This window comes from Arvicola amphibius, chromosome 12 (genome assembly GCF_903992535.2).
Source record: "Arvicola amphibius chromosome 12, mArvAmp1.2, whole genome shotgun sequence".
Taxonomy (NCBI): Eukaryota; Metazoa; Chordata; class Mammalia; order Rodentia; family Cricetidae; genus Arvicola; species Arvicola amphibius.
Window position 1 is genome coordinate 142,029,750 of NC_052058.2, and position 72,089 is coordinate 142,101,838.

Below are 72,089 nucleotides of genomic sequence, written 5' to 3' on the forward strand. Positions count from 1 at the left end.
GGTGACAATAATTAGTGTTTTTATGAGATTCCTGAGTGAGCAAATAAATGGATCTCTTGATTCTGTGCCCTTCTTTGGATACTTCCTTCTGTTGATTTGTCCTGTCCAATGCTGAAGAGACAGTTTGTTTTATCTTATATTTTGTTATATTTTTGTTTTTTAAATAACTTGTTCTTTTCTAAAAATGAATGGATAAATGCATGAATGAACGAATGCCTGGCCACTCAGGTAAAGGTTAACAACTGAACTATCACTTATGCCTGCTGGGAGAAGGAAATCAGCTTTCTCCAATAGAGTGACACTGGCTATCTCAACCATGCTAGGACAGGGCTCAGGCTCAGTAATTACCAACATATAATGAACTCCACAATTTTTTTCTGTGCTTTTATTTGGTTAAAGTTTGGCAAGCTTTGGTTTTGAGTGCAGTTTTATTTTGTATTTTTGGTTTTGGCAGATTTTGTCTTTATATTGGGTATTTATTGTTTTTTTGAGAAATAGTTTAAAGGTGAGTGAATAGGGAAGGAGAGAGGATCTGGAAGGACTGTGGAGAAAGAAAGAATATGATCAAAATGCATCTAAATCTAAAGATTGCTTTAAATAATAAAAAAATATAAAATATAAAAGAGAAAAAGAAATTCCTGGGTGAGGCTGTTTAGCCTCAAGAGTGAGTAACACATTCAATGAAAGAACTTGCCTAAAAAATGAGATTGAAGAGTAATTGAGAAAGTGCCTAAGAAATAAATAAATAAGGTTGAGGAGTGATTGAGAAAAGACACTTGACATAGACCTCTGGCCTCCACATGCACACACACACACACACACATACACATGCATATACACGTGTACACACAAAGATAACTTTAGGCTTCATGGTGTCCACTGAAATTACTCAGCCCTACGGTTGCAGTACAAAAACAACTAAGACAGAATATAAGTGAAGACAGCTATTATTCAGTAAAACTTCAGAAACTAAAAAAAAAAAAAAATTACCAATAATGCTCCATGAATTGTTTCTCTCAGTTAGAATGAAACTGGGCTGCAAAGTCATTATGATATGTCACCAAGTCATCTTGGTAATACTTGGTAATCTTTGCCAGAGGGGCTTTCAAATCTTAGTTTTCTAAAACAGAAAACAAACAAAAAAGAATTCTAGAGAAGCATAAACCTCAATTTGGTTATTGAAAAGTTTAACATGACAATGGCAATCATAGCATAAACCTTGCCTTTTCTACACTGTTCTGCTGCACTGGATGTTCTTATCAGGCAACAAATTGCCCTGGTGGGGAGTACAGGTGGGGATAGGGACTAACTACCCACCACACTCTTGGTTCTGCTGCAGACGTATGTTTGAGTGCCTCAGAAGAGATGTGCATGGGAACCTACATTGCTTATTTTTTTAAACCTCTGGGACAGAACCACAGAAAGCCTGGGATAATTTTTCAATTGTATTGACAGCCACAGATGCCCAAGTCTTTGCCTGAGCAAGACAACATAATCTGAAATTATATTTTAATAAACAGGAAATAATCCAATGACACTTTGGCAGGTACATGTCAAAATGCCCAAGTTTCCCAGACAGGTTCATTGACAAACCTGTTATCTCCAGGAGGGATACCCTTTAGCAGGGAGTGTCATCCACAATGGCAGAGGTTGTGAGCACTTCCCATGAAGCCCTTGCTGGACCTCCCTAAAGGGTCTAATCCATTCGCTGATTATGTCTTCCTACACAGTAGGATGCAGGGCCGGCCACAAGTGGCCGAGTTTGAATTTGTGTGCATTTAATTTTCTATAGTCAACTGTACATTCAGATAGGGCTGTTGATAAGAAAAATAGCAAGGAGGTGACTGGGGGGCTCAGGTGGAAACAGACTTCAGTTCTGATTGCTTGGAAAGTTTTATAAACAATGGGAAGAGACTATGTGAGGCCCAGATAGTAGTATGCTTGTCGCGTGTGAGGCCGACCAGGACAGCTAGGAATGATCAGGTGAAAGCTACAGGTAAACCCGTGTGCACTGGGAGGTTGAAGTGCCCCTGTCTAAGCAGCAATTTACCTCTCCAGCTGCAAGTTACAAGGCAAGAGTCTCTCTCCATCTTGTACCATTTGTTGGTGGCTCATTGGTCACCACAGTGGTTCACCCAGAAGAAAAGACAATATGGTTTTTCAACACCTTTTCCCCTTGCCAACAGTACTTCCTTTGCCTATGGCTATTTTCTCAAAGAAAACCAAACGCCTGTGCAGAGAAAGGCCACAGTAATGTTCTAGAGCTTCCTAAACAAAATACCATAGACTCGATACACAGAACAAAAGGAATTTGTTGGCTTGAGAACTGGAGACCAGAAGTCCAAGATCAAGGTGCCAGGAGCCTGAGTTTCTTCCAAGGCTTGGAGCCTTGACTGGGAGAGATCTGCATTCTTTGCTGTGTCCTTGTGGTTTTCTCCATACACACTGACAAACACACACACCCTTGCTGTCTCTAAATGTCCAGTTTAAAGGATGTCAGGCTCTGGGTTTGAAGCCAAGCAGCTTAGCTTAATTTTAAACAATCCCAAGAAAAGCTTTCAAGTCAAGTTGTACTCTCAGGTACTTGATTAGGATTTCAACTCAGGGAAATGACGGCCATAACAGAACCTTGCTGCTTCATTATTCAAGCTTTCTAGAGTTGGGCTTGAGTATTGTTTTTTTTTTGTTTTTCTGACAGTATTGTTATCACAGAGGCTGACCACAGCCTCAGACCCCAAACCAGGAAACGAAAATTGATCAGCCTAGCTTTTCTCAAAAGGACCAGACCTGGAAACTGTGGTAATTCCTGGCCTCAGTTCTCCAGGAAGGGCTCATGTTGTTCTGGGTCTGTTCCCTGTACCTGACATAGGACATAGCTTCTAACAAGTTCCCAAAGCACCTACATCTCATGTGTGAAAGTTACCAGCTCCTTCACCTAAAGTTCTGTTTCAACCAACTGGAACCACACTTTAAATATTCCCACTCTGAACACTTAAACATAATCAGAAAAACTTTACGAAGTTCCATTTTGACAAAGAAAGTTGACTCTCGTCTTAGACGTTCCAAGTAGATGGAGCTGTGGTAGAGAGCCGCTGAAATCATTGTTGTCTTCAATGCCCCCAAGGCCCTTTGTTGTGACTTTCGATTAAACTCCCTGATCCATGTAAATAAATTTGAAGGCAAATGGTTAAGTTTGAATCGATCCATGAACTCTGACCTCCCCGGGTCCTAGACAAACCATTTACATTCTGAGACTGACTTTCTTCCGTCCCAAAGTCACAATTTTCAGTGCTCAGGAATATGATGGAGGAGACTTTGTCCCTCAGGATAGTCTCGGTGAGTGTCTATTCTGATGTCTATGGATTGGATACAAAGTGTGATGTGTGTGTGTGTGTGTGTGTGTGTGTGTGTTTTCAAGGTAAACAAAGAACAGTCGTATGTAAGTTGACACTGTGAGTATATTCCCCTTTTTCATGACTCTTCTAGAAGAAACTAAATTAACAGAAAGCCCTCAAAATAGAGTAAAATATTTAATGCAAGTGTGGCTTCCGTTTTACACACCCGAACTCAAACAGCAGGCAGTATGTCCCTGATTGGTACATTAGCTCTGTGTCCCAGCTGCCTTGTCATTGTGTCTCCAGTGTGCATTATCCTAAAGATGCTCCCACCACATCAGAAAGAATTCACCCCACGCCAGGTTTTACATCAAGGGTATCCATCAGCGTGCACCACTCTGAGGTGCCAACGCCATCTGAAGTACTAGGAATTGAAGCAAACAAATGGGTTGAAATGTTAAATGTGGTTCAAGCTCTTGCCACTCCACAAGGAAAACATACTGCAAACTAAATTAATTTGGGAAGTCAGACATTCGTAAACATCCTCCCATCAGCCATAGTTTGGCGTATTCTGATTCCCTCCATAAATAATGCCATAAGACATGACATTCCCCTGTATAGTCACCAGTGACTCTGAGAAGGGGAAGATAATATCCCCAGAACACAGCTCCTCAAACTTTTCCCAAAGGAACAGTGTTTGCAATCAGGTTTCCAGGGAACAACTCTCTTGAGCTTGGGCGAGACTGACTGGCTGCTGTGTGGATGGATGGACCATGTTGGGTGGATGCCTCCTGTCCCCTGGCTGGAATCCTGAACTTCGGTTTTCCTTTTGTTTGGATGGCACGTCTCCCAACAGTGGGTGACTATGAGTGGTACTCAGAAACCCTGCTCTTTCACACCCGGCGGGTGACCTGTAACTTTTCATGGGTAACCTTTGACCTAGGAACTGACAGTTTGATTTATTGTCCGGTGTTATGATTTATGAGTATCTTCTCAGAATAATTAACAGACAACAGGTGGCGGCATAATAATTTTGATTACCCAGCGGTTCTTGAAAACCACGACAAAGGTGACTTCATTCTCTGAATACAAGAAGGACAACAATTAGAAATTAAACAAAGAAATGCTTTTATGCCGTAGCTTTCCATCTTTTGTCAGTCACACAGAGGACTTATTTAGGGGGCCCAAGTCCCCCTTGGTCATCAGGAAAAAAATAAGGAACTTCTACTCTGTGAACATAAGAAGTCCCTGTCCCTCGCCGTATTGGCAGAGGACGCCCCTTTCTCTCCTGAGGTCTTGATTAATTGAGTCATGTCAAACCTGTCAAGCAGATCATCTCTTTACATCCCGATTTTGACAATGGCCATTGCCCGGGGAAGAATTGACGGGCAGACAAAGTTTGAAAAAGCATTCAAGCTTTTGTAAAGCATCCCAACATTTAGTCTACCAGCTACCTTTCCAAGTATTTCTTCCTAAGTATACAGGCAGTAAAGAGAAATTTCTCCCTGACACCATAGGTGTCTTCGCTTTAAAGGCTACGAGGAGGAAGCCTTATCATTGTAAAGCTCTACATTATAGCTCACAACAGTTTTAATTTCCTCTTCTGCCTTCCCTCATTTCAATGTCATGGGACCGTTTTTTCCAATGGACAATACTTTTATGCAAGACAAAGCCTTACTACACATTTTATTATACACACCTTTCCTTAAGAATTGACATCTTTGAGGAGGAATCCATGGTGCATTTAGGTAAGCACCCACCTTTGTGAATGCCTGATGCTGTTTCTGTAGAACTAAATAAAAAATCAAGTTGGAGGCTTTATCCCTGTATAGCTCTCCATTTAATCTCTGCTGAAAACGGCCCTAAGTGTTACTAATGAAATTGAAGTACACAGGCCTCTGAATATGTAACAGTCCTGCCTCATGCCCAAATGCTGGGTGGTGGGGGGGGGGGACCTCCCCTGCATATGAAATGAATTTCTGCACAGCACCACAATAGTGATATTACAGGCTTATCATTTTAATTGACTTTTTGACATATAAAAATATTCCTACAATCCTGCTTTACATTATAGTTTAATAACAGCTTAACACACATCTATGAAATATTCATTCCCGTTACATTCAAATTTTAAAATATCTGATGGAGACTCTGGTTAATAGATAAAGAAGAATCCCTGGAATATTAAAGACACGGAGGTGTAGGTAGGACCCAGAACCTTCACTGGAAGTACAGCACAATTACCACGAGGACGGCCTGTTCCGCTTTTCATTCGTAATTATTCCCTTGAACTAAAACATGGTGACTATAAGATATTGGGCAGTGGGTAATCATCATTCCCCTACACAGCTGCAGGCAGAGAGGGCATTTCCCCACGAGCCTCCCTCTGCGGATGGCCAAGGAAAGTGACAGGAACCAGGATCATATTTAGACGCTGAGAACACTGAGGGGTAACACGGACTCGCTCAGTGTTGAGTATTTCCGCAAACTGCAAGCTAAGTCCTTGTCCATTTCACATCTGCTTAGCCTAACTCTCGACCCCAACTCGCCCCCCGCGCTCCCCCCTCAAATATGGGGCAAATCTGATAGGTTTATCTCGAAAACATGATATGTGTTCAAATCATGAGGTAATGTTGGTACTTTGTTCCCCATCAATTTTTTAAATTAATTATCTGGAAGCAAACAGCGGTTAATTTTGGCCATAGGCTTTTTGATTAGGAGCTTTGACCCCCCCCCCCCTCTTTGCCTTTTGGCATCTCCTATACAATCCTCATGACATGCAGGGTAACCCTTGACACCTGATTCAACACAAAGTCACAGCCCAGCCAATCTTCCACATTCAGCAATCCTATTGTTGTAATGGGACACTGGCTCACAACTTCCATACAACCATAAGGAGAGCTACCATTCCACAAGTCATCCCCTGGCTGCATACAATTTCTTTCCTAGGGATGAGGAGAAAGAAAACCCAGAAAGGAAGAGGAGAAAAGCTGCTCTCCCCCTCACAACCCCCTCAACACTTTGTGCTATTACTTCTGTTTTACAAACTTTACACTACAGCGCCGTCCCATATGTTTGTACAGCGCACAAGGAGGTTTCTTTAGAAAACGCTGATGCTAATTATAAATTTAATTTGCATTTTAATTAGAATGGTAGCAAATTAAAAGCGTGGCAGCTGGAGAATTTTGAACGCTTTGCCGAGATTTGGTGTCAGTATCTCCCTGCTTCTGACTTTGCAGCCTTTTCATTTGCCTCTTTCCCTATCTTCCATTCGCACAGACACATTGCAGATTTCTCTCCACTAGCTCCTCAGTCTCTTTCCTCTCCCTCCCCCTCTCTCTATCCCCCTGTCCCCTCTCTCTTCTCTCCCCATACTTCCATTTGTATATAGAGGCTATCCCTCCATCCATCCATCCCCACCAAGTTATGATCCCTTTCTGCACTGATAAACGGTCTGGGCTTGTCTGCAGCCAGCACCCGGTGGGCAGCTGTGATAGACTGGATGTTTTGGACAGCATGGCTGAGCCTCTGCAAGCAACACTTTTCCTGGCTCGCCTTGTCTGCCACACTATTACAGTTAGGAACCTAACATTTTCTCTCCCTGAGTAAAGGGGCTGCGCGTGCTCATTTGGCCTCCATTAACCACGGATTTCAGTCTGGATAATAGCGCTTTAAGTACTAGCGCCTTGGCCACAGGTGTTGGGCACATTAATCAGACATTCATCAGGCACCCCGCCTCTGTCCTCCACAACCAAGCAAAGGCATTGTTCAGGGTACACCTCTGGGCAAAAGCCCTGTGCTGTCAGCCTGTGCGCCTCTGGAGTCAGAGGCTCCAGTCAGCTTCCCAGCGCTGTCTCTCACTTGGGATGTGAGCATGCCTGCTTTTAGCACTCACGTGAGCACATTCAGTCAGCTCTGTCATTTTCCCTATGTTGTGTCTCCATGGTCATTTTCCTCCCTTCTGTTCACTTCCCCCACAGTGTCCTTGCTCAATAATTTTCATTAATTGATTGACAGCTCTGATAGACCCAACTAACCTCTATCCCACTCTCATGTCTGTTTTTAAATAAGTACTTGTACGTCCAATGACCTTGTCGCCTCATCAGCTATCAGAAAATGAGCATGCAGATATGGAAGGAGCTGATTAGCAAAATAAGCAATAGATCTCGTTCCTGGCTGAAGTCCACAGGAAGCCGTGACAACCAAACTTTGCCATTTTACATCGCAACCAGCATCTAAAAATAAAGGCTAAGCAATAAGCAGGGGGTGCCGAATCTCACTGGCATCCTTTCAGATGTGCAGGAAGCAAGCAAGCCCTCTGCATCAGTTAGCCACCTTGAAGAGAGAAGACCAGGAAAGGGGAGGGCTCCTTCCTCCGTGACTTGGCACCATCTCATCCCCTTCAGCGCTGGCCTCATTAAACCTGAAAAGAAACCTGTGCTAAGTTTGGAAGCTTTTTTCATCTTCCTAGAAAGAGACCGGTGTCCTGTTTATATTTAATTGTGTGCTCTTTTACCTTTTCCCCCTGGTAGCCCTGATTGTGATGCATGTTAGATACATGCCCCGTTTGAAGATACACTGTTAATATGTAACTAGTCAACCTTCACCCACGAATGAAAAGGCAGGATGCATTTCAACCTCTTCAAAGCCCTAAAGATTTATTCCCCTGTTTAGGGAAATAAAGGAAGGAATGAGAGCAAGTCGTGAGTGTAAAACACTCATTTTGGCTTCTTTTAAATGTACTGATTTGATTTTCGACCTAATCATCACATTTTATCTGTGAGACTCAGATAGGAACTGATAATAAATCATTGACTCATTTATTTGAACACATTTATATAAAAACTGTGTGTTCAAATGAAGACTTTGCACTTTAACTCCATACAAATTTTAGTTGACACTGTGACTCATTTGAAGCCTCATATTTATTTTACATCTTCCTTTTCTGGGTTTTTTCATCAATATTTAAGATAGTAAAATATTTGAGCAGGGTTAAAATGGTTGATACCAAGGTTACTGAGAAGTGTTGGCATTTCTCAAGGAAAACATTGCAACTATACAAATACTAGCTACTTTGAACCAAGTTGTAGAAAGTGAAGGGATGTGAACAGCATAGTAACTATTGTCTTTGTGTAACATCATTTCAGAGATTACCGGAAGCGTTCCCCCAGATCTAACTTCTGTAAGATTTGAGTCCCAAGAGAAAGATGGGAAAGAAAATTATGCCAACACTTTACTAAGGAAGAAGAGTTGACAAGGTAGGAGCAGGGTAGCATTTGTTCCAAGGATCAAAGTCTTGTCTTGAATTTCCACTGTGTTTCTGATTACTCATACCCTGTTTTAAGTATGACCCTGTAGAGGGAAGAGCTTTGTTTTTCCTTCCTCTGAGAAGCGTGAAACTCCAAAATGGGGGAAATGTGTGTGATAGAGTTGTTTCACAACCTGAATAAGTAATTGTTTAACATTGTGGATAATGATATGCAAAACGTTGGCCCCGCCTTACCCTAATTAACATGATTGCAAGACAAAATAGTGAAAATAATCAAAGTTCCAACTTCCCTGACACCACAAATCCTTTATCTGCCTTCTTCCAAGCCAAAACAAAGACATTGTGCCTAAAACTGTACAAGACAATCCCGCTGCTTGCAAAGGAAACCCCCATTTTTGGTAGTATTCTGAAATGGTTGACAGAGACTTCTGAGATAAATCTCTCTCCTGGCTTCCTTGGAACGTTTTAGTTTTTTCTTCCTGTAATTTTTTTTTCTGCAGCTGTACAAAAACACTTTCATTAACCCAAGAATGGATTATTTGGAGTGCTAATTAATTGATTCTTCAAAAATGCCAATTGACACACTCCCAGGGAAAACCTGATCTAAGCAACTATGTTAATCAAGCCATTGTACTTATGGGTCTTCCTGAATATCAGACCATCTGAAATGAGGAGAACTTTGCTTCTGCTCGTCTGGCCCTCTCGTGGGCAGCTAATTAATATGAGCCGAATATGACACTTGCACTTGTACATTCACCATACTGCCTGACAATAACTCTGCAAAATTACATTTCAGCTAAAGAATGGAAACAGTGTTAAATACCATTATTTGCCTGCTTCTGATGTCTGAGAGTCATTATGAAAGCAATTACAGCGGTTTCTCTGTCTGTGTGTCTATGGGGTATTTATTATCTGGATATGTCTGAATCCTTTGCCAGGTGGAGAATATATATGGCATATTAAAGACAGGGGAATTCGGTCACAATTACCAGGGAGGGAGCTGAAGCAGAAACAGAATCCGAGTTTCACAGGTGAGCCTTCCATAAACAGTAATTTAATAGTCAACGCCAGAGATCTGGGGAAAGTTGTGGACTCTTTTTGATTTGAATTTTAAAAATTCTCGAGTTTTTTTTTTTTTTTTCCCAAAACTCAAGAGTGCGGGGCAAAAATTTAACTCAAGATGGGATTGAAAAAACAAGAGAGAGAAACAAGAGGGAAATGAATGGATCCTGGCAGCAGTGAAAACACAGTGTAAATTGACACTCAAACTTAAATAAATGGAGATATAACAACATGATGCAATCAATATACAAGACGCGTTTTTCGTCCGATAAAATTGTGCGTGGTGTTTTCCATAGTTAGAAGAATAAATTCAAAGACACGGTCTCCATGCTCCTTCCAGCACTGCGTCCCATATCACTGGGATCTGGTATGATCAGAATGAATGCATGTGTCTATTATGGACTTGAGTCCTCTACACTAAAGATGTCTCTGGACTTCAAAGGACACCACAGCGTGACAATAAGGTCTGTGTGTTGCTTGTCCTACAGAGGTGTTTTTCTCCTAGGGGAGTGTCTGAGAACTGTCCGCTGTATGACTCAGCTCAGCCAGTATTGATTGCTCACTTCCCAATATGTCCAGCGTTCTGCAAATGCTGTGGAGAAGGAGATGTGAAAAATCATGGAGGATGGGGACTCTGCCTTCAAGGGACTAGGCAGCAGGAAAATGAGAGGGGCCATTTGGGGGCCTGGGCTTTGGGGAACAATCCTGAGGTGTACTGTCATGTTGTATATATCACACGCTCCTGTCATCTCTGCTTACGTGTAAGCAAAACCTGGTGCAGAATGGTAAGTCTATTTTTGTAGTCATGTGAACGAGAGGTAATGCTGAGTCTCGAGTCACCTTCGGTCTGAATATGAAGTGTTTCCCTCCGCTAACTCATTTGTTCCCCAAGGCGCCATCCTGGATGGAGAAACTTCACAGAAGATTCTCGAGGGGAATTTGGAAGTGAGTCTTGCAAATGGAAAACTAGGTCATAAAAGAAGTAAATTCTCCAATTTCCTATCCTCTGGGGACTTTGAGACACACAATACTTTATATTTATATGAATTTATAGATTATTTACATTTCTATATATTATTTATATTAACACAAAGGCCATCACACTTTATAAAGATAAAAGACTAGTTTATACAGTCCTTAATAGAGTGGTCTGTGTGGATTCAAACTACCACTCTGAGAATAAATAAGGCTTAGGCTGAGACATGATTAACCAAGACATTTCGAGGGATGAGAAGACAGACTGGATGAACACCTGGGCCAGTATTCCTGATGTATCCTATCTGCTCTTGACATATGACAGAGCATATCATATGTGTCCAAGAGACAAGACAGTGCTGAGTAGCAGGCTGGGGGTATCCATGACACTCTGAGAACAGTTTGGTAACCTCAGCGTTGTTGAGCTGTTTCTCCCACCCGCCTCCCTCATTCCCCCATCCTTCTGCTCCTTTATTTCTCAAAGCGCAGTAAGGCTTTGGCATAGGAAAATCAGTCTCCTTAAAAGGTGGCTACTCTGATGTTACTACCCTATGTAGCACCAGTGTCTATTTGGCATCTTCTAGCACATATTGAGGTGTTTCCCCCTCCCATGAAAGCAATCAATAAGAAGGATCTCCCACCAAAGATTTCAGGGACAAGGAGTGCAATGGGTTTCTGAGGTGAAGATGCCACATGGAAAATGAAGGTATCTTTGAAGACTTTAGGAACATCTTATTTTTGTAACGCTAGAATTGAGTCATGTCAGCGATTATGGTCTTAATCATTCTAGCACACAAATGACGCCAGGTCTTATTTCTCTTTGGTCTCCAAGGATAATAAAGGATTGTAGATTCTTTCAATCTTGCATATAAAGGGAAGCCATATTTGAAGTAATGCACAAATCATCATCTCTTCCAGGAAGAGACCTGGTCAGTTGGCCTCATCAATTCAGACCATGAAACCCAATATGGACCAGTTCAACAAAACACCTGGGTTAAAGTCCTAGCATCTGACAGTGCCCCAGTGTCTCCATGTCTTTAGTGCAGGACAGGTGATGCTTCTCTCTCACAGCCCAATGTGGGGGGAAGACACTGACAGAAATGGACAGGAAAGACACTTCCTCACACAGAAAAGAGTCACCGCAATAGAGACCTGAAACGTGAGACCGCTAACCACAGTCAGAGGAACTGGCTTGCTCAGGCATGAGCTCAGTCACTTCAGGTGGCATGTCACTGGAATGGCAGAAACACATTGAACAGGAACAGAAGAACTTGTAGTAAACAGACGCTAGATTATAAACTCAGGAGGAGAGAGAGAGAACACACAGCAGGTGTAACTTTAGTGCTATCCAGTTTGGCCCCCAAATGCATGCTCAGCTATAGACCTGTAAATGGCCAAATTTCATCAGCCAGATTTCAGACAACGACGCACCCAGTAACTACCATACGTTACGGTATACGTATGTGCCAACAGCGGAAGCAGAAGAGGATGTCATCAATAGTTTCTGCACAGATTTACAGAGTGAGGTAAGCAGGGTACATAAGAATGACACACTAATCATTATGGGTGACTTCAATGCAAGAGTGGGATCCGGAGAAAGAATGGACTATAGTGTCGTAGGAATATATGGATGCGGACAAAGGAACAGTAGAGGGGAAGAACCGCTTGACTTCGACTATGCACATGGTTTGTACATTCAAGCAGACCAAACCATCAAGATGGTGGGCATGGGATTCCCTTCACAAACACACATACAGCCAAACTGGATACCTTTTGGTCGCAGGAAACTCTTATCTAGGATCCAAAACAGTCGATCATTTCCTACTGGCGACTTAGGGTCAGGCCACCAATTTGTTACGGCCAACATTTGACTGCAGTTTAGGAGAGGCACACCAGGCAAGATGGACCGGAAAGAAGATCAATTGTAAACAGCCAATGAATCCAACTTCCGGGGAGAGTATAAGAGAACCACTGACATAAAGATGAGGGGAGTCATTAAGACACCATCTACAAATATCGAAAGCAAATGGAAGCGAGTCAAAAGAGCTATGCAGGAGGTTTTCAAAAGAGACACTTGGTTATGCAAGGAGGGCAGCAGCACCAGTACAATGGCTTACTGCAGAGATGATCAACCTGGCAGAAAAAAGAAGGAAGCTGAAGACCAAACCAAGAAGCAATCCGCAGGCAGCAAAACACCACAACTATCTGTACAAGGAGATGAAAAAAGAACGAACAGGGAAAGAGCTGTATTTCCAAGCTAGATGCTAAGAGGTCGAAGAGACTAGACTCTATACTCCAGTCTTGTCTACAAGACTAACAACACAGGTAACTGCTAGATATGCTCCTCAGATTCAGGTGACTAAAGATGGACAAGGTCATTTACTAACAGAACCCGAGGAAGTAAAGCAAAGATGGAGACCATTCTTGGACATCCTATAAAATGACCCTAATGCTGTCAACATAGGCTACAATGAGAAACACTTGGGCAGCCACTCAAACACCAGAGACGATGGGGAACTATCAAATGTTGACAGGAACGAGCTAAAGGAAGCTGTCAAGAGAGCGAAAGGCAGGAAGGCCCCAGGAGTGGATGATATCACAGTAGAGGAGCTGGAGGCAGCTACAATAGGCTCAGGAGCTGAGGTGCTTCTCAGGTCGGAGAGATATGGAGACATGAAGTGATTCCCACAGAATGGAAAATCTCCGTCATAATTCCCACATACAAGAAAAACAAGCTGAACTACTCAAACTACAGGCAGGAGTAGGATTTGTTTTGTCCTAGTAGGAAGATCTTCTCCTCTATTATCCTACAAAGGATCAAGAGTAGAACAGAGGAAATCCTAGCAGAGGCCCAGTACCAATTCAGAGCTAACAGGAACACAATAGATCAGATCGTCACTTTGAGGCAACTGATAGAAAAATACAAAAAAATGGAAAAGACTTATATGTCTGTTACATTGACTTCAGGAAGGCATTTGATAGCCTTTGGGAAACAAAGAGGTTCTACAAACACCCAGAGAAAATCTTAAGAATGCTAGAAAATACCTATAAAGGTACCTTTGCATCAGTCAACGTTTGTGGAGAACTAAGTGATCAGTTTAAGACAAGTGGAGGCGTGTTGCAGGGATGTGTCGTCTCACCATTACTATTTAATATATTCCTGGAATTTACAGTAGCTGCATCCCTGGAGGATGAGGAGCTAGGCATGCAGATAGGAGATGTAGGAATCAGTGACTTGCATTTCCCCGGCAATATAGCACTGAAGGTCCAAATGAGCGGCAGGCCATGGTAAACAGAGTGTGGGAAACAAATGAAAATCTTGTTATGAAAATAAGCATTGAGAAGACTGAGATACAACCATGGGAAGGGTGCACAAGAAATTTTTAACATGGTAATAAAAAAAAAATCAGAACCTCAAGCAAACAGCCAACTTTGTACATCTGGGGAAAGCCCTCAGTTCAGAGGGGGGAACTATGGCAGACATCAAGAGGTGGATAGGGACAGTGAGGGCTGCATTCCAGGCAGGAGGAAAGGTTTGGTCAGCAAGAAACATAACAGCAACACCAAAATTCCAAGTGTATGAGACACTTGTCTTGAGCCGCCTTCTGTACAACTGTAAAACCTGGACAAGGAAACGCTCCTCAGAATGGCGGCCGAATGTGTCTGAGACAGCGTGTCTCAGGATTCTAGACGTCACATAAAGAGATAGGCTGCACAAGGATGACGTTGAGAAACATCAACTACAGAAGGAAGGAAACTGTAGGATATGGCAATGAAGCTTGAGATACTTTAGCCATGTTATGAGAATGAATGACAGCAGATCTCCGAAGACAACACTGCTTAAAGGAGTGCACGGGAGAAGAGGAGGAAGGCCCAAAGACGCTGGATATGCAGCATAAAAAAAAAAAAAAAAAAAAAAAAAAAAAAAAAAAAACCTTGCGTCTGACAACAACACAAGCTTCTAGGACTACCCGGGATGGGAACACCTGGAGAACTGCAATAAACAGGCTGCCCATGCATGCTTAAGCATTGCCGGGGCATATATGATGAATGTGTGATACAAATAATCATAATAGTAGCAGATGATAGGGAAAGAATGAGGCCACCCAGGTTCACTGTATCTACATCACTACGTGTGTCTCAGAGCTGCTCCTTCAGACAAAATGCCGTGGTCATCTACAGAGACGGAAGTACTAGCCATGAAATCGCTTTTTTCTTTCATCTTTTCCATTAATGTTCCGAACTCTGGGGTAGAGAGCTATCTGACAACGAGTATGGTGTTTGATGTGTCTTTATAGGTTAGCTTACTTTTATAAGCTGACATTTATTAGATACTCATAAGGAAAAACTATTCGTTAAAATATCAGGCAGAAGGAGCTAGATTACTATGAGGTAAAGACCTCAACATCCCAGTACCTTGACCCAGCACCATCAGTTCAAGTCTGCCTCATGTTCTGGCTCTTATAATGACTCTCTGCAGGCCTAGTGCCAAATCCCCCCCCCCCACCTAGTACACTGTTGACAGTATGTAAGAAAGGGAAATAGTTGGAGGACTGGCACAATTAAGTGCTCGAGGCACGCTAGTAATTCCTGCCACCTTTTCTTGCAATAATAGCACAGCGGTAGTAGTGGTAGTAGCAACATAGTCACTGGGTGTTACCAGGCCTCAGGAATCCCAGCAACCTCACCATTTGCCAGAAGAGCTGAGTTGGTGCCCTGGTCACCACCATAAATTTAGAAGACACCAGTTCCTGATATACTCTTAGAATGTCACTTCCTGAATAGGCAGACCAGGGTGAGTGGCGTGGAATGAGTCCTCTGGAACTGCCAGGGTGCCTCCTCATTGCTAGCTTTGATTTGGTAAGCATTAGCTTGCCCAGGATTTTCTAGCCAAGATCAAGAATTTTTGTGCTGTCTCAGTTCCGTCACAAGCGTCAAGACACAGCGACAACAGCCTGTGCGATCAGATGCTATCTGCACCGGCTACAAGCTCAGGTGAACCTCTCTCCTGCATTAGCAGACATCCCTTTCGCTTCGCTGATCAATAACTCTAGCAACACGAAAAGCATCAAATGCCTCAAAGACATCCCAAAGGCACAGGTCACCAAAGGGAATAAAAAGAAAAATGGCACATACATTAATGTTCTCCAAAGGCCTTGCAAACAGCCTTGTAGGCCTGAGGCCTACAAGGGGCCAGTGCTGATTGATTGGGATGCTTAAAATTATGGAGCCGGAACAGCAATTCCTTATGATACAACCTTCTGAACGTCCAGCGGAAGGGATTCTAATTCAAAGGCTGGCAGTTTAACAATCTGCGTTTTCTCACCAAGTAAGTAAGAGAGGAAAAAACTATGCATATAGTATTGTGAAATACATAAAGTAGTACAGCAACATTAAGACTGGAAACAATGCTGACACCGAGGGCCATGAAAGGGAGTAGGGAGGAACTGCCATTCCTGCCTGTTGTAGCCGATGGCAAAAATTGGAAAATTCTTCCCTTGAGGGCCACTTGGAAATACGTAGCGGTATTCAGAAACTGTGTGTGGCCTTTCCCTCTGCAATTCTGCTTTCAGAACGTCGTCTTCCCCAAACAAGCAGAGATGTGTCCCCAGGTCCATTTTCACAGATTATCAACCTATCATTTTTATAGCAGGGAAATAATAGGAACAAGTATGAGTTAGGCGCTTAAGTCAATGTGCCATGGGAAAGACTGATAAAACCCCGGCAAATAAAATCATGTGGTGACCACCAGACGGGAATGAAGCAGGCTTGCATCAGAGTCCTGCTTCGTAAAATGCACTATGGAAAAATCCTTAGGAGCAGAGAAAAGGAAAGAGATGGAAGATAGGAACATGTAACATTTAAAGAAACATGCAAGCTAAATTTAAAAAAAAAAAAAAAGCAGTTACCATGGGTCTTGGTAGTATCATTGTTTCTACGTATGTTGACTCAGGGGCCACGTCCAATCTCACACATGATGTGAATGAGTCATAAAGATGAGGTACAGACATTTCAAATTGCTTCCTAAGCCTAGCTTTGTAACAAGTTTCCATAAAATAATGTGCATTTACACTAGTGTTTGTAGACAATAATGCAGTGGGATGCTTGAAATTTTATTTTCTATATTTGTTTAAATGTGCTCTCCTTTTAAAACATTGAATCACGATTAGCACGCACCATGTAAAGACACCACATCTCTCTTTCTAAGGGTTAAGATGTTGTTAGACTCAGGAGATAGGAACAAATTGTTAATATGTCACTTTTTTAGAAGAAACACATTCTGACATTTGTTAATTAAACTTCTCTTAAGGTTTAATGTGTTGTCAAGACAAGACATATTTTCAGGGAAGCCTGTGATCTTCCCAAGCTTTAAAATAACCCAAAAGCAGTTTTGACAGTTTACCTAATGTAGATAAAAAGATATTTAAAGCTCATTCCAATCTAAAGAAACAGGAGAATCTGATTCATCCACCATTTCGCAGGATGACAAAACCGGAAAAAAAAAAAATGTGGCTTCCTTCCTTCGAAAATGATCCACAGGGCTTGAAGAGAACTTTTGCTTTGTATAATTGATGCTGTTTAATTATGAGGCTAAAACTTTAGACTCTGATATACTTTAGGAGGCATCAATAGGGTCAAATGTTTCAATGTTTATAAGATCACTTCTAATTCATTTCCAATATTAAGAGGAATTTCATGGCAGTTTTAAGTTCCCAGTGCTGACGGTGTTTGGGAGATCTCTCTGTTGGTGCAGTTTTTTTTTGCGTGAAAGACATCCTTGACTCAGGACAGGGATGGTGACAGAGATGAAACTCTGCGAGGGCCCCCAAAACCATATTGATATGGACTATATAGTCCAGTATAGATGCATAGGTTTCAGAAGCCTACGGTTATTTATAGAGGGAGGAAATACAGTAGTAAGTGTTAGCAATCCCCCAAACCCAGTAATACCTCTCTAGACATTCACTGCTATTCTTCTAACATTTATGTGCGTTTAGAACGCGAAGTGAAAGCGCATGTGAAGAAATGAACCGCTTCCTGAACCAACGCCTGAGCCAGAAAGAAGGTAACACACCAACTGGTCACCAATTCAGCTCTCCAAACTTTTTCTAAAAGTATAGTTGAGTGTGGGCGTTTATAAAGACAAATAATCACATTTAAGTAGAACTACCAAAATATGATTTCAGAGTGGGATAACACAAAATCTATGTGCCTCTGTTGAAGTATTTAAATAATGAAATCCAGTAAGCAAGGCCATCTCTGGCATAGTCAAAAGTCAAGATGGATGTGACTGTATTTGGGTTAATGTAATAGTCATACGATGCCCAATGGACAAATTTAGGGGTGCCAAAGTGCAGCTGGGCTCACCTTGCTATGGTGTATTGTCTCGGGTTTTAATGGAATGAAATGTTGAGCCTTGGGTTGGCATGGGCGCCTATGTAAACGGAGGGACAGACACATCCCCTTCTGACTGAGAATCCAAGGAAGGATATATGTGGCAACAAACTCTTTCCTGAGAGTGTGCCTCAGACTTCTGTTCTTTTGAAGACGTATACTGCTCTTGTATACTGTAAAACCAATTTACCTGTCGTCAGCTCCCTGGCACTGAGTGCCCAGTGTTGAGGACTATTGTCAGCAGGTGAGAAATTTCCCAAAAGTCCTAATGGGTGGTATTTCATTTCATCTTTATATCACCTGCTGTCTACCCCTCAATTAGTTGCCTTTGTAAATGAAAGGCCATTCAATTTATGACATCTGCTTTGCAATTTCAAAGAAAGAGTCTAGCTATTGCCAGTTCACTGTGTTATTCAGCTTTCTCTCACTACAACAAAATACGGAGAGGGTTTGGAGACTTAAGGAGGAGGATGCATTTAGATTCATGATTCTTGGGGGTTCTACTCTTAAGTTCAGGAGACTATGGGTCCCTTGTGAGTACTGGATATTCATGTGGCTAGAGCAAGGATCAGAACAGAGGGCTTACACTGAAGCCATAAGGCGAAAGAAAGAAAAAAGAGGAGTAATAGACTTGTCTCCCCACACTCCTCTTTGAAGTGTCCATGTTATATCCCAGTCACATCACACCTCTGAAAGGCTCTGTGACCTGCCAGTAGTCCCACCCTGAGGACAAAGCCTTTAACACATGAGCCTCTCAGAGACACATACACAAACCATTGTACTCTCAAACTCAATTTCAAATAAATCAGAGGCATCAATTTGAAAAGAAGGTTAGTTTGGTGATTTTGCTTTTGTTTGTTTGAAACAAAGTCTTGGTATGTAGCTCTGGATGACCTGTCTCTCTCTGTATACAGTGGACTCGGCTTAGACTGGTAGTGAAGCTCTGCTCTCTGCTTCCCAGGGGGCATGGGGTGGCAAGAATTTAGAAAATAAGAAAGAAAAAAAGAAAGAGAATGAGAAAAACAATTTTTTTTAAAAAAATTCTACTTTTCTTCCCACCTTTAAAAAGAGAAAAATACAGAACTCTGAGGTGCCTTGATTGAACAGAGGGTCGCAAAGATCAAAGACTACTCAAGCTCTCCCTGCTTTTCAATAAGAATATTGGTACTTTGCTACAGCCATAAACATGTAAGTCAAAAAAGAGACTAAGTCAAGTACATTCAAGATAGAAAACACAAAAATGACACGTGGTATAGCTAAGATTCCAAGACATCAATAGCAGAAGCAATTTATGTTTATTTTAGAAGAAAAAATTAAGATTTCCAGTTCCTATGAGAATTTGAATGTTTAGATCTAAATTTCAAATTATCTGTTTCATTAAACACCATACAGCAACATTCTCACAGCAAGGGATAGCTAAGGATCACATATGAATGTGCTTGTCTCTTCTTCGTGACTTCCTTATGAAAAGAGTACGGTTTCTAACTATGTCCTGAATAGTTCCCTTTATATTCACATATAAGAAAGTTCTTGTCCTTCATCAAAGAAATAACTCCTTGACAGAGACCGTTATAAAAAAAAAAAAAAAAAAAACAGAACTGATCAAGGTGGAGAGTCCACATGAGCATGCATGCTGCTCCGTCTCAGCTGGCACAACTACCCCACAGCTCCTTTGTCTAAGGCTCAGATCCTAGGAGAAGAAGGGGTGGAAAGATTGTAAGATCCAGAGAAACAGGACATTTGTTGTGAGATTGTGTCTTCTAGAAGAGCCAGAGAAGCCCACATCAATGAAGCATCATTAACATGGTTGCCTAAACAAAACCCATGTAAACACCGATATGTTAACATCTACAGAGGGAATCTGATGGGGCCTCAAGCATAGACTAAGAACTACAGTGTAGCCGGGCGGTGGTGGCACACGCCTTTAATCCCAGCACTCAGGAGGCAGAGGCAGGCGGATCTCTGAGTTCGAGGCCAGCCTGGTCTACAAGAGCTAGTTCCAGAACAGGCTCTAGAAACTACAGGGAAACCCTGTCTCGAAAAACCAAAAAAAAAAAAAAAAAAAAAAAAAGAACTACAGTGTAACATGGAGGGGCTGCTTGTCAGGGTTTCTGTCCTGCCCAGTTCCTGCAGCCATTTAGCCCCAAAGAAAATCACATAGCGGTCTCCATAAGATTATAAACTGATTGGCCCATTAGCTCAGGCTTCTTATTAGCTCTTGTATCTTATTTAACCCATTATTCTTATCTATGTTAGCCACATGGCTCAGTACCTTTTTTTCAGTGAGGCAGGTCACATCCTGCTTCTTTGGTGATCTGAGCAGGACTAAGGAGGAACAGGCTTCCTCCTTCCCAGCATTCTCCTGTTCTCATTGCACTACCTCTGCTTCCTGTCTGGTTTTCCCACCTATACATCCTGCCTGGCTACTGGCCAATCAGTGTTTATTTAAGATATGACTGACAGAATACAGACAATTATCCTGCACTACAGGCAACTAAGAAACACTAAACAGATCTCACACATCTAAAGCAATTTGTATTTACTATGAAACAAAGTACGGACAGGTCATGGAGGAAAATTTTCCTTGGTCTCGCCATGATTTAGTAACCACTGCGCTTGTTCTGAACATATGGAAGGCGACCATCTCGGCTAGTGTTGTTTATCAAGCAATTTGTGCTCCATCTCACAGTCTCCTTTGGGCTACTTCCTAAAGGAATATTTGTAAGGATGTTTGTTACTTAAGAATCCACAGCCCTTCTGACTTTCATAGACGTCTAAACTCATACAGAAGATGCTGTATCTTTGTCTCCAGGCAACAATCAGGCAAGGTAAGCTGGAACAATGGAAAAGTAGCAGTGCAGGGACCTGAGAAGAGGGGGAACTGTTTCTACCCCAGCAGGCAGGGCTAAAGGCACAGGGTTGGTCCCAAACACTGCCAAAAATCACTTCTGCCCCCCAGAGGCCAGGGGCTTGGTGCCTTGGGACATGGGTATTCCAGAGACTTCAGTCCCCTGAAACTGAACAAGGGATGTTTCTGAGCCTTGAGTCTCTGCATGGTGTGGGGAAGTTTTTGAAAAGGTCAGAAATCTAGTCACCGTTCAGTCACAGTGCTTCCCAAGTGCAAAGAGAAAATGCTGTGACACCCCTGACACCCCTGACCTTGTGGACTAAGAAGCCAGACCTCATGCTTGCTTTTATGTTGTTGCAAGAGTTACAGCACACAAACTGACCTCTGACCAACTTTAAGGGGTGGTAAAGACCAATGAGGAGAAAGTGCTCTGACATTTGCACAGGACAGAATAATTTAAAAGTTTTCTAGAGAAACAGAAACAAAGAGAGAAGAAAAAAGGCAGGAAAGATGGAAGGAGGAAGGGAAGGAAGCCAAACATTCAAGAACTGGCATATAAGATTGTAAATCAGCTAGGTAAACTCTAAGTTCACATAGGGGTCATGTTATAGGACTCAGGTCAAAACTGATACCACAGACTTGAAACCAAAATCATTCTCAACGAAATTTTTCAGCTTTCCATTGAAGCATAGAACCACTATGAGGTATAGTTGGGTTGGCAAGATGATTACCTTACTCATCCAACTCATCGATATGAATCCTCTGGCAAAACAGCACGATAGCAACACTTTCTTTCATGTTAAATGATTGTGCACTATAGCCTTGCCAACTTAACATGGCAGGCTAAGTATCCTTATGATAGATCTTAAAGAATAACCGGTTAGGAACGGAGGGAGGCAAAGGAGCATGCAAAAGATTTTGGGCATGCGAAGTAGTATTGAGGGACAGGAGCTCGGCAGTTTGACAGACAAGGACTGAGGTAAAATTGGCACAGGGAATATCAGCAGCCCACAGCTTTCAAAGGTCTCAAGAAAATCTTAACTTTGTTATTAAATCTTGTGCAAGATCTAGAAAGAACAGTCTGGACAGGTTGTGAGAAATGACATTGGCTTTGAGGAATAAAGAAAATCTTATGGTGCAACCACTGGCTGGCCAGAAAGTCTACAGTGACTTACCACATCAGCCACCATTTGCCCACGTCCACTGCTCCTCTCTGTCTATAGATGGTATCAGCATCTTTACCAACAGTAGAATGTACTGAGCCACTAAAAATTTAAGGAACACTTGAGAAATACCTCCTACAGCAGGAGAAAGGTGTCAGAGAACCATGGTACCCATTGAGTCGAACATTGAGTCTGACACAAGAGCATATACAGCTCCATCCCTACCTATGTGACTATGCGAGGCCACATTCAGGTATACACAAAGAACCACACTACAGAAGATAATTTGTTCTCATTTTATCCTTTGAACATTTTGCTTGTATAACCTTTATGCAATAAGTGAGAGATTCTAAAAGACAAAACCTTTTTAGAAAAAGCCAGTTACATTCACTTTTTTAAAAAATGTGACTTGATGATCATCCCTTTGCAAGATTACTAAAGCTTTAATATTGGAGCATTTGAACCCATAACTAGAAATGCTTTCTTTGCCATTGAAAATGATATAGCATGCATATGCATGCAAATAGGATGAGGATGGAGAAATCTTTGATTGCTGACTTCTATGTTCATCAGTTTGAAGAAGCTGAATATATTTTTAGTAGGCACTTGCCTTTTAACCAGCCTACCAGGGTATTGACTGGCTTCAGCAAACTGAGAAATCACTCTTCCATTCTTGGGAAGGCATCAATACTGGAACACCCCCTCACCTTTATTGATCCGAAAGTTAGTATTTACATCACTTTAACAACAACATGGAAACTTACAGCATAGATTGTCACCATTACCATTACATCCCCAGGCATCACTCTGGATGCCCATACTCCAGTGAGAAATTGCAAAGCCAACCCCTGTCTAGAACACTAGTGTTTGAAAACCAACCTAGTGTTCATTCCTATTGTCTCCTTACCCATGCAGAGATGTCCAAGGAAGAATTATTCGGGGGTAAGAATTCTGGGCATGAGGATTTCCTATAAATGAACCTCATCCACCAGTTGATCTCTGTCCAATATCAAAAGCAAGCATAATCTGCACACTTGCTTTATGTATGAAAAAAGCCTATTTTTAGAGCCATCGGATGATAAGGAATGACTCATTGAGAGAGCTCTTCCTTCTGAGGACACCCCTACTGTGTGCTTAAAAGCCAGTATTGACTAGCAATACTGGTGAAAAATTGTCTACCATCTTTCACCAAATCCTTTCAATGATACCCTTAGAAATGGAGCAATTTTCTAGATCAATTAAATGCAGAAGCAGTCGAGACTATGCCTGATGCCACTCTATGAGCAGTCTTCTGGGCTATGGCAGCCAAAATGTGTAAGATTGCACGTACTCAGCTTTATTTCCCAGCAGAGCATCTGCAAGTCCCCGGTCTGGTCCTAGGTAAGGTAATGGCAATCAAGAGGTTGAACGATAGAACAAGGTAGGAGATAGCCCTGAGGCTATCACCTGGAAAGTCTGGGATCTACAGTCTTGGAAACCATTTATGACTGCCATGGGCAATAGGCTTTATTGGAGGCCTCCTATGAAAATGCCAGTACAATTAAGCTTTGTAGACCACATCCACACAGCTATTTAGACAAGCTCTCTTTAAAGGATAGTAAACGAGACCCAGTAGGTTGTTCTGAAGTCTGACGTAGTCCCTGAAACCTGGAATTCCTAGAGTGCCCTCAATGTTACTCTTACATGTACTGAGTCCCAACAATTATGACCTAACTGGTAAACTTGATGCTGGGACATCCATCTGATCATCTATCTACCCACCCCTATCTGCTACCTTTGAATTACTCAGTTCTTTTATTGTTCCTATTTTCTGAAAATAAATTCAGAATTTGTATATTCCATTTTGAAATTCTATTCTTAAAAAAAAGCACATGTTAAGTAGCATTGCAAGCAGTATGCAAGCATGAGGGAATGCAAGAATGCATGAGAAACAGTGTCTTGCCCTCCAAAAGCTGAAGAAAAGTCGAGATGGAAAAGATGAAGATAGTCCTAGAAAAACCAAGTAACCAAGTAACAAACTGGGGTTTGTCCTTCACTACAAACTGATAGAATATTCCAGTTTTAGCACCACACACCCAGCAGTTGATGAACAGGGTCTCTCTTGGGAGCAGCTCAGAAATGGAGGATGTGACGGTGGTGACAGCAACCCTGAACCCTTGGGGACCAAGTGATGAGATCTCATGCATAGAAGTCTTCCTTGATATTTCCAGCTGAGTGTCAAGGTATTTGGGATGGGGAGAGAGACTGGTGTCCCATGCTATTATTTTTCTTGTGATGGTAAGTGGAAGAGATTTGAAAAGAGACAGTTTTGAAACCTAAATTCCTGAAACACTGGAGAAGCGACCATGGGTGATATAATGTGTTTTTCCTGTTTCCATCAGAGTCACTGGGAAAGACCCTGTGGGATGTCAGAGGGTGACTTCTCATTTACTCCTCTACCTTTTTTTGTCCAGTCCTCTCTAAGAACAAAAGAAGAAGAGGTAGACAGATAAAGACATCTACATGTTTAATAGACCAAAAAAAGAGAATGAGAAGCTTAACAGTGCTTCCTATCCTTGTTCACTCGGAACAACATTTAAAAAAAAAAGGTATGTGCAGAACATATTTTGATAGCCTGGTGATTGACCAATATTGTTTGGAGAATGGTCTCTGTCATGATGAACGCACACCTTAAAACATCTTGACTCAAGAAAGCTGACTTGACACTTCTCAGTGTATACTAATAAGAGGGGAAGAGTCTAAGTCAGGAGGATCAGCATGGAACAAAGAATACTGAAAGCAAGACCTGAGGGACTAGGCAGTCGGCAGCCATTAGTGCCTATGATGAAGGGGTTAGAGCACACCTCAGGAAATGGTAGTGTAAATGAGGAAGTGAGAGATTTGCCTGAGCATGAGGAAGGAGAGTTCCAACATTCGATGCTATAGTAAGCGGTGTCCTCTCTGCCCTTTTCTTATTCTTGGAAGAAATCGATCAATCGGGTTTGCAAAACAAAGCAAGAAGGTGGGGAGAAACTGAACTGATGATGACTTTAGAGGCCTCTAAAGAAGGCCTGCCCTCGGCCTTCCTTCCCTTCCCAGGCATTTCTGAGGCCCAGCACAGCCTGAAACTCCGTGGACAATGTTGTGGCTTCTGGGAATTGTCAGCATGAGACTTATAGGCGAGAGAACAGGGTGCTAATATGTCTGTACAGCTGTAGATGGCTGACTAGGTGGAGGCAGACTCTTATGACTTCACCACAGTGGACTTGAACGTTAGGAAAAGTTCAATTCCAGCCCCAGAGAAGCGACACCTCAGGCTAGAAGACCTTGAAAGACCATTTGAGAAGAGCGGTGTGAGTTCAGATCCTCTAACTAAGCCCTGTCAACCTTCTCAGATGTATCAAGCATGCTCCTTTGTTGATCCTTTTCTCTTCCCTCATCTACCCTCCCCAGTCATTGGTCTGAAGAGAGGCCTGACAACTCATATTGAGAATGGATACCTTGAAGTATGACTTTGCCACAAAGAGGCGATAGACTAATAACCACAGCTGGTCCTACCTCCCATGAAGGAGTTTTTACGTGAGGGACATTAGACATCTGGGGCAAGACAATATCTGGAATGGGTAGTTACTCAGTGGAGGTAGTCAATGTCTCAGTTCCCCGAACTCTAAAACAATGTGGGTCCTGATGCCTCTCTTTCCAAATATTCAGAAGAGATTAAGATGCATTAAAAGCACCAAAGTGGTAGCCCACTCTGAGGAAGGACTGAATGGGGCCCTGTTAGAAGTCCCTTTCTTTGGAAAATTCTGTACCTAAGACCTACATGGGAAGAAGAGGTACCCACACAAACCAACAGTTAGAATGTGGCCAGAGCCCTGCTGGGAAGCTCTGGAAACCCCAACAGAAGTAACTGCCAGTGGTCCAGGGAGGGGGAGGGGTTGTAGACTGGGTTGACAGTTGGCCCCCCCTTCGTAGTTTCACTCCCATCTTGTACTCCAGAAGGAAGGCAGCAAATGCTGAGACCTGGGGGAAAAGAACCTCATGGTTTTCAACTCCCTCACAAGAAACAAGACTTTGAAGAGACCACTATATAATTTGGAAGTTTCTACAAACACTTCAAGAGTTCCCTGAGAAGAAATTATTTCTATCAATTTAAACAATCCTACCAATAAGTCTCTAAAAATCTCAGTCTTTACAAGGAGATGGACATGGATGATAGCCATGCTATATCTATCATGACAATATGAGATTGAAAATTTCTCTGAGGTACTTGCCAAAGATCAGTACTCTTGGGGGCTGTAGTAGCAGGAGGGATCCAAAGAGCAGAAGAAATGGGAAAGAAACCAGAGTGTACAGACAGGGGGTGTCTGGGCTTTCTCTATGATATCATGTCCTGCCATCTACCCCGCTATCTGGGACCTGCCTGTATCTCAGTTTCCCCATAAGGAAAATGTAATTTCATGAAATAAACACATAGATGAGAGAATAATTGAAGGTGGTGAGGGAAATCAGAGAAATAAAGTAGAAAGACTGGCAGAACAGAATCCTTGGCCAGGCAGAGGCTAAAGGAAGAGGAAGTGATGGGAAGCAGGATAGAGTGGGTGAGAGACCAAGGCCAGAGTGGGCGAGTCGTGGGAGAGACTGAACTCAGAGGCTTCAGTGGCCAAAAGAACCAAGGTTCACAGGGCAGCTGGTGAATGGAAGACAGAGTAAAGGGAATAAAGGATACCAGCCAAATGGACAGGAAGACCAAATGCCTTTCCCATATCTATACCCTGGAAACTTTCCCCAGTCATCCAAAAATCCCAGGGCTGAAAACAAAGGAAAGCAGCACTCCACTGGGGGCCTAAGGGTGGAGACACAGTATTTTTATGAAATAAATTATTTTATTTCATAAATAAATTATCCGAACACTCAACTCAGTACCCCTAAGCACCCCCTCTAATGGTGGAGAGTTAGGCATCCATTATGGAGCTAAGCTGAGGTAACAGGACCGGGCCCTTTTAAACCTGTCAAACTCCAACCTGGGACATTTTTTTCCTCCAAGGAAGCCCAGCAGAGAATATAAATGTGTGAGTGGGGTCTCAGCAATGGCTCCCAGGGTAGGAGGAAGGTTAAGCATTGTGGGCCTAGACATAGCAATCATTGGGAAAGAAAGAGGAATGGCCGAGAGCTCTCCTCTAGGGCTTACTCTCGGGTTCTCTGGAGAATCCTCAACTGAGCAGCTGCTTCTTTGTCTGTCTCTGAGGGTTGAGGAAACTACTCTTGAGTTGTTCTCTTGCCTTTTTGTCCTGCTTCCTCGGAGGTCCAGCTTATTAGGTAGAAACATGACATGTCCTGTAATGGAAACTGAACTTGGATACCTAGAGAAGTTCAAGGATGATAATGGCCGGGCCTCAACATTGTATAATGATGTAAGGTTGTTCAAGAGGACTCTAGGCTAGGACTTTCTTAAATCAGAGCCTCAGAAGCATCTAAATGTGGTATTGCTAGTGGGGCATGACCACATGTACAGAGACCTAGCAAAAAAGGGTAGGGTGGTCCCCTCAGAAGACTGCATGAGTCATTCAGCTTCCCCACAGACCTAACTGTCATGCATCTTAGTGACAGAAGCATCCTGACCAGGGTGGCTCTCATTTGCATTTTGATGTCCTGCTCCTTCTACTCTCTGAATAGCTGTCCAGCTATTGGTGGAGACACAAAGATGGAGGGAACGTATTTCTTCTTTTAGATTTCCTCTGTAGTGGGAAGGGGAAGATTGACATGGTGAGAACAACAACAAAAAAAGAGAAAGAAAGAAAGAAAGAAAGAAAGAAAGAAAGAAAGAAAGAAAGAAAGAAAGAAAGACAAAGTCCAGGATGAATATATATATATATATATATATATATATATATATATATATGGACTTCTTTATTTCCACCCACACAGATGACTACAACTTCTGAGAGACCCAAACCCCTCCAGGGAGTCTTATTGTTCAGGAAGTATTGATTGTTCCCTGTGCTTCACGAACAGGAAATTGCAAACCTAGTTCTTTGTCCACTCAGGACTTTCTGAGATATCAGAGTCCTGACCTTCAGCAGCATGTGTTGAACAGAAGGAAACTACTTAGGGTCATTGTATCCAAGGAGAGTAGGGCCTAAGGCAGCCATTAGAATTCTTCCAAATAATGGAGAAAACAGATTTGTAAGGGGCCACCAGAGTTTATCACAGACAAGAGTTGGAGACTTCTAAAGACTGGGGAAAGGAGCACAAGAAAGTTGGTAATGACCCAGGCTTTGGGGTGTCAGTGCTCACAGGAGCTGGGTGAACTCCTGAAAGGTGCCTCCTTAGTACCACTATTGGAGGGGCAGAGGTCCAGGACCTGATTCCAAAAGGAGGGTGACCTCTTAGGAGTCTTTGAGACCTCAGCTAAGGTCTGGAGAGAAGGGGTGAAGTTGTAGTGTTACCAAGATAGTAAATCTTCACCATCACAAACCGGATATAGGAAAGGAAGGATGGTGGTATCTGAGTCGGGTGGAGCTTTGGGCCTGCCCCAGCTCTGCCGATTTGCCTGCACCAACCACTGCTGAGAGACAAACCCAAACATGGTGTAATCTGATGGATTACAAATACCCATAGGACTCAGACTTTGAAGAAAGCTCAAACGCTGCAAGGATTGTTTCTGCACAAGGAAACAGAGGCCAGCAGGGTAGGTGAAAAGAGCTGGTAAGACTCACTAATATGCACAAAAGAGAGGACAGGAGGGGAAAGGAGAAGGGAAAGAGTCCCAAGGGGGACCTGAGCCACAGTGATCTTAGGACAAAGAAGTACAGAGTGAGGAGGAGCTACGCAGGCCTGCCTGGGCCCAAGGCAAATGGAGGCAGTCAGAGACCTCTCAAGTGAGGACGTAGCTTCGGGAACAAGTTGGGCAGCCAAGAAGGCTAGACAGGGCCCTGTGTGGCATCTTGCAAGTGAACTTTTTCCGTTGCAAGCGGATGTGCCCTGTCTTTACCTTCTGACCCTGATGCCACAACATGCCTGGCTTCGAGGGCAATGGAAGGAAAGGGAAAAGTGGGAAATCCAAGCCCAGCCCTAAAAGTATTCCATGAAGCAGAGGCTATCCCCTCTGCTGGGACCTACTGAGACCTATTGTCCTGGGTCGGTAGACACAGAGAATGAGAGAATCGCTTTTCAGAGTCTCCAGCCCTCTCCCCAGCTCTGGTTAGATACCCTTTCTGGGCTTGCTTCGGAGTCACTGCCCATGATGAACAAAGCTTCCAACAGACAAGTAGGTGACAGAAAATCTGAAAAGCATGCTGGTGTCTCTACATGGTTTAAAGAAGCCACAGGAGAAATATCCACGCTTAACTACATCCTTTAAGGCCCTTTTCTTCATTGAGAGTTCTATGACTGCTAGCCCAGATCAGGGACGAAAGACTGCTCTTCCAGGCTAAGGGCCAGGGAAGAAAACAGCTTCCTGGATCCCTCACCTTCTGGAAGATTCCCAAACTCTTCTGTTTTAAGCTCAGGCGGCCTTGAGAAGCTCATTTCTGAGGAGTCTCAAATTTGACAGCCAATTTAGAAGTGGGGTAGTAGGCCTTACTCTGGGGAAGGGCTTGAGTCCTCCTAGGCCCAGACACTACACAGAATACATAGCTGGAGTATACTATGCACCAAGTGACTGGGAAACCCTAAAAAGTCCCTGCCAAGACTCAGTGCCATTACCAACCACATAATGCTGTTTGTCCATTTGTCTCCTTCCCCACCCCAGTGAAAGGAAGCAGGCTGTTTCATGACCATGAGACCCTCAAAGACAATAAGGCTTTCCATCTCCTCTTGCCAGAAAGGATGGGGTCTTACACAGAAAGCAGAGATGTGGGAACTCCAAGCTTCTCTCTGTGAAAGATGAGGCTGGGAACAAGGTGTTTCAGACATGGCTTGAGCACTTGGAAGATGGGGGGGAAAATGCAGTTTGAGAAGGGCATAACACATGGGGCCTAGGGGGCTTTCTCAGAATTTCTCTTTAGTCACGTTTCCAAGGTGGCTTTCTCTGGATCAGCTGCTTTGACTATTTGAGCTGTAGGAGACAGGCCCACTGTCAGGTTCTGTTTCTCTATTGGTTGGGGAAGCAATCCACACAGGCCTGTTGACTTTAACCCTCAAAGACGTTCCAAGACGGGGCAAACATGTGCCAACCGAGTATGTGGGACGAACGAGGCCCACTCTTCCCTGCTCTTTGGATCTCCTTTTCTCCCCTCATCACACAGCGGTCCGTCACATGGATGCGTTTGCCCACTGATGGAGGTTTCACCAAGCGGCTATGATCCTGAACTGGATGCCAGACTGAGAGGGCACCTCAGTTTTTCACCCCAGGTCTTGATGGAGAAAGTGGAGTTTCTCACAAATAATCCTCAGAGGTTTTGGTAGACCTTAGCCCTCGAGATCCCACAGGCTTTTTCCCTCTCTGCACCTCATACAGAGCTATAGCCACTAATAAAGAATGACAGTTGAGACCCAATTAAAATGTTTTTGAGGTAACAAGATGTGAAGCAGGCCTCTCTCAGTCAAGGTCTCCTCACTTAAACAGGGAAGCTAACTTGAAAATTTAACTCAGCATCATGTCCCTTGACATTCTAGTATTTTGAGGAATCGGGAAAAATACCTGAATGACTGACTATTGAACCTCTAGCATGGAGTATATTTGAAATTCTGGAGACCTCCAATAAGGAGTTCTGAAACCGTGCCATACAGTCTCCCATGGGACATGTACTCATCTGTTAGGTCAGTTCAGGTCTCAGAAAAGTAGGAGAAGTGAGGGGCCCCAAATCCATGTGTATAGGATGGTGTTAAATATTCATGGGGGCTGGGACTACATCTGGAAATGCAGAGGGCCATGGTTGAGTCAAAGAAGACAATGGTGTTGAAGTTGATAGTCAGTGGGGAGAGAGTCCCAAGGGAAATCACAAGAAGCGGGTGTATGGAGAGGGGAATGGTGTTGTAGAATCAGTAAGGTGGTATATCCTCATGATGAGAAACAGAGCCCAGGACTAAGTGGTGAATTTTTCTTGTGTATTTTAACACACCTCTTCTTGTTCTTCTTTTTCAACGTTGAAGAAAAAGTACAACCCCAAGGAGGAAGACAGAAGGGTTGGCCTTGAGCTTTTGGGGGATGGCCACTGCCATCCTGGCAGGTTTATGGTGTAAATCATGAAAGGTGATCCATAGGCCTCAAAAGCCTAGAGACCTGGGGATAATAGAAAGTCAAAGAAGAAACCCCATGGTTTTACCTTTGCAGGCAGAGGTAGAGACACAGCAAACAAGACTGGGAATGGAAACAAGCATAGAAAAGACATAGGAGAGCTTACCAAAGGTAGGTGTGTAAAACTCAGAAGCGGAGAACCCTGGTCCCCCAAAGGTGAGCAGAGGAGAGCTGCCAAAGTGGGAAACAGGTTGTGTTTCAGGTTGGCAACTCGGCAGGAGAATTATCGAAGCCTTCTGATTTTCACGGCAGAATGAGAGAGGAGAATATAGAAAATGGGGAATTTTCAGAGGAAGGAAAAGGAAGTCTCTTAGAATGGGACCAGCAAGTTTGTGTTGTCCACATACAAGTAGGCACATACCTTTTACATAGTAACCCATCACCTTGGTTCTAGCCGTGTCGGTGTAGGACCCAAAGGAGCCGAAGACTGAAAAGCAAAACCACAAACTCAAGAACACAGGCCTAGCTGCACATGAAAGGGTGACTCTTTTCCAAGCCAGTCCCTGGGTCAAGCACCTAAGCTTGGAAGATGAACTTAGCCCCATCTTTAGGGGTTCTTTGTGAAGGAACTATGCAAAAGGACACACAGGTAGAGTCTTAAGATATGCCTTTCATCTGAGTGCCCAGCTGCAATACTCCTCTCGGGAACTACTACTCTGAATACAGAGGCCCAGAGTCCCGGATCCCAACTCTGTACTGCCTTTGTATAATGGCTTGGCAGTCCCAAGCTCTTCTGGAAGTCTTTCTGACTTCTTTTCAGTCCTCCATCCTACTAACAGACTCTCTTTCCAAAGAGCCTTAAGAAACCATGTTGTTTATACAGCAAACTCCTACACTGTGTAGCTCAGTACACACAGGGCAGGAACCCTCTGCCTCTCACAAACAGAAGTATAATGGAGAGATAGGCTTATTTGCATAGAAAGACGTACCAGTAAACATTCCTTAAAGCAGGAGAAGATACCCTCACAGCCAAGCCAGACAACAGTTTGCGGTCTTTCACAGAATCAGAAGATTCCTTGACTTCTGTTAAGCTCCACCCAGGCGACTCATTTCCCTACTGAAAATTAGGCAGTCTTGGAGAAGCAAAGAACCAAGGAAAATCTTCTATAGGGGGCAAAGGTGGGGGGTAGGCCAAACCCAAAGTGCTGAGCTGTTAGATTGAGTTCAGGAAGCAGAAAATGATTTACAAATGCCCAAGTCACAATATGGTAAGCAAGGTGTAGGGATCCAAGCTCTTGCACCTAGGATTGCTCGTTACTCTCATTCTAAGAGGTTTTCTCCTTCTCTAGGGGTATGGAAAGCCAGATAACCTTAGCTGTCAGGTTACCTATAAAATCCTATATCTCATCAATATTTATGCCGTAAGAAGAGGATTCAGTTCTTTGATTGATTGTTTGGGTTGTCTCCAGTGATCTCACATTCTGAGAGGGGGCATGTATGACTGTCAAGAGTATATCACATGACCAAATACAAAGTCAGGTATGGTCTCCTAAACCTAGACACAGAGCTGAAACCCAGATCCTTCTAGCTGACCATAGATCTGGAACATCCTTCTTGTTGCAAGTAGCTATTAAAGATCATCCTTGGTTAGTCATCCCAGCACAGGAAATAGACCTGCATTCCATAGAGGAGGAGTTTTTCAAATGTCCAGTGCAATAATCAACTAGGAATTCTTTGCTATATTCGATCTAAGAGTGGAAAAACCAAAGGATAGGAACTGATGAATAAGGATGAAGTCCCTCGAGACTATGTCCTTTTTGACTGTGAACCCTTAAGGCATCCAAGAAGGATTGACTTTCATGTCATAAGGAGTCCAGGAAGACAAGGATGTGTGTGCATGCTCCTTCGTATGCGGATGCCCTCATCTTTACTTCCTTTCGTGTGCTTGCAGACAATGGTTTTTCTTACATTTTTCAAAAACATAGACCAACACGGAGGGAGAAAGGATGGCCAATCTGTAACACGATAAAACAAAAATAGAGGCAGTTTACAAAAAAAAAAAAGGAGACAGATTCCTAAAGAGGAGAAGCAGAGCTGAGAGGCGCATAGGAAAAAGAAGTCTAGGGCAGGAAAATTACACTGGGACGGGGATGCGGGAAAGCCCAGAGGCCCATCTCGGGGCACACATACAAAGTTCTACTCTCCCCTTGGAAATGAATCTCACTTTATGATTCTGAAGGAGAGGAAGTGTCCATGTGGAATGAACATGAGGGGAAGGCTGCTAAAAGAAAAAATAGAAATAGGACATTTTATCAAAGGCAAGGACTGGGGGATACTCCTGACCCCACATACCTTGGCCAGCTCACAAGGTGCAACATAGGATAAAGGGAGTGAGAGAGGAAAGAGGGGATATAGTCAACACACAAGAGAGCTAAGGGGTTATAGGACAAACTACAGAAGTTCTACGAGTTCTTGGAGTCAGCTGTGGCCTTCCTTTCTATGAATTGGCCCTTGTGCATCTTTATTTAGTCTTCAACCAAGTCATCTCCCGGATTGGGCACTGAGATGGATGACTTTGACAAAGACCCACACATTCTCCCTTCAAAACAGGCATTCCCAAAAGGAATGGAGTTAAGTCTGGGCATGACTGTACCCACTAAGAACCATAGTGATTAAGGCTGAACTTGAGTTTCATTTATTCCTGGGAGGGATACATATCTAACCAGGAAGGTGGAGTGTGTCCCAAGGTGTGAGAAAGGATGCGTTGGACACAGGGCTTCATCCCATTGCTCTCAGGTAAAAGATGATCACACAATACATTCCCAATGTTCCTTTTTAAGAGACAAGATAAAGCTAGGTAGTTTTGTCTGATGGCCTTGGCTAACAATATTCCTTTTTCATATTCTCCCTTTGCTCAAGGTGACTTCTTGTCTCTGCACCCCTTGAACTTGACAATTCCCAAAATTTCCTGGATTACATCTTTGACCTGGCTCTTGTGCAAGAAGACTTCACTGCCACTCAGCCCTGGAGCATTACCCGTGGGCCACACCCTGACCATGTATTGTCTCCTGGGGACCCTGCTTTGTGGACTGATGTGATTATGCCCTGTAAATGAGCATGCCTTTTTTGAAGGGAGCATTTGTGGACTCTGTTCTTTTCCACACGCATTTATTAAACCTGAAGATCGAAGCCATCCTTTTCTCTTTCTCTTAGTTGAAGGCTTGGGAATTTGTCTTCATCTGCAGTTTTTATACCTGCTTGGGAAAGAACAATCTGGGAACTTCTGCTATCCCTAAGTACTGACCCCTAGTTTCTTGGTATCTCCTAGGATTTCTCAGTTGCAAATGCCCAAGACACATCAAAGCCGTGCCTTACCTGAAAAACGAAAGCCATCCCTCCTCTAACTCACTGACTTACACTCCTGCCTTTTCTCCCAATGCTTGTGATTTTTCCTCATGAGTTTGTTTTTTAATCATCTATGTCCCTGGCACTGTTATGTAACACTTAGTCACTTGTGTGCACTAAAGTCTTTGGACTTGAATATTTTAATGTCTTTAAAAACACATCCCTGGACCTCAAGATGAGTCTGGTGCATTATAATCCCTAGGGATGCAACAATGAATGAGAAACAGTGCCTTTTCCTCTACAAGCACTTAATGCTGGAAAAAGGGGCTCTTCAATGACATGTAAGATGTTAGAGGTAGAGCTTGCAGGTCAACCTAGGGAATCAATTTCTTGGGTGGAAAATGGAAAATCGACACGTGAATACCCCAGGCCGCATTATGCTGGGTCTGTGCACATGGTGTTTTCAGGGAAGAACTTCCTGAAATGTTAAACCCAGCTTCCTGCATGTGGTTCCTACGATGGGAAGCACAGTTGGGGAAGAAAGCCATATTTTTATAGATCCTAGCTGGAAGGCAAAGAGACAGGGGTAAAGAATGTTGGAAACTTTGAGTTCATGAGCATATCTGTTCAACAGAGGGTGTCTGTTGGCTGAAAGAAAATCAACCAAGAAATAAGAGTGCTTAGAAGAGATGAGAGGGGCAGAATGCCACTTGTAAGGTGTGGGGATATTTCCTACTCTCTCAGCCCATAAGCCATTTCTCTGCGGGATAGGCTGGAACTGGTCACATGACATACTGTTTTCGTTTCTTTTTCTGGATCGCCTTAGCCATCTCTTAAGTTCTGTCCTTCCTATGAAAAGCAGGGTATCAATGATGGAGCTATAATGTCCCCATCAGAGAACGAATCGTAGGCACCGAGAGAAGCAACTATAGGAATATATACACAGAAATAAAGAAATGAATAAGCTATAGGGATAAAATGACAAAAGAATTGGATGTATGGGGGCGGGCTGCTGGCAGAAGCTGTGAACGGAAAGCGAAAGTGGACCTGGGGAGACTGAGGAAGAATCCAAGTGCAGACACTGGGCTCCAGGCTAAGGTGTTGTATCCTCTTAAGTACAGCATCTGTAACACATCCAACCTTTTCTTCATGTGTCAACTTTCAGCATGAAGAAAGAGAAAATTCCTGCTAAAGAAGCAGGGAGGAGGGGGTGGAAAAGAAAAGGCAGAAGCAGGTAACATGTGAAGAAATAGGAAGAAATGAGGATTGTGGCCTCTGGTCGTGAGGACAAAAAGTTAATGTGAAAAGCTGGAAACACACAGCCTTCAATCACGCATGCCCCCTGGCTCCACCCCCCACAGTTTCTGTAAAAAAAAGAGAGAAATAAGCGTTTGGATGGAGTGGAGTGTAAGCTTAGACTACTGAAAAACTCCTGAGTTACTTTGTTTCTTCTACTTCTGAGTTCTGGCACTTGCTAAATGATGTTTGGACACTAGCCAAGGTCCTGATATCAATCAATGCTTCTCCATCCTATCGGAAGGCAAGAGGAGTTGGTAATGATGTACTCACCTTGGTTCCATGAGGTGGTAGTGTGCCACCCTCCGTAGTTCGTGACCTTTGTGACATCCCAGTCCCATGTTCTTGCTGGTGCTGAGATACAAGCCTAAAGGCAAAAGGGGTCAATACTGTCAGTTTGAGTTTTGATACAATGACAAGAAAGGAAAGGTAAGAGAAGAAAAGAAAAGAAAACTAGGCTTATTGATATGTTTGTTTTGCCATCACTCACTAGGGTCTGCAAGAAAATGTTGTTGCCGTCAGAGCTATCACCTATGCCGAAACACGTCTTAGAAATGTTGATGATGACAGCTATAGCTCCATCCTGACTTCCTGATATCAGGATATGAAGCAGGAGAGGGGAGCACAAGAAGTAGTGCGCAGCTTGAAAAATGGTACCGTCATAGTTTAGGATGCTGAAAATCTGGGCCCAAGTTTTCAAACTTTGGCTGAGATCTGTGATTGGCCTTGATCCATTTATTACAGGTGCCATTCCTTTGTCATGTTTCTCACAGTGAAGACAGAGCTTTCCCACAGCCATGGTGGTTTGAAAGAAGGTTTGCTTCAGCTTTAAGGTCCATAACATAAAAGAGACACACCCAACACCCAGCACCTTCCCTGTTCTTTAATTCAGCTCCTCTCATCCATGCTTCTCTTTGTTAGCTGGCTTCCTATGTCTAATCAATATGGAAAAGCACTTGAGAAGTTTGCCTAATATCACTGAACACAATTGCTTTATCTATCAAACATTTATTAAGCTATGTTGTATGCCAGAGTTCTGGCAGTGGGAAGGATGAAAAGTCAAGCGACGTAGGGAGTTTGGCTGTTTTTTTTTGTTTTTTTTTTTTGTTTTTTTTGCTGTTGTTTTTTATTGTGCTTCTTTTCTCTCCTGATTAGAAAAAAATCACTGCGGAGAATGGAAGGCAGGCAGGCAGGCAGGCAAGGTGTTCTTTAAGGAAATCATCCTAGGGGAATTGACAAATAATAAAGAAGAAAGTGGGTCATGCCTAGATGTTCTCAGAGAAGAGAAAGCCTTGATGCCAAGATGGTGAACAAAGAGCTTGATCTCATTCCTTTTCCAGTTAGCAATCATTGAGTGGCCGGGGATGCTTTTATAGCTACAAAAGAGTAACAGGAGCAGAATAGCAGAGATGAGGTGGCTCACGGGGCAGGGTACTTTGCTTGTGTACTTTTGGGTGTTGAGAAGGGACCATGCCATTCCTTCCATTCCTTGACTCTTTTTTTTTTTTTTGTGGCTCCTTTGGGCAGCAGACATCCCTGCTTGCTAAACAACATAAGACATGACCAATGGAATAAACAGTCACATGGATCCTGTCTTAACAAAGAAGAAGATATGGAGGGACAGAGAGGCAAAACTAGGGGGGGAAAGTTAAATTTTGTCTAGAGATACAAACATCGCTAAGCACAGAAAGCAACTGGAGGCAGAAAAATAAAAAGGGAAAAGAAAAAAATGCAGAACTAAGATTAATGTTAGACTGAAGACACGCAAGTGGGGGGGGGGTGGTCTTGGATGAACCAGGCTGACTGTAGGGTGCTTCAGGCCATCCAGTGTACACACTCTTGCCCTGCTAGAGCAGTCCCTGGGGGCAGTTTCATTCTCCAAGTGAGCACAGAGCATGTGGCTGGTCATGTTGGTTTAGATGCTTCAAAGCCCAGGTACCTTGTTTCTGACACCTAGTTAAAGGTGGATAAGCTTTGGTTGAGGTAGCGGGGCAGAAACTCAGCTTTGGGGATCCACATCTCCCAGGGACTGGGAATGAATCCAGGATGGTTCCATGGTCGTGACAACAAGTACTTTGGGGATAAGCTTCCCAGAATCTATGTTGGTACAAAGATAGGCAGTAGGACTTCCAGGACGGAAGTGGCAGTAGTGGGGAGAAAGAAAACTGAGCACAGGGATATGTGCCAAGCCTCTGGGGGCATGCTCAGTAGAGCTATTAAAGGAGCATTCACTCAGAAAAGCCAATCTCAGGTATAGCATCAAATCCAGTGCATGCTATCCAAAAAGTCAGATCTTTTCCCAGCATCACTGATGAGGAGGAGAAAGAAAAGTCCAGATTTGGATGATACGTCTTCAGGGAAGTCTTGGGGAGGGGGAACTTGAAATGCATGAATTTTGCAGTTTTGGCTGCTAATTACCATGGCTCTGACTTATCAGGACAATGGACTACAAGGGAAGCACCAACACTTCCTAAAAAAACAATTCCTTCTTCCCCTTGCCCTTCTCTCAGGCCACAAGGAAATACTCTTGCTTGGCACTGGACTTGTATGTTTTACTTTGAAGTTTCAGATTTCTGGATCCGGTGCCAATACCATGCACTGTGCCTACAGTCAATACCACAACAGCAACATTAGAGATGCAAAAATAAACACAGGGACATTGGACAAGGAATGTGGCTGAAATAACAGTTCAAATAAGTAATATTCAATGCCGTGTAAACCAGGGCCCTGTGAGCTCAGAGACTGAGGTCACTTACAAGGGTTGCTAGAGAAAGTGTGGGTTGGCCCATGATTTCTCAGAGAAGGCTTTCAGTCCTAAGTTTTCAACATGTATCTTGTGGTCTTTACTTTGTTAGAGAATCCCCATTTGCCTCTCTCGGGCCATATTGTAACTGAGAGGCCCCTTCAAGCTTTCCAGATTCTCATATTTCCCTTGCACCTGCCACATGTTTTTGGTCCTGTTGGAAAATACTTCCTCCCACTGGTGTTCTCACACTGAGATAGTACAAAAATCCTGCAGACTTAATCTTCTGTTCTGAATCTTTGGGGAGTTTTCCTTTAATTTTCCTCCGCTAATCTCTGTGGCTTGGACATCGAAGCATAAAATGCGTATTTCCTTATGACTGGCCTTTCTTAAGACACTGTAAATTCCTTGAGGGCAGGGTTTCTACCTTACTCGTCCACTTACTGATAGGGGTTGGGGACAGAGGGTAGATGTCTAGTTAATATGTGTTCACTGGAAAAAAGAATACACAAATTCCCATGCCCAGAACAACGAGAATTCCAGTTTCCGCATGTGTGCCTTGAAAGTCATTTATTTTGAGAGATGATCAGAGGTAACAAACTGGAGGACATTAAAGTGGGAAAAGAGAAGGCAGAAAATGGGACTCCATTAAAGACCCCAAAAAATAAGCAAGGCAAAGTAGATATCAAGGAGCTGTGACACAAACATTCTGGTTGTCTAGTCTGGGAGTTGGCATGGAGTTGACCAGAGCAGGTGTAAATAAGAAAAAGTATATCTCTCACACTCTGATCCACAGTATAAGGCAAAACTGAGTTTTTAAAGGTTTTGCCCACCTAAGAGAGGCAAAGCAAATTTTATACAAGTGGCGGGGGACAAAAGGGGAGCTAAAGCAGAAGAAAGTTTTGAAGTCTTTCATAATTTTGAGGAACGACTGTACAATCTCAAAGCCATGGCTTGTTGCCACAGTTGCTCCCAGGTACAGGCTAGTCCACAGAGGAACAGCTTCCAACTGGACTTGCATGTTTTATTTTGAAATTTCAGATTTCTGGTCCTGGTGCTTAACTCTAGGACTCTGTCTATAATCAACATGAAAAGAGCAGAATTCACAATGACCCAAAGGTCATGTGTGTAAAAATAGGCTTTGGGATATACCTACAAGGACCCTAGCAAGAAAAAAGAGGAAAAAAGATATCCTAAAGAAGTGCTGATCAACTTTGTGTAAGTTAGGGCACTGGGAGCCCTGAGGTAATTTACAAAATAAAAGGCAAAGAAGCGAAAGTGGAAAAGAAAGGAAGTGAGGGTGACCTGCGTGGCTCATTTTTATGAGATTTAAAAAAAAAAAACACAATTGCTAAGTGCAGGGCACACACAGTGCTTTTAGAGCATTGTAGTTGGGGGTTTTAGAGACGGTTATGAAAAAAAAAATGAAAGCCGTGGTGACGAGACTAAATTCAAATGAAATTCCAGTGCCACTCAGAAATCGTCCCAATCCCCTGTTCATCATATTGGGTCCATGCAGGGGCAGAGATAGAGAAGTGTTAGAAGCTGGGGTGCAGGACAGTGCTGGAGAAACACAAGGCCTCTGCTGGGGACTTTACCTAAAAAGGATGTAGTTATTAATAAGCACCGTATCAAAGCTACAATATAAAAAATTACAAGCATCAATGCCTCGTCTTGGTAACTGAGTCATAACCATTTTGAGATGTTCAAACCAAACACTAAAGTTACACAACAAAGCCCCCAGAGGTGGAGTAACAGAAATAACAGGAGGTGTCCTAAGACATTTTTAGTTTGGCTATACAAAGTATCTGGTGGCAACCTGTGCACAAAAGGTCCTTCACAGATATTCTTTAATAGAATGACATGCTTGAGAGGGTGTCAAAGTGACTTCTCAAGACAATAACTAGTCTGGCCACGGAGCATGGAGGCTATGTGTCTCCGTACCTTACTAAACTTTTCTGGTGAAATACTGAGATCTGCTCTGCTTAACTGCGGTCTCGAGAATATATTGACCTCCTTGATGAACTCAGAAAACAGGCATGAGGCTTGGGGAGAAGCTTTCCTGTTCACTGACCAGTTTCCAGAGCAACTCTGGAATTATTTCCCTTAGAAAGTCCCTAATTGTTATTTGGAAACTTTGAATTTGGTTCTTAAGGGTAACTTTGGGAAATGACTGGCCTCAAAGAGGACACCTAACAAATGATTGAAAAGCATAGTTAACTAAAATTTGATAAGCATACATGAATGCTTTTTATAGTGTGTTGACAAAATACAAAGTAGTTCCAAACTAGCATGCAATTGTTTTCGTTCAGGTTATCACTTATGACCTTAAAGTCCCTAGAAACAATCATTTTTCAGGGGCATAGCTCAGCAGTAGAGCATTTGACTGCAGAAATAACCATTTTTGTGAAGATGTAGAAATTGAGAAACTGTTCTATGGAAAGCTGCCTCGTCTGAAATACTTTCTGAAATGGAGCAGGAGATATCACTGAGATAATTGCAGTAGACAAAATGGTTTAAGAAATCAGTTTGTCTGTCACGTGTAATAAAATGTTTCCAAATCCGTTGATTAGACAAAGAAGCCTTAAAACCATTTTCTGGAAACATTTTTAAAAATCTAAATTTCTAAGAGAATGATGAGATTTACATCAGCTCAAATGCTTTGTATCTCTGTCAACATTTTGGGCATTACTTCCTTTGTATCCACTCAGGAACGTGTGTATGACAGGACAGTAGTGGGTGAAGAACATGTAAGGAGGCATGTCGTCTCCTATGGCACAGAGTGAAGGATTTTCATGTCATGTCCCTGGTTCCCAGTAGTCTACACCAGATCTTTTTTGTCCTCAATGAGCAGTGAGAAGGATCTCCCAGACCTCCATCTTAGCACAAGGAAACTCAAGAGCAGAGTCCATGTCTGATGAGTATCTCTCTCCAGCATGTAGTGGGAAACCTGGAATGTAGGGAAGCAGATTTATGCCAAGCCCAGGAGCTTCTGAATGAAGTTTATCACCCACTACTTTGGATAATTTCAAGTCTTGGACAGGTGTCGTGATTTTCAAAAAGATTGGCCCTGTTTCTCTTAAACCTCTGAGTTATTTTGTGGTGGTGGTGGTGGTGGTGGTGGTGGTTTTGTTTTCTTGCTTTGTTTTTTGTTAGTTTTTTTGAGACAGGGTTTCTCTGTATAACAGTTCTGTCTTGGAACTCACTTTGTAGACCAGGCTCACCTTGAATTCATTGAGATATGCCAGCCTCCGTCTCCACCTCCTGAGTGCTGGGATAAAAGGAGTAAGCCACCACCTCCCAGTTTGGGATTTGTTGTTGTTTTGTTTTGTTTTCTCTTTTTTGTTTTCAAGGCAGTTTTTGGTACTAGAAAAGAATGTAACATTCTCCGCTCATATGAATACAGAAGGGCCTCACAAACAATAGCCAGGATTGTGGGATAGTAAATACACTGTTACTATGTAGCCTTTAGCGTATGCGGCCGCCCTTGGACTGTCTGGAGGCACTAGGCAGGCCCAAAGGTATCCTGGTCAGAGTTTTCACTGCAACTCCAAACTGGAGCAAAGAAATAGAGCAGGATTTAGGCACTAACTCCATTCTGCTTTAGGATTCTGAGCTGCTCTCCATCTGGACGGACCTTGTAAAGATGAGAAGGCAGGAAATGAAGAGGCGTTTTCACTCCCAACCGCAGGGTAAATAGGGGAAGGTTAGATCGCAGCAAGATGAAAATAATCGCAAGAAAGAGGAAAGGCTGCTTTTGACCATTTGTGTGTGTGTGTGTTCACACAGACTATTGCATAACACATTCTTTTGGAAGAATGTTTTACATTATAATCATCATTTATACTTGCAGCTTCATGGCTGGACCGTAAATATATTAGAGTAAGCATTGTGCTATAGTCATCTTGGCTGCCTTGGAACCACCCCACAGATTGTAGCACAGCCTTATAACAGACACTTCAGTAAATTTGTATTGAATTTGAATATAATCAAATCCGAATATGTCATAATGTCAGATATTGATGTGCTATTTGCATATTCAATCGTCGTCCCTGGTATTTCCATTGAGAGCAGTTGTCAATTGTACAAGATAGATCAATTAGGACCCGGGTTAATGATGTCTGTCTGTCTGAAAGTACGAAGTTGCTGCTTATGAAGTTTATATCAATGTTATCCTACAAATTTTATTATATTTCTTAGAGAGTTTCCATATTTTAGACTAAGTTTATTACTTCAGTAGCATAAATGTTTTAAATGGGATATAAGGAGAAATTGATGACTATATCGCCTTCCTGTAGTAAGGGAAGGGTTTTCCATGTAGAGAACATAGATATTTTTTAATCATAAGGAAAGTTGTGTTCGATTCAAGTCCATACAGTTATGTATTTGTAAGAGCTAAATTTGTGAAGAGATGTAACAGAGATACATTTGTCACAAGAAATCTCAGGAGCAGGTTTGATGTCTTATTATTTTTCCCTAGTATTGAACAGAGGTTTGAAACACAGTGAATATTCAGGAGTTATTGTGAAAGAATTAAAGCACACAGGTCTCTTAATGTTTCAAGAGTGTAAATTCTTAACTAAGAACGGATTGGAAAAGGTCTCTCCATCCAGGACAAGAGTTTTAGAAGGAAGATGTAAACTGAGACGTTAAACAAATGTTTCCTACGGAGAAATTTCGTTGATGTTTGAGAGTGAAAAATTAACCCTTGGGTTCATCCTCAACTGAAACAATTATTATTGGCTGCTCTGTGCACCTAAGGCAAGCCGTTACACTTGACTAGGTTTGGGAGTGTATAATTGTATTTCATAGCTCATTTTAACATAGCTAGAAGAATGATTTGCTTATAAAGGGTGAATCTGGGCCTGATAGGGAAACCAGTGGGAGGATTCACTCTAGAACATTTGAGCAGTAATTCCCTCCTGCCACAGCCATGTGATCGTATCTGCTTCTACAATTTGTCTCGCTGATGAACATCTACGTCCTACATACTGCAGGTGACCATACTTCCGGAATGAACCCTAGCTGTGCTCGAAATACTCCATGGGTTTTATTCATGTTAGAGGGGGCTGTTGGGTACTTTGCGTTATAATCAAACACACATCAGAGTGTGTTCTTTTCTCACCGGTGAGTAAACCTACAGTGTATTGAAAAAAAAAAAAAATCTCCTCTTAAATGTTTTGCATAAAACAGAGTTCTTCGCCTCCAAACAGGAGGTTCCTGGCCAAAACCTTTTATATAGAACCAAAAGGGAGGAGCTACTCAGCTGCTTTCACCTTCGCCTCCTAATTAGCTGCTGCGGTTCTCCAGGTGCTACCGATAATCAAATCTGCCTCTCACAGGACAGCAGAGCTGCAAATGGCCTCGGAGATCCTTCAGTCCAATCCTGCTATTTTTCCAAAGAAACTGAGGCTCAGAGCAATTGCTTTGACTGGGAGAAACTGGGGGAAAGTTGTAGGTTCTGTTACTTGTGGGACATTGTGCCATATCTAGATTAACCTGCGTTTTTGAGTTAGCTGTTTTGTAATAAGCCCCTTTGTACTTTGGAAGAGAGAAAAGACACACTGTAAATGACGTACAGGATTATAGAGTGCTAGTCAAAGACAAAGACTGGGTACAAAATTGCATTGCCTGCCTTTGGTCTGACCCTGATCCTGGGACAGATAGTGGAGGTTGAGGGTGGTGGTGGGGGACACTGCATGCCAGATAAATACTCAGTCTCGATTCTCCAATCTCCTTCTTCTCAAACATAATCTTAGATGAAGTTGAGCCTCTAGACATTAATTTTCTCATGTGTAAAATGTGTCTGAAGAATGAATTTCAAAATTATTGTAGGAATAAAAAAAAATCTGTGAAAAGCCCGAATGCAAAGGATACTAGATGGTAATCTGTCCTCTTCTGCATCCTGAGACTTAACGAAGCCCCCTTTCGGCATACCTGGCAGTAAATGAACATTCCCACTGTGTCCTGGCATAAATGATAACACTGGGATGGCAGCTGTTCCTCCAGGACCCCTTCCCAGGTCACTGCATCCTGCTTATCCCAGCAAATAGAAACAAAGTGACACTCTTATAAAGGGACACACTGGAAATGAAGCTGCGAAACATCCTAGGAAATACTGGTTCCTACTTGAGCAAGGACCTAGCTACTAAGTCTACTAAGTCGTTAATGTCCCCACCCTTCTAGGATTTTCTTTCTTTTCCTCACTTCTGAGCACCCACCAAGGGTATAAATGAGTAACCTGTAGGTAGGTATTGGGAACTAACCTTCACTAAGGGATAAAGTCCTATGGAGCTCTCCTAGAAGATATCCTTATGGGGTTTGCTAGCATGGAGTCATAGTCTTCTGTTTCTTAGAACCCAAGAAGCCCTTCATTTTCTCACAGGCAAGATATGGAAGTGAAGAAAAGGGATCTGGACCATTTATTTGAAGGGCAATTTCGCTAGTGTTGAAGCAACAGACAATGCAGAGGTGATTTCACTCTTATACATAGAGTGAAGGGTTCTTGAGAGCTGAGACAAAGAGAGGGCATAAGATAAAGAGGAGAGAACTGGAAAAAGGTGGCAGGGTCTCTCACAGGTTCAGCCAGGTAAGACTCATTATAAATTTCTGAGGTCGCACTGACCTGAGGCAGGAAGGCCAGTGGACACAGAGAAACCTTGACTGATGAACTTGGTTGATGGAATTGACATGTGGGATAAGTAAGCTTTTCAGGGCAGACTACCCAGCTGCTTTGCAGGACTTTTTTTTTTTTTTTTATGGGAACAGAAAGAAAGGTGTGATTCTGTGTCAATGTGGAACTTAGGGTTAGAGAAAATACCAAAAAAAAAAAAAAAACCCAACCAGAATAAAGGTCATGAGAACTTTTTAATAATGTAAGAGATAAGTGTGGGGCTGGCAAAGGAGAACCCAATATGATTTAAGAAAACAGATGGTATTGATTGACAGGGATTGAGCTAGTGCACTGTCTATCAAGGATAAGAAGGGGCAAGCGGGAGTAGTTTGGGAAGCTAGTAGAGCCCAGGATCTCAGTCACTCAGTAGTCACAATGCAAAGAATCCGCCCCAGCAGTAAGAGAGCGGTTGGGGCAGATGCTCTACCTCTGAGCTCCATCCCCAGTTCCTTACGTATATTTCAGCCTACAAATACACATTACCTCACCATCCCCCCACAGGCAATATTCCCCAAACCTGGACCAAAATTGTTGCATACAACATATTTCCCCCAAATCCCTGCCACATGCAAGGTAACCTATGTTGCACTGGCATTTTTGTGAATGTACCTGCCAAACTAATGCCTTCATTTGAGAACCTAGGTACGAAATGCACCTTAAAAGTCAGTAGCTTGCAGTAACAGCTAACCTGCCACGGTAGAGAAAGCATGCAATTGAGTTTATTGAGAAACAAGGAATGGCAGCATTTTATGTTGGGAAGATAAGAAAGAAAGCACCCAGAACCCACCTGTCTTGGGCAGGGAAGGCAGGGGACAAATGGAATTTTGAGTTAGGACTCAAAGGTGGCTCTCTGAGACATAGATGTTCTATTGGAGTTACAGAGATCTTGGTTCAATCCCACCTTGCTCCAGCTCTACATGCTGGACAGCAAAGGCTACTGGGATGGTGCAGAGGGATAGGGCAGGGAGCTGGGGCACGTTCTTTGAGCTGTATGCTAGCTGCTCTTTGGTAATAAGAAAAATGGAACCAGCCTATAGAACTTCCCAGAAAAATAAGACATGTTCACGTCCTTGGAAGTTAACAAGTTTCATCTGGAGTGGAAGAAGGGAGACCAGAAACTTCCCGTGCCACCTAACCAAGGTCAGGATGAAGACAAATTCTCTTCCAAAGAGGAAAAAGAAGAAGGACTTGGGAAATTCACAAAGGAAGCAAGATGATAGATACATAATCAAATTGTAATATGCTAAAGTTAAGTTCTCCTTTTAAGCCCACATTTCCCTCTTTTCTTTCTACTTTAATTTTAGAAGCATTTTTACTTATTGTTATACTAAACCACTAGAATCTATTCCCTTCCTGGATTTGTTATTGACAAGATTCTTCGTATAGGGATTTTTTTTCAGTTTTTCTTCTATTTTCTCATTTTTTCCACATCATTTCCTCTTCTCTGGCTCATAATATTCTTCCCTTTCCTCTTCCACTTCTATGTTCAACATGGCTTTTTCCCCATTCATTGAATATTGTTATCCCTTCTCCATGTGGAGCAAAAATAAAGTTTAACTTTACAAAGCATTCCATGCTAGTTTTTCCACTGGCTAGTCTGACCTCATACAGCCTGACTAAGAAAGAAAGTTTGTTAAGAAAGTGAGACATAAAGATAAAGCTTTGTTTTTAGCGTGCCAAAATTTTGCCAATTTATTAGTCTTTTACGTGATTGAAAAGAATGGAAACAAGACAGACAGACATCTGCAGTTCTGAGACCCTGCCACGGGTCAGGCCACAGTGTCTCTGATATGGTCCCACTTTTTAAAAAGGTGCCCACGCTTATTCTGACATCCTAATGATGCTGTAGTGACTCTCCCACACAGCCAATCCCAGCTCTGTCTTTTAATGTCTAATATCTACAATGCTTATTAACCACTGGGATTTTTGTTTAATCATCTGTCCCCCCCCCAAAAAAAAATAATAAAAAACCGAACCCGGAACTGTGGAGAGGGATCAGTTGGTAAAGTGTCCACTATATAAACATGAGGACTTGAGTTCCAGCCCCCAGAACATGCATGAAACAAAGCCATCCTTCACAGCACAGATCTAAAGCTCAGCATTGAAGGTGCGCACCAAGGGCAGGTGGGACACTGACCAAGCAGTATACAGCCATGCTTAGTGAGAGACCCTGTCTTAAAAGATAGGAGTGATAGAGGGAGACACTGTTTGTCAGGCTCTGAAATCAATATGCTTGTATAAGCAAGTGCACATACATGCACACTTACACATATGTGAATGTATATACAACGTGCAAACAAAAATGGTCCCAATTTTTGGTTAAAATTAAATAATGCAAATTTGCTTGGAAATTATTAAAGATAAGAAAATACTAATTTCTCCTCTTTTTCATCTTTCATTTTACTCTGGGTTTTTTGAAAGACAAAAGTTGAAACAGATTGTCAGCTCTGTGTATACCAGGATATTCACTGTAGTAAACTTTGTGGGTCTGGATCATCAAAAAACTTTGAATAACATCCCTGCAGTAGAAAGAGGAAGATTACAGTATTGAAGCAAAATAGACCTACAAGAATAATCTGGAGACTCATTGAGATGTTGCTGTTTTCAAGTCATTCCATCTCAAGACTAGGGGATACACAGTCAGCACTGGTGAGACCCCCTCACGGTGCTCGTGTGCTCAGCTTGGCGATCACACTGTTGAAAATTCAAACATGCCGGCAGGGAAACTCTAAAGTAGTCATGAGTTAGGGGCCTTGGAGCCGCTATCCTCTATGCTACGTGATTTTACTGACCACGGAACAAGATAAGTCTTGAAGTTGAAGGTGAAGTTGTACCTTTGCTAATAACAAACACAGCAGTGCCATGGCTTCTATGCCCAGTGTCTAACACAAGGGTCAGATTTACACTGCTTCAGGCCAAACAAGGTGAAAATGTGAGCGCCAACCTGGAAGGCTAAACACGAAAATCCCTCAAAAGACAGAGGTTCTCATCACCCTGAAAAAAATTACTAGTAATGAGACGGTTTGCTCCTGATGAATCCTGTCACACTGGAGGTCACTAAATTGGCATTCTTACCTCCTTTTATGTAGATGACGAAGTTAAGGTTTATCAAATATGTGTAACAACCTTCTACCAGACATACGTTTTTTATTCTCATAGTTGAAGTACTAATATTTGCAGTTTTTTCTCTCTCTTTGTAAAGGTAACCTTAAAGATAGGAAACTTCGAACCAAATGATTTTGGAGGCAACTCCCACTTGAGCATCTCTTTGACTCAGTGCTTTGTTTTTCTCTCCGCGGTTATGTTGAGCTTTGCCTATGTTAAAAATCAGAGATTTAAGTGAGCTGAGCGGTGGCTCAGCCTGTTAAGTGCTGCACTTGTGAATCCCAAGGTCCTGAGTTCAAATCCCGAGTCCGATCCTGAGTTCAATTCTGTCACAGAGCAGACATGTGCCGTCTGTGTCCCGAGTGTGCCTGCCCTTCCACGCCCTCTCGTGGCATGGGAAAAAAACAGAGATTTAATTTGTAAGATTATTTGAGGTTATCTATCTGGAAGCTAAGAAGGCTTGGGAATATAGAAATAATAACACTATAACATGGTGGCATTTGTCCATATAAGGAAACACACACCCCTTCAAGGAAAACAAACCTGACTGGCATACAATCACATCAACTGTTGTGTTCGATGAGAATATTTTCCAGTTTATACATAGAGCTGCTTTTTCTCTGCTCCTGTTTTACCTTAGAATGAGGCAGAGACACTTTGTGACTAATTCCAGAGAAGCATGAAGCATAGTCTTGTTGTCTGAAGGGCAGACGGTCACAGGCACACACTCATAAGGGCTCCCAAGTGGCTCCCATAAGCTTTTCATTTCAACTTGCCCTCCCAATAAGCATCCTCTTTGCAGAATCTTGCTTCTTCCTCCCACACCTTGCTTATGTTTGGAATTGAGAGGGGGAGAGTATTTTTGATGCCTTACCGTTCTCTAGGTGGTGTCTATTATTAGACACATATTTCATCCTATTTCCAACGTTTGATACAATTGTTAACTGACTCATGCTACAGGTCATTTTCATTCTGTCTCTGGAAGAGCATGACACCCCTATCCATAATCTCATATCTCAGGAATCATTCCACTTAGTGATGAAGAGTTAGGTTACTTCTTTTTCCCTTATAGAGGCAAATCTCGAGACAGCATCTCTACAGATGATGGTGTTTAACCTCGTGTTTGTCAGTTTTCTTACCACTGTGACAAACCCTTTTATTTAGGCTCAAAGTTTCGTGGGATTTCAGTTTGTCATGAAAAGGGAACAAAGGGGAGAGTGTGGACAGTGGCGGGGGAGAGCGTGGACAGTGGCGGGGGAGAGCGTGGACAGTGGCGGGGAGAGCGTGGACAGTGGCGGGGGAGAGCATTGACCATTGGGGGGAGAGCGTGGACAGTGGCGCGGGGGAGAGAGCGCAGTGATGGCAGTAATGCAGAGACTCGAAAAGGGTCAAAGACAAAAGAATAAAGTGGTTTGGGATTGACCAGAACCAAGCGGGAAATCTGGATCCCCACAAAGTCGGCGATCATGACAGAGGAGTAGGAAGGAAGTCAGGGAGGACCAGGGCAGAACAGTTTCTTCTAGTCAAGACCTCTAGAGGACTGTGCTCACGATGTCACAAGAACTCCTGAGCCTCCAGCCGGACCAGAAAAGCCATTGACGACTGTTTCTAAGTGTGGCCTCTGGTAGGTTGAAAATCTCCAGGAACTGGCTTGAGTTTGTGAGCAGCACAGATTAGACTAATCAGGGATTTAGATATTAAAATAAAGAAGACATGACCCTGAGAGGGATGGAGAGGCGGTGGTGGGTCTGGGCGAAGTGAACGGTAGGAGGAAGGGATGAACGCGATGCAAATGCATTGTACGCATGTATGAAATTCTCAAAGAAGTAATAAAAGTAGCCTAAAGATGAAAAATGAAAACAAATGAGGTAAATACATTTTCCTGCAGTCTGTGCTACCAGCCGTATGTCCTTCAGTACATCTATGTTTTATTTTCTCACATGTGACATAGACTTATAATAAACTTATCGTTATAAGTTTATCATAAACTGCCATCCTGGGTGTTGATATGAAAGACATGTGCCATGTGGGCCAGAGCCCGTGATTGAATTGTGTGTGCACTCTGTTTATGTGTATGCATGCGTGTTATGTGTATTTGTATGCATGTGTACGGGTCTGTGTACAGGTTGAGAGCAGGGTCATTGGCTGCAGGTGAGCTCATCAATCAAGCTAGGTTAGCTAGGCAGCTCACAACAGGGGAATCCCCAGTCTCAGCCTCCTCCTCCTCCTCCTCCCTTATGGTAAGGCTTACAGATAGGCCACCACGTTGCTGGGGAGACAAAATCCAATACTCATGTTTGTACAACAAGCATCTTACCCACTGAGATGTCGCCCAGATCCAGGGATTTTAGATTTCTGCACACTTTTCGTATTTTCCCTGGTGAAAAAAAGCTGTGGCACCCACTGAACTCAGTTCAGCCGCACGTAGCAGCCTGGACACCCTTCCTCCTTTTCGAAACTTCAAATGTTTGGTAGATTTTTATCATAAAAATCTGTTTTATCTCCTTACGATAACCATTCTTACATCAGAATGCCACAAAAAAACATAAACTTTTAATTTCAATTGCATCATATCAGTCATGTTTGGCGGGAGGAAATGATCATGATAAACAGTCCTCGGGCTAGAGTGGGTTTTTCAGGGTTTTTTTTTTTTTTTTTTGGCTCTTTTCATACTGTTCTTTTAGGTTCTTATCCTCAAGATACCTGATGTCAATCTAGTATAACCCATTTGCAAATAATAAGCCCCATTTCTCCTCTGTTTTTGTTTCATCTTTATGTCTATCTGAGACACTTAGAGAAGGCCTTTGATCAAATTCACCTGGTACCCTGTACACACATAGTGTTTGTAAATTATTCCTGCAGCCTGTGCTTTTTCTCGGGATGCTGATGAGGCCTGTGGGGAAAATCCCAGAAATGGCGCACACGCTGCTCGAGAATTTTCCCATCTCAGTGAATGAAAACCTGTTTTACTCTACTCAAAAAACAAACAAACAAAAAGAAAAGGCAGAAACGAAGGTGAGGTCTTGGACTTTTGTCTTTGATGACGATCATCGTCTGTGAAGAAGTGCATCATCAAATGTATAATACATAACTAAGCCAGAATGAAAGTCCTAGAAAGGTGTTTGGAGCCTTAAAAGTTGGATAGCAGTGGTTTCTCATAGGCACTTAGACATGCCTTAGCTTGAGGCAGAATTCCACGCGTGATGTTGTTGATCAAACAGGTGACACTGGATCTTCAACAGAGAAAGTATCTTCTGGATATGACGCAATACTTCTGAAAACAGTAAGACACTAATCTATAGACCTTTGCGTTATTTTAAATGAATAATCATAGGACTTCAAATTTATTTTGTTTCAGACTTTAAAATAATCTGTCTCATTCCTACACATTGCTGAGAGTATTAAACATATTCCCTTGCCAGTAATTCTAATAGCATGCTCTAATTAACTCATTTTATCTTTTTGGTATAAATCAATTACAATTAAAATAGAGTTTGTTAAATCTCAGTGGAGTATTGTTTCACATTAAAAACATTTTTTTTCCTCTGGAGATCAACTGTGATTAACTTTAGTAAGGGGCTCAAAGTTCAAATCATTATGGGATTCACAAGTTCCTCATAGATTTTGTTCCATTTCTAAACATATTCTGATAAAATCTGCTTTAGACTTCTTAATTTAGTCTCAGGGAAGTTCTGGCTTTTCTTTCCCAAGAGGAAAGAGAATAGGAGGTCTATGCAAGGGGCCACATAGGCTACCTGTTCATCTGAAAGTGTAAATGCTGTCATTCTTTGGCAGTGACCTAGGCTTATTGGTCTGATTTGGGGGTTTCCACAGTGAAACAGCCCTGGCTGTCCTGGAACTCAAATCAGAGATCCCCCTTGCGCATGCCTCCGCAAGCGCTGGGACTAAGGTGTGAGCACCCACAAACGGCTTGGTCTGATTTTCATTTATGACAATGCGTTTAAGATTGATGCTGGTTGAATGTGCCAATCGCTTCTTCCTTTTAGATGCCAAGTGGTACTTTATGTATATACCTTGTCTGTTCACTGATTGATGATGTCTGGGCTGTTTCTAAGATAGGGAATTATGATGTACGCCACAACCACTCAAATATTGGTAGACGTACAGACAGATACATTAGCAGCTGGTAGATAAACACCAGGACTGAGAGGCCTGACAAATTTTTTAGGGAAATGCCTCCCCCACGGACATCCCTATTTCTTAGGAAGTGTCTTGCAGCGATCACATAAATGAGACCCAGATGAAAGCCTCCTGGTTCAGTTGCTTGTCGACACCTGGCACTGCTGAGATTTTGTCCTTGTTTGCATGTAAGAAGCCAGTCTGATAGGTGTACCATAGTGTCCTTCGACAGTGCTGATTTGTTTTTCCAATGACTTTTAATGGCAGCAAGGAGCTTTTCATGTGCGTATGTGACGTTCAGATCTCTCTGTGACAAGCAAAAGTCACCAGGGAAATGTTTAAATCTTTCATCTAATTAATAGATATTTTCTACTTATGGCATTTTTATGATTCCTTAATATTCTGGATACAAGCCTTTGATTAAAAATATGTCAGAGTGTTTTTTGTTTCGTCTGTGACTTTCTTCCCATTTCCAGTACAGTGTATTTCAACAAATGGAAGTCTAAAATTTAACAAAATGCAGTGAATCTTTATTATTTTTTTTTACTACTAATAATACATTTAAAAACGTTTTATGTAGTGAGATCAATCTTTTATTATATTTGGTCGTTTGATGTTTTACATTTTAGGCGCATGACCTATTCTGAGTTGGTTTTTATAATTTTATGGTGGTGTAGTATGCACCTGGCTCATGAACTGTCACATGATCTGTGTGGGCCGTAAAATTTCCAGCCCTCGTTTGACACCATTGTCTTTCCTCCAGCCCGTCATCACGGTTTGTTGAAAGGCATGTGTCGGTGTGGTCCTGTGCTCTCTGTTTTCATTCACAGTTGCATTCCTTCTCAATACTGCCCCTCAGTTAGGCTAAATGTAGTTTTGAAATTGGGCAGTGCGTCTTTTCAAAGACTATGATATTTCTATTTCAAAATAGTTCAAGGCTCAGAAAACTTTCATGTAGTGTGGAGCTGCGGGCTGGCTTCCCGCTGCCCGGCTCCCACACGGCTAGCTTATACCCCGAAATAACAACACACAAATTGTATTCTTTTAAACACTGCCTGGCCCATTACTTTCAGGCTCTTACTCACATCTTGACTAACCCATATCTAATAATCTGTGTAGCACCACAAAGTGGTGCCTTACCAGGTAGATTCTAGCGTACGTCCATCTTGGGCTGGAGCCTCATCGCGTCTGGCTTCTCTCTGGAGAGGCATGGCAGTCTGACTAACTTAGGAGAGGTGTGGCATCTGACTGATCCTTCTACCTCACTTCCTCTTCCTGTTCTGTCTACTCCACCCACCTAAGGGCCGGTCTATCAGATGGGCCAGGCAGTTTCTTTATTAATTATCCAATGAAATCATCAGATAGATAGAAGACACATCTACATCACTTTCATATTCCATATACACTTTTAGAAGCCATTTGCTCATTGCTAGCAAGGAAAACAATCTGGGGTTTTTATTTGAATTTCACTGACTATGGTCCGGTTAAGAGGCAAATGATGTCTTAACAAAATTGCCAGTCTGGCCAATGAAAATGCTATGTTTTTTCCCCTTTTCGTTCTTTTGTTCATGGTTTAAATTTTTTCACCTTATAACATCCTTGACTTATTATTATATCTAAAAATTGGATTTCTTTTAATTCTATCCTACATAGTTTTAGTTTTAATCTTTCTTGTGGGTGCTCTTAATTTGTGTAAATAAAACTAATCTTTAGATATTGGTTTATATAGTGAGAACTAGTTATAGCCATCACTGATTTCAATAGCTTAATTATAGATCCCATATGGTTTTCTATCTCTGTCATGCCAAGTAAGTAAAGAAAACTTAATTTTTAAAAAAATATCAGTTTGGTTTTATTGCGTATATTTTTTCTTGCTTTGATAGACTGTTTAGGAATAGCTTTGGGGGGCTGAAGAGATGGTTCAGCCATTAAAGGCTAGGCTCACAACCAAAAACAGGAACAGTGGTTTTTCTAGTACAAATACTGAATTGGGGTGTTAAAAGAGGGCCTTCTCCTGTCTTCTTCATTTAAGGGAGAGTAATGAGCAGGTGTAGGGCCAGCTGTAGGCTTTCATAGGCATCTTTTATCTGACTGTGGATGTTTTCTTAGGGATCTTAGTGGACTGCAAGAAAGAATGTTGAAGATTTCCTAAATAACTTCTTCACATTAAAATAATGATACTCTTTTTTAAATTTTATTGATATGGTTAATTTAGTAGTTAAATTTTGAAGTATTTCAAAATTTGTGTATTGCTAGTACAACCTATATGGTTGTAGTATATTTTTTATATATATTGCTGGATTCTGCTTGTTGATTTTCTAATTTCCTCTAGTTTTTTTGTTGTAAAGGTAAAAGCTTATATTATTCATTTAAAACTTTTGGGGCGTATACTCTTTCAGTTTTATACCATTTCCAATAAACACTGCTATAATTACATATCACGAGTTTCCTAAAGAACAGATTTTTAGAGCAATTCTTGTTGGAAACGTGGGTGGAAAAGACAACATTTCCTAAACTTCATTTCCCCTCTCTTCAGTTTATTCTGTTTTGGAAACTGCATCATTGGTACAGACACGAATGTTTCACATACCAGTATTAATTAGTGCATTTATTTTAGCTAGAGTTTGTAATTTAGCTCAGGTCCTCTCTTTCTGCTCTAAATTCTGAGTTTTCTCATAATTCGACCAACATTATATCATTATCACCTCCTTCTCTCTCCCCGCCCCCCACCGGCTGTATTGTAATTTTACCTTTTCCCGTAGTGTGATAGCATCTAAAGACAGTGTTTGCTCTTTCCTCTCCCCTCCTCCCTTTCTCTGTCCTCCTCTTTCCTTGATCTACCTGGCGATGGAATTACAAACATGTACCATCACACCTTTTTAAGTGTGTTTATCCATCCCTCTTGAAGGTCATAGGTAGCTTCCAGTTTGGTTAATTATGAACCAAGCTGGCACAAACAAGGTGCCTAGGTTTTGGTGGGAGCATGGGTTTTCAGTGCCTTTGAATAAATCCCAGGAAGCCTGAGTGCTGACGCAGTTTGCTAAGAGGAAGATTACCTTTGCCGCGTGCTTCCCACAGTCCTCTTGCCAGTGGCGGGGCCACCAGCACTGAGTCCCAGTCCATAGCTCAGCATTCGGTGTTTCAACAGGTCTGATAGACGTGTGTATGTGTGTGTGTGTGTGTGTGTGTGTGTGTGTGTGTGTGTGTGTGTGTTTGTGTGCGTGTGCGTGCGCGTGCCTTTCAGTATGATATGATACTGAGTATATCACATGTATTTGCAAGCCCTTGTTCTTTGTGAAATATATGTTATTAAATTGTTCACATTTCTTTTTTGGTCCTTTCTTAATTAGGCAATTTCTTTCCTTTTGACACAAACTTTACTACTTTCTTTTTTTACTTCCTCTTCCACTCATGAGTTATTTAAAAATATGTTGTTTAATATTCAGTAATTTCCAGGTTTTCCAGACATCAATATTATTGGTTTCTATTTTGTGGTCATGAAAAATATTTTGTATCATTTCAGCTATCTTGAACTTTTGGGAAGCTTTTTTAACTGCCCACAATATGGTATGTTTCTCCCTTTTTTTTCAGTTTTGTTTTGTATGTTTAGAAAGTCTATTGTTAGTTTTTTTTTGTTTGTTTTTTTGCCTTTTTGGAATGCTACACTTAGGATTATACAAATTTCTTTTTACCCTGATAATATTTCCTTATATGAACTCTTTGCCTCTTAAGCACCATCCTTCCCTGCTGCAGCTTTCTTTCCAGAGCTACAAGTATGCTGTATTTCCCAGAATTTTATTGTAACTTATACTTCTATATCAAAGTGGAATTTCTATGCACAATATGGTCATTTTGGTTTCTTTGTAAAATGCAACAATTTTATTTCTTTGGTAGGTTTGTGAGTAGTTTATCTTAATTTAATTATTGAAGCTGCTGTTATTTTATCTACTTAATGTGTTTAGTTGTCCATACCTATTAAACCTGTAACTGCTTAGGTCTATTGTTCTTTGCCCTTTCTTGTAGTATTTTTGTCATATTCTTCTTTGGTGCTTGCCCAAAATTCATAGAAATAAGTTCATTTTATATGGATATTTTAGTTGTTTTAAAAGGTGCTGTAGTCTGTGTGTCAGTGTGACCTCATGGCTACTATAAAAAGAATGGTTTAGAAGGGCCAGGGGAAGCCATGCTACACTGTGGCTACTATGGTTCCTACTTTCCTAACTGAACAAGCTTTTGCTCCTGGAGGCGTTTGATAGAGTGTCTTGATTTATCTAATATATTTTCTTTTATATACATTATTCATATGTCTGGAATTGAGGTGATTCATCGTTAATGTTATTATACTTTTGCATATTTACATGACAAATTGTCAGTTGACAAAGTTAGTAGCTGGGTTTTAATTCAACCTACAAGATGTGATGAATTCCTTAAATGTGGCTCTTCTTTGAAGACACTGGCCTCACTGAACCTAAGTAGCTAAAGATAAATGCATTATTTAAGTTATTTTGGCCAATGCTATCAATGTTTGCCTCAAATTCTGTGAGGTATAGAATTATAATATCTTCAGTATTTCTATTGCATTTATTAAAATACTTTTAAAACATTCAACCCTAGTCAATATTTTATCCACATAAATATCTAGTTAATATTTTATCCACAACCATTTTATAATAACTATCTAGATTTTAACTTTGTATATAGCAATAACTCTTATATTAATTAATTGCTCCATTAGGTTATTGTAACAGTATATAATATGCCTGAGGAATGTTTAGTTAATTTTATGTATTTTGCTAACTTTATTTTGTTTCCTACCACATATAAAAATTATAACTACATGAAGTAATAGATACATTACTAATTCGATTATAGTAATTATTTGCCCATATGTGAGAATGTATATATGTATACATATATATACATATATGTATGTATATATACATATATATGTGTGTGTGTGTGTGTGTATATATATATACACACACATTCTGCCTTAAAACCTAATGGGATTATCTTGCCAATTTATATGTGGCTAAAAACATCATATATATGAAATATAAAGTAAAATGTTTAACATTACAGATTACGCACTTCTCCTGATTTAAAAAGCATTAAGGCCTGACAGCCTATTGAACTGGCACATCCTGTTTATATTGCTAACTCTGACATGTGTATTAGGGTGCCTACATGATCATTTTGTCGTTGCTCATACATTAAAACCAAAGTAGTTTTTCAAATAGTCTGCTATCCAAAGTCTAAGGTTGAAGTGAAACCAAATTGTCCATATAAAAGCATGTCAGAATGCCATAAGAACTTTCATGCAGCCCGGATGTGTGGATGACTGCTTGCTCATGGAGGGAAACATGTGGCAAAAAGAGGTGATAGGTAGATTAAAATACAAAATGCCCATGGCATAAAGTTCAACATGGGTTGATATAATTTTTTTCCTTAAGTACGTCTCATTTGTTTTGGATGGTTCTGTCCAAATAAACACCAGCAATATAATATCATGCTAGGATTCACCCTACCCCACTTAAAAACATCCACTCACTACTGTCATTTAAAGTCATATTATTTAATCAGGCGAACAGTACTGTTTTGGTCAGGGCATGTGTGGCTGGAACTGGCTTGTGTGGGTCTGTGTGGCATAGACCATGGCTGGAATCTGAGGTAACTTGTCTCAATGCTGCCTTTGGAGCTGCCCAACCCAGCCAAACCAGCCTAAGGACCAAAGTCTCTACAAAGCAAAGAGGATTCTCAAAAATATTGTTGTATTTTTTACACTACTGTTTTGGAGTTTTAACTTTTTTTATTACCTGTGTTCTAGCTCACATTACCTATACATTATAGGGAAGAGAACTGCAGCTATTTTATTTTATATGGTAATAGCCACCTTTGTACGTAGTACTTTTCTCATAGAAAAAAAAATAGACTCCGATTTTATGGCACAGACGAAAATTGAACATTTTCACAGCAGGAAGGCACAAGCCACATCTTATTTCAAACCTGGGTGTCCTCCATTTCCCTGTGCCTGGTGGCCATGTCACCACCTGTTTTCCTTGGCATCGGATCAGGAACAGAGCACTGAGGTCCCTGGAAGTCAAAACAATGGCTGAAGTGCATGCCAGAGCAAAGTGCCATGCATTTCTCAAGACGATGCCTCAGCCTGGCACCTGACTTTATTCTAGAACTTCAGTACAAATGCTCCTGGCAGCTCCCACAAACCTCTGCTCTGTGCTGGATTTCCGCCACCCTCTCTCTGTTTCTGTAATCACCTCGGAGTTGAACATGCAGCCATGAATGGGAATGCCTATGAGCACGGGATAATATTTCCCTTGCTTTATTGGATGAGAGCCTCTGCAAGTCTACCTTGCACGTTTAAGAAGTGCAGCCTTAGAGCCGCAAACTTTCTTTTCCTGACCCCAGCCTCCTTGCGAAGCGTCTAGCTTTCTCTATTCTAAACTTCACTGAAGTATTTTTCTGCCTTCCTGCAGTTTTTAAGGAGATAATAAGTTCCAAATTTCACCAGCCTTTCGCTGAAAGCCGCTTCTCACGGTGGTTGGTAGCTAATGAAGGCCCCTTTAGTTTATCTTCATCAATTGTCAAATATTTGAGTCCGTGAAGTGGTGTGATGAGGTACAAAGACAGATATTTGAAGGGATTTTAACTCATTTGAGCAATTACATGCTTAACTGCCCCGCGATAATCTGCCAGTCTGAGTCTTTTCTGCGCAGCACAAGTGGGGAGCGTTAGAATAGCTGGATTTAGAACATAAAGGCTCAGTCTGAATGGAAGAAAGGCACCAGAGAGATTAATTGCCAGTAACAAACAGCAGGGCTGCTTGCAAGTTATATATCACATAGTTACCTACCAGCAGTGATGGGGGCCAGCTCACAGGGAGCAGCCCCAGTTGGGACAAAACAGCCATTGCATAGAATACTGAGCACAGCCACCAATTTGCAAAGACATAGAGGAGTCCAGTTTTTTTTTAAGTATAGGTGGGTCTATACTGTGCAAAGAATTCACACGCACATACATGTGATAGTAAAATAGCCAATACCAGAAAAACCATGAATGTAAAGCCGAAATCCTTAGGGCTCTTTATTTGCACAATTAGTGGAGCCTTGTCACCCATTATTCCCATTCTTTAAAACTGTGATCGATTCAAGTATGAGAAATTAAAGGAAATGTAAGGACCAGGGAGCTCGAATCACTTTGAAAGGAACCCACTTCTCGTTGGTCTCGAAATACCATAGGGTGGCAATCTTCAAGGCAGTGCGATGAAGCCATGAAGGACAGAACTAGAGAGCAGTGAAAGAGGACAAAAATCCCTCCACTAAATCGCTAACTTTGTGAATGAATTACTAGACATGAGAACCAGTTCCCAGAGAAATAGTATTCAAGTAATGGGGGTCTTGTCACAGATGAGATAGTAGTTACTAAAGGCTTGGCTTCCGTTGCCCTTCCTGGGTTGTTTTGACTGTTCAACTTTTCCAGGTCGTATGACTCTTAAGTTGGTGTTTTTGCAGGTGGTGGTGTGGCCTGGAATGTTTGGACTACCTTCTCATGAGCTCCTTCCCTTGTCCAGCTGTTTACTATTTCCCAAGTGTCTCCTGACGAGCATGAAGTGGAGGGACACAGTGTGCAAAGACGAGGGGGGGGAGGATCTGGTGAGGAAAATGGAGGAGGGGGCATTTCAGGTGGCATAAACATCCGATAGGATACCCATGTAGGAGCAGAGACATGCGCCACAGAGAAAGGAAAAAAATATGTTGAATGGAGAACTGTAGCCAGAGGCTATGGTTGGCACCGGAATAACCCTTTCAAAATTCCTGTCTATATGTAACTGTAATGGTGGAAAAAACAGACATTGGGTTGTTTATTGGCCAAAGGAACTCCCAGTCTCAGAAGTGGTTGAAGGTGATATCAACAGAACTGAGTTAGCTATCACAAGAGTGAGTTACAAATGTGGAGAGTTCTCTCTCCTCTCTGCCTCTTGCCCTGTCTCACCCTTTAGTGCTTTCTGCCTTATCACGGTGACACAAAGACCCTTGCCAGGTGTATCTCCACAGATCGTGACTTTTGCAGTCTCTGGAACAAACTTGTAGAGTTTTCAAATGACCCTGCCTGTGGAAATCTGTCCGAGCTTCACAAATGAAGACATTTGTGAATAATGGGGATCTTCTCTGGGAGACGCCACAGCGGAGGCATGGTGGGAATTATTGCTAGGGCAGACTGAGGAGGGCCTCGGACATTCTAGAAAGGATGTGGGACTTAGCCTGGGGCCTGCCCTACAATTAGGGAGGATCTATCTAAAATAGACGTCTTCAAGGTGGTAAGGATAGAAGGTTGGCTAGATACTGCTTGAAGAGACGAGGTAGTGGTCAATAAATGGCTTCCATGTGAAAAGAGGATAGAACAAGGTCTGACCAAGATGGCCATTGTCCTTCAGACAAGGCCAGTGCTAGCTAGCTGCTTTGGATTAATGATGGGAGCAGACCTCTAGAACAGTCAAGAAGGAAACCCAGGTACTGAGTTTTCCTTACATGCCTGATGTTGGATACCAGAGTCTCACGTGACTACCAAAAGACGCAGAAAGGAGTCCATGAAGCAGGTTGTGACTACTACCATGGAACATTATGCACGCATCAAGATGGAGGCACAGTCCCTCCTGGGATTTTTCACCCGAGCAAGCCTTTAGTTAAAGACTCCTGTCCCATTATCAACACCCACTCTGTAGGAGCCTTTTATTCTAACTCAGGATAGGAAAGATACAGGTAAGAGGGAAAGGAAGGGTATAAACAGGGGAGCCCTCAGGCCATCTGTCAGATGATTAAGAGCCTTAGTGCAGGAGCCAGGTTTGTTTCTGCTTCTCTGATGTATCGTATCAAATATGAAAAGGGAAGTTTGAAAGGAGCCGATGGATCCCGATAATACACAGCTACTTCTCTAAAGAAAGATGCAAAATAGGTGTGTACAAGTAGCTATCCTTCTTAAAGCTGGATGCAGCCAGGCCTGTAATTCCAGCGTGAGAAAATCTGGGGAAGGACATTGGAGACACCATTCTGGGAAACAGTGAAAGAACTTCTCTCAAAACAAGACGAAAACTAAAGCTTTCAAACCACAAGAAGTTGCCATTCTTCTACATTACTAACCAAAAGAATTACCTACATTTTTCACAATCAGTGAATCTATTCGTAGGTGTATGACATTTGCTCAGTGTTTCATGAAATGAACAGGTTGATGTACAAAAACATTTCAGCAACCTCTCCTTCTGCACTCAAAATACAGAATTAGACTGGGAAGAAATGAAAACCAGAAATTGGTGTGAAAGCATTTAACATTATAGTGTCAAGTAGCCACCACTAAACCATAGACAAAGCTAGATGAACTAAGAATTTGCATCCAGAAAGTTTGGTTTGCAGGGACCAGGTGACATAGTCTATATCAGAAGGGGAAGATTTTACAGAGGAATTAATAGAATATATAAGAGGAACAACCAAAGGCTTTTTTAGAAATCTCAGCTTAAAATGATACTCTCTACACTTTGGCATTATATACTTCATTCAGGCCTACAGAAGGGCCCCTGGCGAGGTGTGACTCAGGGAAGAGATTGAAAGTAGAATTGTCTTTCCCTGGTCCCACAGTCTGCTGTGACAAACATAAAAACACCAGTGCATGGTAAGCTCTGGAATCGATGCTCACAAGGTCTTGAGGAGGCAATGAAGACTACGGCCTTTTTTTTCTGTGGTTCTTAGCAATACTATCAGAAGGGCAAAGGGCAAAACCAAACCCCTTCTGTAGAAATTACAATGAGCAAACTAAGGAAAGTCTCTGTTCTCTCATCATAATCACCTATGTTTTAAGAAGCTGCGCATGTGGCACTTGGCTCTAAATGTCAAAGGAGTGTTGAGCTGTGCCACTCCACCAAGCTGGTGCCTGCCCGTGTTCTTCAGAGGCAGCCTATGCTATGTTCATCTCTGGCTCACCCAGCCAATTCATGCCATTTGGTCGGTTTTGCCCTCTCCACACAGAAATTGGCTAACCAAGCTTAGTCACATTTTTGTCCTTGCAAGGAGCTGCTACTTCCCAGGGTTGCTAATCTCCCTTGTCTGGATGCCATCACCATTCCTGATTTTCCTTTGAGAAGATCACCTCATGTTGCATCTCCCCATGCTCTAGCAACAAATTATAATCCCAAGCCCTGTTTGGGAGCCAGCTGCTTCTGGTCGCCTAGCGCAAGGGCTTCATCAAATCTGGGTGTTCTTAGTGTTTGGTGGGCACCATCTGGTGTTGACAAAGAGACTTACCGATGCCTGATGTGAATGACCATCCTTGGCAGTCATCTGGTATGTTCTGATGACTGCATCCAGGTCATTGCAAAATACCATGGAAGTCAAAGAACACAATCTTCTGGTCCACATAGCTGAGTCCTCCCAAGTCACTGAGGACCGGCTGTGCTCACGGCTTCCTATAATCAGGAGACAAGATTCTCCTATCATTTAGGACAATTTGCCTTTGCAAAACCCTGTCATTCAGTTATACAAAAGCTCTTTTCTAAAGGCTGCTTCTACTTAGTATCTCCTAGCATCCACTCCTATCGCGTGGGAACTGCTACATGCTGCCTGCCATAATTTGACTTGATGCCCGAGTTTCCCAGCTTCTTGATCTTTCCTACGAGCCACCTAGTCAGTCTCAAGCTTACTTTTTCTCTGTTTCTACTCCATAGAATTTTCTCCTCTGTTCTTCTGAATAGCAAGTTGCCTGTTTGGTCGACAGGACCTGGCTAAAATACTGGCTTCTCGAGCTTTCGGCAGCGTGTTGCGCATGCTTGTGTTGGAACAGTTTCTGCCATTCAGTAATTACTTTCTTGTGCACAAAATCCTCAAGCTAGTGTGGCTCTCTTGAGAAAGGGGGCCATATCTTGGCAATTTTTAAAAATCTTTCTCCTCTTCAGGGGCGTGCAGAAGATAGACGATCATACACATCTATCCTCAGTTCGTAAGTGTGGGCTTTATTTAGTTCCACCAAGCATGGGAAAGAGTGTAACTTCCTTCAAAATCTGAGGTACACATGACCCTGAACAAATGAGGAGGGCAGCAAGATGGCCGAAACGAAGTGACTGATGCATTCCAGTAAAACTCTGGAGAAAATGAGACAGCCATTTCCTGCTTGCAGAGAGGGGAAGAAACTCTGCTCCAGCAAGGCAGCTTAGCAGGGCTGTGGGGTCAAGTCATCGCAGATGCATTGCTTTCCATGCACCACCACCAATCCCCTCGGTGCAGAATATGCACAGATATGAGGCCACATTGGCCAGGGATCACCATCTTTCAACCTGCGCATTTTGAACCTCTCCTAATATCAGGGCAAAGATGGGCTGAACCTATGTCTTCTCCTCCTCAGTGCACATGCCTCTAACAGTACAAATGAAGGCGTGCGTGAGTTAGGTGGATTCGTGTCACAATAACTTCGTAACACTTATGAGAAGATACTCTGTCATCAAAGGGCTAGTTTAACATGCCTGGATGGATCTTACCTCTTCCCCGTTTAATGCACCCTCGGATTTGTCATCTCCAAATATGGAAGTATAAATATGCTTTGAATTTATGACACTGAATACTATAGTGCAAGGTCAAGCTAAAGTCTAGCATTTCATATGCTTGGGTTCCATGCCTGACATCCCCATTCCCCTAGGGCACAACTTTTAATTACTATTTGTAGATCATCTCTTTCTTAACCACCTGAGAAGCGCAATTATCACCCTGAAATGCAATGTCTGATGGCATCCTTTTTTTTTTTTTTCCTGAAATGGAAATCTCCGGAAGTAGAGACTTCAGAGTATAATTTATTGCTACAGAATCCCTGACAACCAGTCAGAGATATGTGTGTCCGGAATATGAAAACTAGCTCATAATTAACAGGGAAACGTCAGATCTTTCTAAAGAGGAAAAACAAGACCAACTCTTCCACTGGCTCCTGATAGTCCCATGTCCCTCGCATCATCGTAGTTCCTCACGCTTGGTGATGCTAATTTTTGTCCTTTCCACCATCTTGATTAGGATTGTGAAGTATCAGACGAAGTGGTTTCCTGTGAAACTGAATGAATGCGGGATGCACATTTATCCTCCGTTCCACGTTTAGCTGACTGAATATTCCCCAGTATGCTGGCATACTACCAAACCAGACAGCTTGGCAGGAATGACACTCGAGCTGACATCGGAAGGGAGAAAGACTCCCGGTAGGATCCATGTCCGTGTGCTCAGGACGCACCACCCTCATGATCCACCCTCAATTCCCTAAGATGAAGCCAGATGTTCAAGGTTAGCGGTCTGTGACAGCAGCAACATTGCAAGTTTGCTAATAACAAGACTGGGACTAGGGAAATGATGGGGTGAGGAAGGTGAAGAAGGAGAAGGAGCGCAGGGCAGCACTTTGATGACTGAAATCCAGACAGAAAGCATGATTGTGTTGGATGCATTAGAGACTCCGGCTTCCCGCTAAGCAAGTAGTCTAAGAAGACTAGGCAAATTGTGTGGCAGTTCTGATGAATTCATTTCTTGAGAAATCAGTTTGGTTTGCCCTCTACCGGGAAGTGTTTCAACCATACTTAATCATAGAACTAAAATCACCTGCAGATTGATAAGGACTCTGTAGCTAAGTGACTCCAATATCCTAAGTATGTGGCCAAACCTGTTGTGGCAAGTCAATGATCCTAAAACTGCTGTAATAGTGAACCTGTAGGAGATCTTTTCCACACTGAACCAATCCTTTGTAAGTTTGAGTGAGTTGAATCTGACCTTCAATCACATCCCAAACAAAATTAATTCTCTCCCATATGACACCTATATGATCATTTTTTTAAAACAACTAAAGACAGACTCTATGCCCTTCATTGACTCTCCATTCAAGTTTCGACCTCCTAATTCCTTCATTTTATTTGTATGTGTTCTGGCTTCACAACCTTCATTTGAAAGAGCAGCCCGTTTTACCTCCAAACGCAGTTCATTAGGACAGCTCTATTTCTGGTTACTTTTGAGACTTGTGCCGGCCATTGTTTACTTTGGGTGTAGAGAAATTCATGTTTTCTTTCTGTAGTTTTGGAGAAGGAGCTCAGGGAAACCCTCTATCTCCAGCTATATCCCCAGCCATTTTTAATTTTCAATTTTGCGACCAAATCTTACTAAATTACCCAGGCTGGCTTTGAACTCACTGTGTAGCCTAGGCAAGCTTCCACCTTGCAATCCTTCTACAGTCTCATGGGTAGGGGGAACACCTATGCTACCAGATCCTACTATGAACTTCCATTAAACTTTTTCTGTGGCTTAAATTTTAAAAAATTTTATATTTAGGTATTTTCTTTTGCTTCTCAGTTATGCAACCAGCATCCAATAACATTTTGTACGTTCATCCCTTTACCATTATTTTTTTGATTTACAAAAGGAATCTGTGTAAAATTCAGTGCATGCTTTCTCCTCATGATAGTATGATCTGAAAATTGTCTTCTCACGCCAGTATGATAGTGGGAGGCAGGTGAACCTGATTGTGAAGTCGTTCCGAGTCGTCTCTGAAGCGCATCGACCTGGGTGACATAATCTGTCAGCATTTTGCCAGGGTCCTACTGCTGTGGGTGAGGATTTGCCAGGGAAGGATTGAAATCTACAAGAGTTCCTGGGGACCTACTGAATGGTCAGGGAGACCTCGGGAAATCCAGGTCTGATCGTGAACTATAATGTGTTATTTGTCTTGCATCTGGACAGAGCTCCAGTCCACTGGTGGAATGATGAAGTGATTCCGTGCCTTCAGCACCTGGACTCACTCCAAAGCCATCCCTTATTAACACTGTTGGGGCCAGGAGCTTTGACTCCATGCCACCGCCGAACCAAATATTTCATTCTTGTCATTGCTATAGATAGACACTCTGGTAGCTTTGCAAAACATGGTCAATCCCTTTGGGTGGCTGGTTCCTATTTCAGGATTTTTGAAGCCTGGGAATCCTCTCGTGCAAAAAAAGCATGAAAAGAAAAGAAAAGCAGCCCCACAGCGGCGTCTTCGCACCTCTGGAATCTTCCCAGGAGCGGCAGCAGGTATTTCTCTTGTACTACAAGGGCCTTTCGAAAACTCTCCGCTCACAAGTATTTACCATAAATTCTTTTAAAGACTGCATTTTCAGGGCTCCTTTCTCTGATGTAAAGGGTCATTTTTCAGTCCATCTTTTTGTTGGCACACCTTTGCTTCTTCCCTTCTCAACAAAAAAATGGAGGAAACCCAAAAACACAAGCCACACAAAATTGATTGAAACGAATGGAGCAGCTGTCGTCTCTTGTAGTGATGTAGACATTATCAGACAGAATCTTCAGCATTTGGCTATGAAACTTCAACTAAAGATAGCCCAGAAAGCCTGTAACAGACAAGAGTCTGAAGTATCTGATGAGGATGTTTTAAGTTGGGTTCGAGAAAGAATTGATCGACTTATTTTGCAAGTACAAAGACTAACTAGCTGTCCACATAAGGAGCACAGCTTAGTATCCCCCAGTACCTCTTGGAGAGAAACCCTATTAGGACAAAACGCTGAACTAACAGGACATGTTAACCAACTAACTGGGGAAAAGAACAACCTACGGAACAGTAGTATGCAACTGGAATAGCAGATAAAGTTTGATTGACAGACAGGTGCTGATAGAAATTGTTTTTCTAAGTTCTCAGTTGATAGTAGTGCAAGCATCAAAGACATCATTGCTTCAGAAGAAGAAATCTGGAGCAATGAGAAGCTGACTCTTCATAATTACCCATTAATTTTTAAATGACTACACTGTGTAAAGCATTAAAATAAATTTAAATGGACCAGGTGTTGTAGTTCAGGTCTATAATCTCAACACTAACAAAGGGAAGGCTAAGACCAAAGGATAAGGAGCTCAAGACTAGCCTGAACAAAATAACATGACCTTGTCTCAAATGTAAATAAATAAGCAAACCAGAAAGCTGGGCATGCTGACAGGGTGCTACCTATAAGCTTGGCACTGGAAAGGCCGAAGCAGAAGAATAGCTGCAGGCTTTAGGCTAATCTGTCCTACACAACAAGGTCAAATTCGACCCTGGCTACATCGCGAGACTCTGTTCCCTGCTTCAAAACTCATAGGCTAAGTAAAGAATGACTCAAAATTGAAATAATAAAAATGGACAGTAGATGTTAAGAACCTCTGAACAGATGAGGCCAGTTGGACCAAACAAGGCTTTATAATTTAATGATCTGCAAGTATAGCCAAATTTTAACTGAGACGATTTTTTTAAGAAGTGCCTCGATAGCTGAAACAAAGGGGAAACCCAAAACTAACAAAGAAGAAACCCCTACTAAGTAGGGGCCTTGCAGGGGATAGAGCAGAGGAGCACAGCCTTGCTGTGCTCCACCCCCCACCTTGGTCTGTTAATGTTCTTCCTTTCACACACTTTTCAGGTCCTCTCTCTAACATGGCAAAACACTGCCTACGCTGTGACTTCCTCTCCACCCAAACAAACTCTTTCAATTGTTATCAGGTCTCAGGCTACCTTTCAACAGATTCTACACAGTAGTAAGTTGGTATCGGGATTGCACCGATGACCGAACGGTTTCTGCCCTTGTGGAACTGTGATTTCCCACGTCTATGAAAATTTCTGTCAAGTGTGCCTCCATGTCCTGAGAGCCACGATGGGCTAAGAGAAGAGCTGCCAACCTAAGCATGTGCTAACCCCATCTGTTTCCCTGCAGCTCACCAATGAGAACATTATGTGCTCTTGCGGTACCAGGAGGCTTGATGGCATGGAGGCAGTTGGGAGCACATCTTCCTATTTATCTCACATGATCCTCTAGACTTCGGAGTCTAGAGCGACCCTTGTGGCACCCACTACCCCCTTCATTGAAGGAAGCAAAAATAACTAAGAATTGAGAAGCTGTCCTTGGTGTCTGGCTGCCCCTGTGTCCACCACCTCGGCACCGTTCTCATCATGGTATAGAATTCTTATTCATCTTTGTGTCTCACCACCTGTTCCCCTCCAGACCTGAGAAGAATGGCTGGGTTGCATTCATTTGTATCTGAAAGTCACTTCGTCATTGAACTTCCAGGGACATAATTATAATTACTATGTGAGTTTTAAGAAATCATGTGTTATCAAACAGAATAGTCCACAGAATACAATTCTTCAAGCAATCACCCACTCAACACCTGTGATGACCTCTCTTTCAAGACAGAGACAAAAGCATATATATATATATATATATATATATATATATATATATATATGTATATATATGGGTGGATGCATATATGTATATTTAAAAAATATACAAACATGAAATATTGCATTGAAAAGATATCATATAGCTTTTATCATATTCATAAAAACAGAGTTGTTGCATCTACTGCCAAGTCTTGTTGATACAATTGGTTCAATGAAGCTGTCAGAATTTACTGAGAAAAACGCCAAATGACCTGCTCATTTATTACCACTAAAGGTTCTCGTTAATTAGCATCTAGAGATATCACGTCATAGATGCTCCATTAGAAGCTAGCCGCTCTCCGCCTCTGAGTAGTGACACGATATCTATCAAAGTCTCATAATGTCTGCAATTCTGACAAAAGGCCCTCCAAAGAACTGGCACGGACTACTGTATTTGCATGTTTGCATCTCATTATGAAAATAATTGCATACCAGCACAGTTCTCGACTATCTCAAAAAAAATCATCAGCAGTGTCTGAAATAAATGGCTAAATGTCAACTATTGACAAGCAAGAAAAGCTGACCTTTGAAGGGTCCCATTCTTCTGAGATGTGCCCTGCTACACTTCACTTCTTAACTTTCTGCCTGTGTTTGATAACAGGAAAGGAGGAACACAGTGGCTCTACCAACTGGGGACGCAAACAGAAAGCTAAAAAAGGATTAAGAAATTACAAAACTATCATCAGGATATCATTCTCATGTTAAAAAGGCAAAACATTTACTATGGGAATTCTCAAACTCACCAAAATTCAAAGGACGAAAACCTCAACAAGCCAAAGATTGAGTTTCTACGAAATCATATAGTGGCTTCGCATTAACAACTGAACTGGGTTTATCGGTGATTAATGTTATGACAAAGAACCCGACAACCTTTATCCTAGAGGCATGCAACCCATTTTACACATTGTCACAAGTAGAGTTTAAGTGTTGGACGAGTACTCACAGCTAATCTACAACCGCACAGAGCCATTTACACCCTCTTCTGCAAGATCTCGCTTACTGGTGTGGCCTCGGAGCCATGGATCTCATATGCGATCCTAAGCCGTTATCTTCTCCTTAGCCTGTGGTTGATGGGCCTCAATTCTGTAGGCGTTTTTCCCCAATAGCACTAATCAATTTTAACTGAGCGTTGAAATGCCACAGAAATGGCTTCCAGTGTCCCAAAAATGCTAATCAATTTTGAAAATCTACATCATGGCCGGCAGCCCAGATCCTCTGTCCAATCCATATCAAACAGAAATGATAGAAAATGATGTTAACATGCTCAGCCGCTTGTTTGCTTGTTTTAGCTGAGGCATTGGTCATGCTTCGCTGGTGCACTAACTGCCTGCTTAGAAACTCACCCCTGTTTGCACCACTTTGGGGGGCTGGGAGGCAACAACATGAAGTGGCTGCCACACTTCCCTCCAAGACTGAAATTTCCATACGAATCTTCTCCTATTTTGCTTTTTGGGAACATGGGGGATTTTTTTTTTACTGTAGATGGAGAAATATGACTTTTTAACCCCTCTCATTCTCCACAGAACATCCCCCCCTCAGTGGAGAAGCTTCTTTGATAGGCCTCACATATAAATTTATATTTCAGACCCAATGAGTAAACATAGATGTTCTGAAAAAACAGATAAAAGCTCAATGCACTGAGCCCACATAAATATAATCCTCTCCCTGACAGAAGAAAAATATATCTGAGTATTTAGATTGGGAAGCTAATCCACCTCCTCCATTATGAAGATTCTCTTCAAAGACCTCCCAGAAAGACAATCTTTCTAATAAATAGAATTGTCTTCATTGCTAGAAAGCAAAGTTCTTACTGAGGCAAGCCCATTGGGTTGAACATTAATTCTAACTTTGAGTTTCTGGTTTTCTCTTTGAAATCTTTCCTGACCAGGCCTAGTGGTTCTAAAGCCACACAATGCGAATCAATACCCTTCCTGTTTCACTGGGCTTTGTGTCCCTAACCGCACGGAAGACAGCCTCACCCAGTGCTTCTTCCGCACGGTTTAGCACATGAGTCTCCTTGCCTTCCCAGTCAGTGTTTCCTAGTCACTCCTAGATGCTCGACTGCCCTTCTGAAACATCTAGAATTGCCCACAGGCCTGCCCTGGATACTCAGGTGGGATACTTTGCTACCCTGAATGCCAAGGTCCATGGAAACAGTCATCTAGCCTCAGGGGGGAAAAAAACCTTGTTGACATGTTACAAGTTTACAGTCAGCCTCACCCACTTACCTGAAGGCAGTACTACCGATAAGGCTTTAGGCAAGGTCTTCTTATTCCCTGTGTCCTTAAGGGGTCTAAATTCATAGGATTTCTTAAGTGAGAAGAAATGACACTGCTTTGCCCTGGAACCAGGAAAATATTGTCTTTATTATGATCATAGCAGAAAGAAGAAAATCTTACCATTATCAAGCAAGTCCTCAAAGCTACATTACGGTTACTTGGGGCTATTAGTATGACTTACCTTACTTAGTCTTTACTACAGGCCCAAAAGGTAAAGATGATTTTCACCCCCTTTTATAAGTGAGGAAACGTGAGAATGGGAGAGGCTCTACAACTTGCCTGAAGTCACGGAACTAGTAAGGGATAAGTCTGTTTGAAGTACTTACTCCTTAAAACCAGAGTGAAAAAGAGAAGGCTTCCTGTCTAGAATCTACCCAGTTTTCTCCGGTGACTTATAGGTTTCTCACCGTTGCAGAAGGAGGTACTAACAACCAGCGTAATGGTAATATTGGGAGCTCAGAAAGTTGGCAAGCTGGACACAGTACTCCCTGTTCCACCGTGGCATGTTCAACAGTGAGCGGGGTTAGGGCGAGTGAAGGCATGTATCCTCTGCTGTGAGCTGGAGACGACACATAATATCCACCTAGCCTACCATGTTGCTCAGCATCTCCCTGGGCTGGCTTCCCTTAACAAGAACTACATCACCTGCTCCCTGAGTTTCAATCATCCACAGAGAAATACTAGAAAACCGACCATGTGGACTTCACTGTCTTCACTCAATCATACAATCCCCAACCCAACGACAATATCCAAGACCACTAACACCTGTCAGACCTCAGCACACAGACCTCACAGAACAGGGATATTTTGAATCAGGTGTTAGGAACCAATCTACAATTATACATGTTTTTATTACAGGAAGGGAAAATTACAATAAACCTTTAAAAACCAGCAGAAGTGAAACGGAGCCTTGGATTTAATTCCATGTAATGTATGCATCTCTGTGCAGAAGTAGGAGTCTATGTCTTACAAATCAATTAAACTAGAAATACAGTGAAGTGCCTGTCCTTAGCTCGTAAGAAGCCTTTTGGGAGGAAGCTGGGAAAGAGG